Consider the following 72,089-nt stretch of genomic DNA (forward strand, 5'->3'; position numbering starts at 1 on the left):
GCTTAGTTGGTTGTACATTGGATTTTCTTATAAATTACAGAATTAATGCCCATACGCATGTTAGGGGTCATGAATCTTAGAACTGGTTTCAAATTGATAAATTCAAATCTATCCTTTTAGGCCGTTGTGCATGCAACTTTGAACATAATGATAGGTTAGATAAATAATTTAATTGCACATAGAAACCTTTGACGTATATTGAACTTTATTGTGGTCAATATGAAATTGTTCATCTAGATCCATGATTTTAGTAGGTTTATATTTAAAACCAGGGGCGAGCAAAATCGAACAAAAAAACCGATAAAACCAAAACCGAAGAATAAACCGACGGATTGGATTTAGATTTTTCAAAACCCAAAAATTGAAAAATTTTAAAATAAATAAATAAAATAAAAATCATAAAATCGAGCATAGTATAACATCGGAGAAAAAAAAAATTAGATTATTAAACTTGAATAATTGATCATGCAAAATGAATCATTGATCATAAAAATGATCAATGCTTCAATTTTAATGATCAAAATTATATTTTTCTATTTTTTTTTTCTCTATAATATAGTACTATACTCGATTTTATGATTTATATTTTTTTTTTCAAATTTTTAAAGTTGTTCTCACGAGTACTCACAAAAAAAGAGTCCTTACCCGATCCTCTCTCTCTCTCTCTCTCTCTCTCTCTCTATATATATATATATATATATATATATATATATATATATATATATATATATATATATATATATATATAAAAGTAGGTTCATGCGAAAACATAAATATTTTGCGAGAATACGAAAATAGATTTAATTATGGAGGGCTCATGCGAAAATACAAATAATTAATGAAAACACGAAAACAATGAAAAAACCTATGAAATTGTGTCGCCTGAATCTTAAATTACAACAAGCATGCTTTGCTAATATGAAACAGTTTCTCATGTATAATCGATTATTATCATATAGTTCAAAGTTTGGATGGAATATTGTCCAAAATATAATGTTGAGGTGGCACAGTCTCATAGGTTTTCCTTGCTTTCTCGTTTTTACAAATTATTTGTATTTTCACACGAGCTCCCCATATATATATATATATATATATATATATATATATATATATATATATATATATATAAGCAAGATAAAAGAAAAAGGAAATTTTTTAAAGAAAGATAATAAATTATATATATATATATATATATATATATATATATATATATATATATATATATATATATATATATATATATATATATATATATATATATATATATATATATAATGAACAAACAAAATGAATCAATATATGATTCCCAAGAAGAAAACCATAAAAAAAAAAAACACTTTCATGATTCATTTTTCAAGTAGTCAAGAAAAAATTTTGTTTTATGATAATTTTATTGAACAACAACCAAATCATCATAAAATGAATCATGGAGATGTTTTGTCGGCAATTTTTTTTTATTGTAAATCATGTTATTTTTTTATTCATCTAGTGATTCATTTGTTTTGTTTGCAATAATAAATATGTAGAAAAAAAAACTTCGCACCGGATATATATATATATATATATATATATATATATATATATATATATATATATATATATATATTATACACGCATTTGCAGTAAGCCCTTTTCTCCCTACAACACAAATGTTACCCGTTACATTGTTGACATGGACGCCTAACAATTAAATGAGTTAATTAGATGCATATGATGGTTTATGTAATGCTACATTTGCCATAAAACTTGATATCCATCTGATCAACTCATTTAATGACAACGCATCTGTTACGCCAGTAGATTCGAGCTAATTAACTAAAGTGTAATTAGTGTTAAAAGTAACTTCTTGATAGAATATTATTTTGTATAAATAATTTTAACTAAAGTTATAGCATATGTGATAAGGATTCCGTATATATAAAAACCGCTGAAATCCGAGTTCATGTGAAGAAATTATGTTTTTTTCGAAGTTTCGCGATTAAATCCGAACGACTCTACGTATCATAAAAAAGTGAATTTCTGATAAATTACTTTTTAGCTCAAGTAATTTAAACGAAAGTCGTAGTACTCGTTAAACTGAGAGCGTGCATATAAAGAATGTCCAAATATGACTTTGTGAGAAGAGCTATGATTTTTCGAACTTTCAGCGCAACAGTGCGGGCACAGAAATCGAAATTCTAATTTGTTGATTGTTAATTGAAAAGATTTAAATGAGAATGAAGCTCTGATGAATATGAACCTGTTGATAAAAAGACAATCTAAAAATGGAGTTTGTATGAAGAAGATATGAATTTTGCACAAGCTTTATGTAACACTCTAAAAATTCAAGCCAATTTAAACTTTTCAAAAACAACCCAATTTCATTAAGTTATTACAAAAAGGTTTTCAATACATTTATTATCAAAGTATTCCCAGAACCATATCATAAAACAAGAACATGAGGAGCGGTACGATCACGCCTTCGCCTTGCCACGGTCTCCTGAAGTACCTGAAAACATTTAAACCACAACTGTAAGCCCGAAAGCTTAGTGAGATACCCCCAAAATACCAACCACATATACCGTACACATAACATATCATAACAGAATAGAACAGCCATGCAAACTGGGTGACTGCTCCGCCGCACCGGCCTTCAGTCCACCTGGTCTACCCTCCGAGTCTAGTCACATCCATCGAGTCTGCAGTGTGGTTGGTCCGCCCGTGCCGGGCCTTCAACCCATCTGGTCCACTCACTGATTCTACAGTGTGACTGGTCCGCCCGCCTGGGCCTTCGGTCGGCCTGGTCCACTCTCCGAGCCTCGGCATGTTTGGTCCACCCTCGTGGGGCCTACAACCTATCCGGACCGCTCGCTGGGCCTTCGGAATATCCGGTCTGCCCTGGGTATGTTGGCCTACAGCACAAAACAGGACCCGCCTCAACCCAACCCCAATCAACCAACAATGTGCACATAAACATATAACCATATAACAAGTAATCATCAATCAACCGATCTAGTAGATCACATACATAGCATACTCTAAACAGGATACTGACCTAACCAGTCACTAATATAGCATCATCCTATGTACCAGGATGCCAACCTTAACCAGGTCTCTAACATATACCATCCTAACAACCAGGATGCAAACATAGCAGAGCAATAACATAACAATAATACCCAGATTACAATCCGATAAAAGGCCGACCTTGGTGCCTTAAACCCTGTCGATATAGTGAGGATAACTCACCTCGCAACTGCTGACTGGAAAGATAAGATCACGCTGCTCCAACCTCTGACACGAACTCCACCACTGATCAATACCAAAAGACTGAACTCAATAAATACCAATAATTACCAAAATACCCTTGGAAGTCAACTGGTCAACTCTTGGTCAAAGTCAAAGTCCTCAGCCAAAGTCAAACTTCCTGACTGACCCTACTCGCTGAGTCAGCCCGCTGACTCGTCGAGTCCCTATACTCTGAATCACTTCCTGCTCAACTCAACGAGTCATCCCTCGACTCACCTATTCACAACTCAGCCAAAAAAGTTAGGACTTCGCGACCAGACTCGCCGAGTCCAAGAACAGACTCGTCGAGTCCAAGGAAATCTTCAACAGACTCGCTGAGTTGTTCTTCCAACTCGTCAAGTTACTGCCTTTCTTCATCCAACTCGCCGAGTACACCCATGTGACACGTCGAGTACCTCTAGATCTTAATCCATACAGTGGCTTTCAAGCCATGCAGTGACTCCAATCCATAGATCTACTCTCCTACAACCCATCCATCATATAAAGTGGCAAACTTTACGTGAATCCAAAGAGATCTAAGCATAAAACACTCTTGGGATAGGCTTTGGGACAAGAAGGCTTCACCAACAATTCAAAGACAGGAACTTTATGATCTTCTGAACCATCTCAAGTCCAGATCTAAGGTAGCAACCTTAGATCCAACCTCCCAAAATTGAAATAACTCTATAATTGCCACAAAACTCAAGCAACAAAGGATCTAGATGCAAAGAACCTTAAGCAACCGTTTATTACCTCAAATGAAAGCTTTAACTGAAGGATGAACCAAATCTCTGCAAAGCCCCTTGCTCCAACCTTCTTAATCTTGAAAGATCTCTCCACCAAGCACTTATCAAGGTTCCAAATGCTCTCCAATTCTCTCACAAACGGATTTAGGGTTTCTGGACTTCAAAAGGGGCTAAAGGGACTGAGGGGAGGGCGTTAAGTCCTTTAAATAGGGTGCAACCCCGGAGATAAGTGTTTTTCTCTCTTCAGCACCAACTCGTCGAGTCCAGCATCCGACTCGCCGAGTTGGTCACTTAACGTTTGACCAGAATCGCGACTCGACTCGCCGAGTCTATCCATCGACTCGCTGAGTCGGCCTTCCATATTTACACTTTGCACCCTGAACTTGCACTTCTGAACTCGGGATGTTATAATTCTCTCCCATTTAAATTAGGCTTTGTCCTCGAAGCCTGCGACAACACAATTCTAGGAACTACTCTTGCAATGCATCTCCTGGCATTAACTGATCTAGGTTTCTCCAATCATTACAACCGAAACCCTATAAACCCAACTCCTTCCTTGCAGTATCCTAATATCCCCCTTAAGCCAGCCACCGGCTTCTTCCTCAGATAATATCAATTTTTAACCCAATACCTCCCGATGATACTTCAAGCAATCCAATTCACCGCAACCACTTGGCTCTGACAGGCTAGATATCACCCTGATCCACCGGGGTCCGACCCGGTACCAGTTGTTGGGACTCGTCCCGCTTCCCTTTCTGAATCCTATTCGTTCCTTCCCGAGCTGACAGGATGACACATCCTTTAGATCCTGAGCACTCCCAAGAGCTCTTTTCTGCAATCACATACAAATGCTGAACCTAACATCCTCGGGCTGGAAAAACCTACATACTGATGATACCTCCTGACATTCCCAGGATAAATTACCGCCACATATGTGACCTCCTGATTACAACCATACCGAAAGTCCAAGGCTCCATCCTTGCATCCCTTTCGAACTCCTCTGGTTCTATACCACCGGAAATTTATCCGCAACCTCAACAGACACCCAATCCGGATGTGCTTCCATACCACTGGCATTTCATAGTGCTTCAACAACCATAATTGAAATAATATCAATCCTCCATTCTCACTACTGCTTCCACTTCTGTGAACCAACACTCCTTCCTGGAGTTACATACCCTTCCCTTCCCTTATCCAAGGAAATCTACTTGCCAACCTCGCCACTTCAGACAAGTTCCACGGTGTAAACACCCCACTCTACACTATCCCTTGTAGAGTAACCGCTACTCTGTGCATCACACATGCTCTGAATCTACTCGCAAGGACTCTCGAGTCCTTGCACTGCCTCCCACTAACATGATTAATACCCGAGGCTAGACCTACTGGTTTCCATTGCATCGCAGCATACTCAATCCATCTCCTCATATAGATCTATCAACACCTACCGAGTCTTAAGCATGACTGGACCACCTTACCAGGCCTTCAGCCAATCTGGACCACTCTTAGAACCTTCAACAAGTCTGGACCGCCCCCAGGGCCTTTAGCATGTCTGGACCGTTCTCCGAGCCTTCGGCCTAATTGGTACGCCCACAGGCCTTCAGTCTCCCCGGACAGCTCAGACTATCATATCGCATCCCGAACTATCCTTCCTAGGACTCTCTCCCAAACATACGGTTCTAGCCCTCAAGAGGTTCCGAACTCTAACTCCATTCCGATCCCAGAATCCTTTCCATAGCCTAACCCAGGCCTAACATCAAACACTATTTACCCTGAATCCATGGTCTGCCACCTGCCCCCACTAGTCTACCACTTACTCATACCAGCCCACACTCTTGGCTGACTGAAACATCGTCGACTTCCAAACAGCTAATCAAACTTAAATACTTGTCGATCCTCCTGAGGAATTTCCAACTCTCCCCCACTTAGAACACTGACATCCAAATACCGGTGACTCATCCAACCTAGAACAATCATCTTTATCCCATACTTTCCTCATACATAAAGTTCTTTCCTCTGAACGAGTAACCTTCACAAAACTACTCTCCCGACATTGCACATCTCGAATCCCAAAGGAGTCCGATTCCCAGCTGAACACTTCTCACATCGCGAATGCTATACCCAACAACAAGACCACACAACCAATCCTGCCCATCCCTCCCTTGGATACTAACCAGCTACAACTCCTAGCTATAAAACCATATACCAAAAGATAACCCAGATGAAAAGGAAAACAATACAACACTATAAATCATGCAAACAAGACTAGCATATGCAATACTCCACAATAACCACAAGATAACAAGATAACAAAATGGAAACATACCCGTAGCTGCATCTGGCTCTGCCCTGATCTCCTTTGCAGTAAGCTGAAAAGCGCGCCCCTGAGCACTCGGAGGCTCCGCTCCACCTTGGCCCCCGCCAGTAATCCTCAACGTGGCCGGCGCTGGAGCCTGCAATGACCTCCTAACCAGCTGAGGACAGTTGGCCCTTGTGTGACCAACCTGATGACACTGATAGCAAACCCTCATATCCTGGACTGGGCTGACTGACGAAAATCCCTCGCATAGTGCCCCTCTCTCCCACACTTGCGGCACGCACCATCGGACCTACAAACTCCAGTGTGACCTTTCCCGCACTTTCCACAAGTGCAGATGCTCTGATATCCCAACCTAGTATCAACGATCTTAGACCGTTTCGACACCGGCTGCGACTGTATCGGCGCCTGCCTCTGCTCTCTCAACTATAACTCGATCTCCAACTCCCGCCGCCTAGCGGCTTCCTGCAACTCCAACAATGTCTCGCACCTCTGCGTAGACACAAACTGCCTGCTATCCCTCTTCACCATACTCAGATATCGGGACATCTAGGCATGCTCAGAAGCAAACTCCGGGCAAAACATCGCCCCCCAGTAAACATCCTGGTGATCTCCTTCACCGACTCTGTATCCTGCTTTAGCTCCAGGAACTCCTGAGCCAACCTCTCCCTCTCAACCCGTGGAACATAATGGGTACTGAACATCTCCCGAAACTGATCCCATGAAACCGCAGCCCGCTGCGCATCCGAATATGACCCCGTAGTCAATCTCCACCAATCCTTCGCCCCGAGCCTCAATAGGTTCAGAGCACACCTCACTCTCTGATCAGCAGGGCATGAACACGTGAAGAAACACCCCTCCACGTCTGACAACCATCTCATAGCAACAATCGGGTCCTGAACTCCATCGAAGGTAGGGGGCTTCGTATTATCGAAGTCCCGATACTGAAAGCCTCTACCGGCTCCTTCCCCTTCCGCTGCTACAACCGCTGTAGCTGCCGTGGCCGCTGTCTCTGCTAGAGCCGCATAGCGCTCATCAAAATACTCGACCATGGTGGTCTTGATCGACCCAAACAGTTCCGATAACTCGGCCCGGAACATATTAGCAACCTCATCCTGCAGGATCTCGTAAATCCTAGCAACTAACTCATCCGTACTCATCTGACCGATGACCTCGGGTGGCACTGATCCACCCTGACCGCCCTCTCCGGCTCCCGATCTTGACCCTAATCCACTCCTAGCATGCCTCGTAACCACCATACTGAAAAACACCGCAAACATCAGATACCTCCGACTAAACCGGGAATCAACCCCCAACCCAACCCTAGGGGTTGTGACTTCCTTGATACGTGTATGAGTCCTGTGCTTTCAGTAGTACGGGCCCATACTACCTTCCACACCTACCCATATTTATATAAAGTATCACCACAAAACCCTAGAGATGAACATACATAACAAGCAACAAATCCTCAATCCTAGAGGAATACTAAATATCTCATACTGACCTACCGGTCCCACAACTCACCCGACCATGAAACTTCCACCAACTCCTACAGCACTAGTGTATTCTAGTCATACATAACGCTGGACCCTATAGACTTTTGAATATTCAATCTTACCCTAAGCTCCCAATCAAACAAGAATAGAACATAAGGCCAAATCAAACATTTTCAAGCTATAAGATCTTAATTACATATGGCTGTGATGCATACACTAAATATCTATAGTAATGATGTCAATTTCATAAAAGGAAACCCTAGGCTAGCAGACATCATATAATCGGGCAATTCTATCATGCGATTACTGAAGATCCCTAGCCTAATATTAGCATGGTGTTCTATCATATCTCATAAACAAATAACTTGTATGGTATTTTGGTGCTACTTACTAGCTCCGGCTGATCGTACCTTTGCATCCTCCTTTATTCATTTTTGAAAACCATTTTAAATTCTCTTTTGAAAACTCTCATTGATTTGAGACTGGATTCACATGACTGTTTCTCTAATTCACTCAAACCAAGGCTATGATACCAACTTGTAACACTCTAAAAATTCAAGCCAATTTAAACTTTTCAAAAACAACCGAATTTCATTAAGTTATTACAAAAATGTTTTCAATACATTTATTATCAGATTATTCCCAGAACCATATCATAAAACAAGAAATGAGGAGCGGTACGATCACGCCTTCGCCTTGCCACGGTCTCCTGAGGTACCTGAAAACATTTAAACCACAACTGTAAGCCAGGAATCTTAGTGAGATACCCCCAAAATACCAACCACATATACCATACACATAACATATCATAACTGAACAGAACATCCATGCACTACGAGTCTACTGGGTGACTGGTCCGCCGCACCGGCCTTCAGTCCACCTGGTCCACCCTCCGAGTCTAGCCACATCCATCAAGTCTACAGTGTGGTTGGTCTGCCCGCGCCGGGCCTTCAACCCATCTGGTCCACTCTCTGAGTCTATAGTGTGACTGGTCCACCCGCACCGGGTCTTCAGTCAGCCTGGTCCACTCTCCGAGCCTCGACATGTCTAGTACGCCCTCGTGGGGCCTACAGCCTATCCGGACCGCTCGCTGGGCCTTCGGAATATCTAGTTAGCCCTAGGTATGTTGGCCTACAGCACAAAGCGGGACCCACCTCAACCCAACCCCAGCCAACCAACCATGTGCACATAAACATATAACCATATAAAAAGTAATCATTAGTCAACCGATCTATCAGATCACATACATAGCATACTCTAAACAGGATACCGACCTAACCGGTCACTAATATAGTATCATCTTACGTACCAGGATGCCGACCTTAACCAGGTCTGTAACATATACCATCCTAACTACCAGGATGCAAACATAGCAGAGCAATAACATAACAACAATACCAAGATTACAATCCGATAAAGGGCCGACCTTGGTGCCTTAGACCCTGTCGATATAGTGAGGATAACTCACCTTGCAACTGCTGACTGGAAAGATAAGATCACGCTGCTCCAATCTCCGACACGAACTCCACCACTGATCAATACCAAAAGACTGAACTCAATAAATACCAATAATTACCAAAATACCCTTGGAAGTCAACTGGTCAACTCTTGGTCAAAGTCAAAGTCCTCAGCCAAAGTCAAACTTCCTGACTGACCCTACTCGCTGAGTCAGCCCGCTGACTCGTCGAGTCCCTATACTCTGAATCACTTCCTGCTCAACTCACTGAGTCGTCGCTCGACTCACTTATTCACAACTCAACAAAAAAGGTTAGGACTTCGCGACCAGACTTGCCGAGTCCAAGAACAGACTCACCGAGTTGTTCTTCCAAATCGTCGAGTTCCTGCCTTTCTTCATCCAACTCGCCGTGTACACCCATGTGACTCGCCGAGTACCTCTAGATGTTAATCCATACAGTGGCTTTTAAGCCATGCAGTGACTCCAATCCATAGATCTACTCTGCTACAACCCATCCATCACATAAAGTGGCAAACTTTATGTGAATCCAAAGAGATCTAAGCATAAAACACTCTTGGGATAGGCTTTGGGACAAGAAGGCTTCATCAACAATTCAAAGACAGGAACTTTATGATCTTCTGGACCATCTCAAATCCAAATCTAAGGTAGCAACCTTAGATCCAACCTCCCAAAACCGAAATAACTCTAGAATTGCCACAAAACTCAAGCAACAAAGGATCTAGATGCAAAGAACCTTAATTAATCGATTATTACCTCAAATGAAAGCTCCAACTGAAGGATGAACCAAATCTCTGCAAATCCAGTTGCTCCAACCTTCTTAATCTTCAAAGATCTCCCCACCAAGCACTTATCAAGGTTCCAAATTCTCTCCAATGCTCTCACAAACGGATTAGGGTTTCTGGACATCAAAAGGGGCTAAGGGGACTGAAGGGAGGGCATTAAGTCCTTTAAATAGGGTGCAACCCCAGAGATTAGGGTTTTTCTCTCTTCAGCACCAACTCGCCGAGTCCAGCCTCCGACTCGCCGAGTTGGTCACTTAACGTGTGACCCAAATTGTGACTCGAATCGCCGAATCTATCCATCGACTCGTCGAGTCGGCCTTCCATATTTACACTTTGCACCTTGAACTTGCACTTCTGAACTTAGGATGTTACACTTTAAAATTCTAAAACGGTCAAAATATAAATTTTTGTTAGAGCAAGAATTAGATGTTGAGACCTTAATGAAACTTGTAGAGCTCGTCGAGGGGATTCTAAGAATATAAAGAGTGTCCAAAACGGAGCTTGTATGCAAAAGTTATGGTTATCCGAAGATTTCAGGAAAATACCTGATGCAATGATGTGGCGCCACGAGAGGGCGTTGTGCGCAACACGACGCTTTGATATGCATGGCATACGCGCCTGACCCTATATGTATATATATATATATATATATATGTATATCCATTCCATTTTTCATTCATTTCACACCAATTTCCCAAGCTTAGTCTCTCTTAGCTACTATTATATGTTGAGTCCAAAGTTTTGGGGTTTCCTTGGGGTATTTAGTAAGATTTTGAGGAGTAGAGATGTCCAACAAATAGATCTTTTGGTTTCGGTGTATTGTCCACACGTTTTTTCTGGTTTTCGCTAAAACCTATGTCTTTGAAAAGTGTGAAGTTGAAGAGCTCCCCTAACTTTGAGTCACCTACTCCTTGTCAGGGTGGATGCATAGTTAGTTTCTGGTTACATATAAAAACAAAGTATTCTTAAATGTTATACATGCTTATGTCTATTCATTGGGGTAGTAATGGTTTTATGGAATAAAATAACAATGAGAGGCCATCCATTGTCTATGTATATTACTGGGACCAATCATCTAACAGAGTATATATGACGACCACTATCAATTCTAGGCAATCCGGTGGAACACTAGTTGGGGGGTGTTAATGATCATATTTTTCAGGGAAAAGAAAAGAAGTTCATTCGGGGTACTCTATTTCCCTTCAAGGTTGCCTTATTGATATATATTGCTATGGAACTCCTATAGTAATATTGTCTGCTCAGAAAGATCCTTTAGGATAGGTACATCAAGTTCATCACCTTAGGATCATGGAGTGAGAATAATGGGAATGAGTAATTGGGTTCATCGTGTAAAATAAAATATGTAGTTATATTGTTTGTTACGCCTGGTTCCACGGTATGCATTTAATTTAATTATTTGTTTATTTTGAAAGAAGGACTCGACAAGTTGGTGGCCCTAACTCGTCGAGTAGAGGGCGGACTATGCGCGGGGTTTAAGTTATCGACTCGGCGAGTCGAGTCCCTTACTCGTCGAGTAGCTTGGCCAGGGTTAAAGCCTAGATTTCGAGGTTTGCACCCTATTTAAGCACTTTATTTAGCCTTCACCCCAGCCATCATCACCTCTATACTCTACTTTAGAAACCCTAATCAACCTTGTGTGTTCTTGAGCTATTTTTCATTCCATTTTGTGATTTGAGGCTAGAGGGAGAAAGGAAAGGCTAGAAATCCAAGGAGAAGGCAGAAGATGTAGAGCTTGGGTTGTATTTCATACTTGTTAGAGGTATAAAGCTTATACCTTGGCTCCTTTTCACTTAGATCTTCATTTAAGCTTGCTTGTTGTCACTTTTGGCCATTTCCAAGGCCATTTCTGAGTTTTGTGCTCTTGCTGGAGACAGGGCTTCGGATCTCGGCTCTCTTGATCTTTAGAAACTCAAAGTTGCCACCTTTATGCAGCCATGTCCCCATTCCATGCATTAGGTCTCCATTTTAGCTTAGTTTTGATGTTTTATCTTTATAACACCATGCATACATGTAAAGTTAGCAACTTTACATGTTATGTTGGCCTAAAAGTCCAGATCTATGAGTTTGTGGCTTTAGAATCCATTAGGATTTACAAATTGAGTGGGGGCTTGAGGGGACTTGAGGGGACTCGGCGAGTTGGATATCCAACTCGATGAGTCAGATTATAACTCTCCACTAGTATAAATTTGGACCAACCAGTGAGTCTAGGAGACAACTCAGTGAGTTGGTAAAGGACTTTTGAGTAAGGAAGACTGAGGAACATGTCGAGTTCAAGGAGGTACTCGACGAGTTGCCCAAAATTGTCCCGATGCAATGATAGGAAGAACTCGACGAGTTGTGAAAGAACTCGTCGAGTTGAGACGGGTTCTTGGTGTTTCTTGACTTATGGAACTTGGTGAGTTGAGATACCAACTCGACGAGTCGAGTCGTTTTGTCTCGATCTTGCACAAGGTAGAACTCGATGAGTTTGTGCAGGGACTCGACGGGTTGACTTGGTTTATTACAATGTTAAATGGCATAGGAACTCGATGTGTTAGAAGGTAACTCAACGAGTTAAATTTACTAGGAGTGACTTTGACTCTGACTTTGACTAGGGGCATATCGATCATTTTTCCCTAAGCAATATTGTTAGCTTTTTGACTAAGTATTATTGTATAGTGATATTCGGGAAGTCATGGGAGCAGCCAGCAGAGATTCCTCACGCACGAGTTCTGCATCTAATTTGAGATGTGAGTTTTCCTCTAGTAGAGCGAGCTAAGGGCACCAAGGGCAGCACATATATGTTATGTGTATGATCAGTAGTAGAGTGTGGGTGGGGCCTGTATCTCAAAGCATTATTTAAGTATAATTATGTGACAGTTTGATAGATATACTTATTGTCTGTGTGATACTTGTATGCATGTTAGCAGTGGAGTGTTGGCAGGGTCCGATCTCCTAGACAACGGAGTGTGGGCGGGGCCCGAATCTCTTAGACAGCAGAGTGTGGGCGAGGCCCATATCTCCTAGTTTCATGTTATTAGTATGGTATGTGGTAGTTTAGGGGTGCTCACTAAGCTTCGTGCTTATAGTTTTCAGTTTTTGTTTCAGGTACTTCAGCTAGAAAAGGGAAGGGCTTGGGATGATCGCATGACACACACCACAGTCTTTAGTCTGGATATTTACTTTGATATTTGATACATGATTTTGATACGGTACTTTTGACATGTTATTTGAGATACATGATATGGGATTTTATTATGATGTTTTATGAATTATGGGTTTTTCTTCAATGATTTAAAAAAAAAAATTGGATCGTATTTTTGGGATGTTACAAGTTGGTATCAAAGCCTTGGTTTGAGGGATTCGAGCACACTTTCGGGTATGTCTGAACTCAAACTAAGGAATTGGTATGGAAATTTATAAAAGAAAACCATGTTTATAAAAGGATTTTGAGAAAAGAAAACAGTTTTAGAAAAAGCAAAAAGAATTTTGAAAAAGAGAAAAGGGCGTGGTTCATGCAATTAGCCGAGCTCCATTAAGTACTCCGAAATTACCCATATGAGTTTATGTTATGATATACTTATCAACTTTATGAGAATTGCATGCTAGATTAGGACTAAGGATCTAGGAAAGATGCCTTATGTGCCTGTTATATATGTATAAACTTTATGAATTGCATGCTAGTACAAGTTAGGAAATATGATGATTTGATTAGAATATGCTTGATTATGTGTATTCAATGCTCGATTGCTGCTTGCTTTGTGATTTTAGGAGTTCTAGTTGTCTTTTACTAAAGAGTAAACAAATATGTTAAGTTACATATTACGAGGACTAAATAATTTCAGAAGGTTATATCTAGCTCTATTTTGCAGCTCTTATTTAAGTCCAACCGTTGTAGGGTAGGATCTCTCATTCGAAGAATTATCTACTCTTAGAGATATGTAATAGTATTCGCGAGCTAGTTAGGGGAAGGTAGCAGGGACTTATTATCCAGCTGATGGTGGATTGTGGGATGATGATTACCCTAGGGCAATACTAGGACGAGAGTAGCGCGCGAAGTAGTAGTAGTAGAAGGGACTTGGTGGAGTCAAGGCATTTCTTGAGGAAAGTACAGATAGATGTGGAAGGTAGTATAGGCTCGTACGACTGAAAGCAGAGGATCCATAGTCGAGTCAAGAAAGGCTGAGATGAATCCAAGGAACTTGTAGTGTATGTAATCCCTCAATAATTGATTAGTATTCTGATGTTTGTTATGATATGGTTTTCAGAATGGCGATTTTAATCAACAGACCAGTCGGCAGTTCAGGCGCTGGTGAGGGATCATGCTTAGGCTCAGGAGCCGGAGAACAAGATAACCAGACTATGCTATTCATCTCCTCTGTGATCACGCGTAGTATACTGGATCAGACTCCTGTGATTTTTGGCATGATCAAGGAGGGTATTTTAGAGCTTTTGGATGAGAGGTCGAGTGCTTTTCGTACTAAGGTGGCGGCCATGATGGGGTCGTGCACACTAACTTTCAGGGATTTCAGGTCATGTGGAGCTCCCGATTACCATGGGGCTCGAGACCCCATTGCGAGCACCAGATGGTTGGCGGATGTCACCAACGTATTCCACACTACCAGATGTCCCGAGGGGGATAAGGTTTGACTTGTATCCTATCTTCCGAAGGACAAGGCACGTGACTAGTGGGAGGAGGTCGGACATGCCATTGGTGATGATGTAGCTCTTGATGTTATGACTTGGGGAGATTTTTCGGCTAGATTCAGAGCGGAGTTTGCACCTATGATAGAGGTTCAGCAACTTACTAGGGAGTTCTAGGATTTATAACAGACTACTAAGACGGTGATGGAGATCACCACTAAGCTTAGGGAGAGGGCCATTCTCGTTCTACAGTACATGGCAGATGAGGAGATGAAAAAGACCCGATAACATGAGATGTTGAGGATTGACATTCAACAGTTTATGAGCCGATCCAGCTGCAAAATGTTGGAGGATATGATTGCCAGAGATAGAGAGAGAGGTTGACCTAGAGATGGAAAATAAGAGGAAACAGGATGCGGCAAGAAGCCCAAGACGGATTCCTGAGGGAAGGGCCAGCAGGGCCGAGGCCACTGTGGCAGGGGGCACGATGGACCGTGTCAAGCGGGTAGTTCGGGCTGCTTTAAGTGCGGCTGAACTGGTCATGAGAGCAGAGACTGTACAACTACCACCACAACCACTACAACATCTGATCTAATTTGATTTCAGTGCAATCATAGGGGCCCCAAGCGGTCCAAGTGTCCAAGCTTGACAGTAGCAGGACATGTGGCAACACCCGCTCTTGCTACATTGAGGATTTCATATGGCCGTTAGGGTCGTGTTGAGGCGCTAGTGGCGAAGAGTAAAGCCTTCCAGTTGACAGTAGAGGAGGCACGTACAGCTCCTGATGTCATTACGGTAATGTACCTAATCTTTATCTCTTTGTTTATATTGATTATTGCTTATGTTTATGTGTTTTGTTATAGGATCGTTCCTTATGAACGGTATATCTGCTTTGGTACTGTTTGATTCAGGTGCCACCTGATCTTTCGTGTCGCTCGCACTTAGCAAGAGATTTGTAGGAGCTCCTGGGGAGTTGGATTGCCTACTTGATGTAGATATGGTAGATGATAGGATCATCAGCGTTTCTAGGGTTCACCGAGGATGTACTCTACACTTATTCGACGGGTAGTTTCTAGTGGATCTGGTTCGTATTCCCCTACGAGGGAATAAGGTTATAGTGTGTATGGATTGGTTGAGCCCCAATGGGGTAGTGATTGACTGTGAGCAACAACTAGTGAGGGTTCGTACTCCTAGTGGGGGAGGACTAGTGATCCAAGGCGAGAGTCCATAGCATGGACTGGTGGTTTGTTCAGCAGCGAGGGCGAGGGGCTACCTTCAGCAGTGTTGCGCAGGATACATCGCCTATGTCATGGATACCCATGATAAGGGTAGACGACCGTTACCCACTTCATAGGATAGATGAATTTTTTGATTAGCTTCAGGGAGCATCTTGGTTCTCCAAGATTGAGCTACAGTCAGGGAACCACCAGGTGTGAGTCAGGGACGATGATGTGCAGAAGACAACTTTTAGGACTCTTTATGGTCATTAGGAGTTTGTGGTGATTCCATTTTGGCTCACCAATGCTCCAGCCGCGTTCATGGACCACATAAACCGCATGTGTAGACCGATGTTGCATCCGTCTGTAATAGTCTTCATTGATGACATCTTGGTTTACTCCAAGACTCAGGAGCAACACGAGGAGCACATGAGGGAGGTACTAGAGAGACTGAGGAGGGTAAAACTTTTTTCAAAGTTCTCTAAGTGTGATATCTGGTTGCGCGAGGTGAATTTTATTGGGCACCTTGTCAACCAGAAGGGTATTCTGGTCAATCCGGCCAAGACAGAGGCTGTGATGCAATAGGAGATTCCGAGGTCTCTGTGACAACCCAAAGTTGTTCCATCGCTGTAACCCGTTCCGTCTGTAAAACTCGTCATTTGCAAATTGTTTCGATTTCGTTTTTGGATTAGGTCAATTAATGTAGGACTTTTATTTTGACCTTGTAAGTATCCAAACATGTTAGAAACACATGAAAACGCCCCAAACTAGTAATTAGAAAAATTTTAGTTTCGACCATATCGGCTTACGTCAACTTAATCGGGTGCAACCAAAAGCCTCGGTTAACGTCAGTATCGGGTAAAGTTCCACCGTGTCTCAAATTCAAATCATATTTAAGGTTGTTTAAGCCTCATTTGAAGCGTTTTCACTATCTCTCTAACCTCTCTCCTCTAATCCAACTTCTTGATCCAAAATCACTCATTTCAAGCTTCAAATCACCAAGGTAACTATCCTAGCTTCTAGTATAACATCCTTAGCCTTCAATTTCATGTTCAAATCATGATTTAGGACCATAAACATGTGTTTATGGCCCTGGAAGTCTCTTGGTCCGTGAACACATATAAATGGGGTTTTTGAGCCTTAAAGCCCTTCCAAACCACCATTGGAGCTTACATATGGCTTAAGGACTTATTGGATTGGACTTAGAACACCTTAAAATCATTATTTAGGGAGTAAACATGAGTTTACTGCCCAAGAACATGCTTGGGCCATAAACACCGTTTCATGGGTATTAAACTCCTTTTTAGGTGTTAAAATTCCATTTACACACCTCATAAGCCTTGGAATAAAGTCTAGAAGCAACCACAAACAAGTTAGGGACCTTAAACTTAATAAAAACACTTCCATAAGGAGTTCACGGCCGTAAATCCCCCAAGAATGAGTTCTTGGGCTGTAAACTCCTATATCTTGGTCAAAGTGTGCCCTAAATTCACCCTATGGCTTGTAAATGAGCTTAAATCACATGTGATTAACCTAGGACCATCAAAGCACATAAGGATTGAGTGGGTGAGAGTTTATGGCCATAAACTCCTATTTTATTGCCGTAAACTCATCAAATGGTCCATATGATTGATCAAATCCCTTTCTAATGCCCTAGAACCAAACCTAGCATTATCCCTCAAATATTATAAGACCATTTAGCACTCAAGAGCACCACCCATGAGTTTACGGCCGTAAACTCATGGGGATGTGGTGTTTAGGGCCAAAAACACTTCTAAGAGTTTACTCTTGAAGAGTAAACTCCATATCCAAAACATATATGTCCGTAGATGTCACCCGGGTCCCTCGAAACACTTGAAATGAAGTGTTTTCGCGACTAGAAGTGTATATCCTCAACTAATTAGTGATTTAAAATATAATTAGATACATTTGTGTGTCATTTAATATTACATAGGAACCTCGCATGTTTTCAAGCCTCGATCCAACGTTTAGCATCCTAGTCGACACATTCCTCATCCGGTGAGTTCATACCCCTATCCTTTTTCAATGTTTTTCAATGTTTTCAGGGGGGGGGGGGGCAATAGAAGCAAAAGTACAAGAATATCTTGCTCTTAAACTTATTATTTCAATTTAAATGTTTCATATTCCATTTGCTTTTAACAATCGAAACCGTATTTAACAACCGTTTAACTTGCAGAGTTAGTTTACAAACTGATTTCATATCTTATTATATAATGTTATATTATATATTTCACAAATGATTTTCCACTTATTTATTGTTAAAAGCAATAGATTAGTACATTTGTTTTGGTCCTCGGTAACACTCCACAAAGATACACGAGTGGAGGATCGTCTTTGTAAATAGAATTTAAACAAGATATTTCCGCATTATTACTTGTAGATTTGTTATTCCTATAAAATTGGAGACATGTCCTCGGAGAACACTCCACAGAGATACGCGAGTGGAGGACCGCCTCTGTAACTAGAAACTCTTAGATAGAGACCGTGATTTGAGTGTATAGATCTCTACGGGGCTGAGTACCCCACACCTGGCTGCTAGCTACAGCCGAACCAAAAGGTTCAAGGGTGACAAAAGTCATAAATGATACTAGCCTTCCTTTGCCATATCTAGTCTATAGTATGGTTATAGAACTCGCAATTTGGATAACAGAGATTTACTTGTTAGTGATAATGAATATAGTAAATTAATAACCTTTGAAATTAGTTTACTATGTTGATAGTTTTATGTACGTGTTAAAACTTACATACACTTCACAAGGATAATCGAGTTTTTAGTATACATCTTTTACATTACATTCGGATTGGTAAAATAACATACACTTCACAAGGATAATTAGGTTTTCAATATTCATCTTTTACATTACATTTCGGATTGGTAAACTAACATATAGTTCACAAGAATAATCAGGTTTTCAGTATACATCTTTTACATTACATTTCGGATTGGTAACCAACTTTTAGGAAAATATAGGATTTTCCTGGGGTAATAACTATTCATAACCAGAATTGTGTAACATAACGGAAAGCTAAACATTACTTTTAAGAAAATATGAGATTTTCTTGGATAACCACCTTTTCGGAAAACAAAAGGAATCTTGTTCATTTTCATAAAACAAACCGCTTATGAACTCACTAGCTTTATGCTGATTTTTAAACTGCTCCTTAGACTGGTATTCCAACATTCTTTTGCAGAAGACGGAGCGTATGGAGTCACGTCTTTCTTTTGTTTAAACTTATGTATCTATGAAACTTGTATTACTTTACTTTTAAATAGATGTAATGAAATCTATGTAATGTAATGTTTTGTGTTTACTTCGCTTAGTATGTACATTGGTTACGATATTCAACATGTAGTCACCTCCGCCCCGGAACGTTTCCGCCCTGGATTTTAGGGTGTGACGGATTGGTATCAGAGCCCTTGTTTATAGTGACTAAGTATGCCAAACCTTACATGGTATAAGACTATAAACATTAAAGGGGCCTAAGTGCTCTGAACTAAAAGTATACTTCAAAATATAAGTATTTTAAAAAACATACAAGTATACGTAACCGCCGAGATCCGTAACTACAAGTAGAACAAAACATAAGTAAATGGGTGTTGTACGCTGCGGTTAAACCTGGGCAGTTATGTAGTCGTGTATAGAGTCAATATAGCCTGATCAACTATATTCATTCAAGACACGGCCAACATGTGCCTGGGAGTGACTGTGGTGTTCAGCATGCCTGAAACTTACCCAAATACCCCAAACAATGAGCCGTCGTCACAGCAAATCATGAAATATTATGGGAGTATTTCTAGATCCAACTTTGTTGTAGAAAATTCTCATTCAAGTGTTGCCCCTCGATCATTCCTTTAGCGATAGTTTATCTGCCTTGATAATTCATTTTTGCTTTATCGCTTAATAGAATTACATGTCTATCATAAAGAGATATCCCTTGTTTCATATCTCTTGATTTAATGTAGAGGACTTACCATCCTATTTTTCCTAATCATTCTAGATCGAAATGTCTCCAAAGAAAGGACCCAACTCTAGGAAAAACAACTCTCTGCCATCATACTCTCCTTCGTTCGACATCGTCTTGTTTCAAACGGCTGTTACTGCTGCAGTGACGATCACTGTGACACTTTTGAACCCTAGCAGGTCCAATGGACCCGAAAGTAACGTGTATCCCCAAAACCATGAAGATGATCAAAAGTACCATAATGAAGGTGATAAGAGTAATAAGGTTATCTAGAAAAAGTGAAAGGGTAAGAGTTCCCAAGTACCCTCCAAGAGGCATGAAACTGTGGCAGTTCAAGCTACCACTACTCCTATTACTGCGTCTATAGCTCAAGCACCTATCACTGGGTATGCTGGTAATCTCCCTTGGTGCAACAGGTGTAGTTACTGCCATCGTATCCCTGGCCCATGCCGTGAGTTGATCTGCAAAATATGTGGCAAAAAGGGCCACACCGCTCGAAACTGCAAAACACCAGCCCAACTAATCAATCAAACATCCGGATCGAGTACCGATCGGGCCTGTTTCAGTTGTGGAGAAATCGGGCATTTCAAGCGAAACTGCCCACAAGCAGCAACCACCAACAACGTCAACAACGCCGAGATGGTTTTAGCTATGAAGCAAGAGGAGGCAGCCGCTGATCCCACCATCGTTGCGGGTACATTTCTTCTCGACAATTCTTATGCTCGCATCCTTTTTGAATCTAGTGTCAATAAAACATTATTAGTCATTCATTCAAATATCTTCGTGAACATAGCCCTCATCTAATAAGTGAAACATTTACCATCAAGATGGTTACCGGTGAGAATGAGTGCACTAACAACTTATCCCCAAGCCGTATCCTTACCTTGAGTAATCATTCTTTCCTCATTGATCTGATATCAGTTTCAATAAAGAGCTTTGCTGTTATCTTTGGCATGTATCAATTGAGTCCTGATCATACTAATACACTTTGTTATGAAAAAGTTATTCGTCTCAATCTCCCCTTTGACCGGACCCTCATGATATATGGTGTCAAGCTTAGCTCAACTTTTCGCATCATTTCCTGTATCAAAGCTCGAAAACTTCCGTAAAAGGAGTGTTAGGTATTCGTAGTCCATGCAATCAGCGAGAAACAAGAAGTTAAAGACCTCTAGAGCGTCTTCAAAAACTGTAATATTCCTGATATCTTCCCGAAGAGCTCCCGAGAATTCCTCTCGAATCTTGTATCAACTTAATCCCTGGAACTACCCCCGTAGCCAAATCTCCATACCGTTTTGCTCTAGCAGAAATGTAGTAGTTATCCAGTCGACTTAATAAGTTGACTGTCAAAACCGATATCCTCTTTCCTTAATTAGATGACTTCTTCGATAAAATTCAGGGAGCTAGCTACTCCTCGAAGATAGACCTTAGGTTAAGACACCATCAGCTACGAGTTCACGAGGATAATGTTTCCACGACATAATTCAGGGCTCGATATGATCACTAAGAGTTCGTATTGATACCCTTCGGTCAAACCTTTTTCCCTTGGTCATGTAGTGAGTGATGAAGACATACGCGTGAATCCTCCTAAGGTCAAAGCAATAGAAAATTGGTCGGCACCAAAGACACCCATAGAAAACCTGTCAATTCTTGGGTTTCTCCGACAGTTATCGCAGACCCATTCAGAAATTTCTTCCAAAATCATCAAATCCTTAACCACTGCAAAACAGAAAGGTGTACCTTTTTTATTGGAGTAAAAAAAAAGTGAGATACATCATTCCAAGCATTGAAGTAAGACCTATTCATCACACCTAACCTATCCCTTCCATAAGAAATAGAGGACTCAATTGTCCTTTGCAGTACGTCCAATCAGAGTTTAGAGCATGTGCTTACGCAAGAAGGAAAAGTTTCTGTTCACACTTTGAGACAAACAAAAGGCACACGAAGTTAACTACACAACTCACGACTTGGAATTTGGAGCAGCAGTCCCTGCACTAAAGATTGAGAGACATGATCTCAATGGAACCAAGTATGTAATTTCACTGACCATAAGAGACTACAACATATCTTCAATCAGAAAGACATAAACATGACGTGCCCTTAGCCGAAAGGAAAGCTTAGATAGAAAGACTAAGACATTGACAATGACAATATGTCCCCGTTTACTCGCTCAGACCTGAGAAGCCTAATCAGAAACCCGCGGGATTGTTTCAGCAGCCTAGATACCCAAATGGGAATGGTAAATAACCAACATGGATTTCACCATCAAGTTACCCAGTTTTCCCGAGAGAGTACAATACCAATTGGAACCCTCTACAGTCAAAAGTACAGATTCCCTTATGTTGGGCTGAGGTAAGAGACACATAGTTAGCCACACTCGATCCCCCAGTAATACCCTCACTGGTCCTGAAATCATCCGCGAAATCATCGAGAAGATTATCCAGATCCGAGAATGATTGGAAGCTTCACGAGATCGACATAAGAGTTACACCAATATACAACGAAAACCTCTGGAATTCCACGCTGGAGATCGTGTCCTGTTAAGGGTCTCACCCTGGAAAGACAGGATACACTATGGAAAGCACGAAAAACTTAACTCGTGGTACATTAGACCCTTTGAGATCCTCGTGGATCGATCCCGTAGCCTTCAAACTCCGAGTACCTTCATAACTTAGCAACGTTCGTCCTGTATTTTGCGCTTCTACTCTTAATGAATACCTATCTGATAAAACCATAGAAATCCATCCTGATGTGACCAAGAACAACGAAATACTTAAACTTCCTGGACGAAAAAATTGAGATCATAGACCGAGAGATCAAATGTTCGAAATCAAGCCGCATCCCAATAGTGAAGGTTCGCTGGAGTGTCATGCGGGAACCTGAGACCACTTGGGAATGTGAAGGATTTGATGAAGTAGATATATCCGCACCACTTTCCATAACTTGTATCTTAATCTTTGAATTTCGGGATGAAATTCCCTCTAATGGGGGGATAACGTGACCACCCGAAGTTGTTCCATCGCCGTAAACCGTTCCTTCCGTAAAACTCGTCATTTGCAAATTGTTTCGATTTCGTTTTTGGATTAGGTCGATTAATGTAGGACTTTTATTTTGACCTTGTAAGTATCCAAACATGTTAGAAACACATGAAAATGCCCCAAACTAGTAATTAGAAAATTTTTAGTATCGACCATATCGGGTTACGACAACTTAATCCGGTGCAACCAAAAGACTCGATTAACGTCAGTATCGGGTAAAATTCCACCGCGTCTCAAATCCAAATTATATTTAAAGTGGTTTAAGCCTCATTTGAAGCCTTTTCACTCTCTCTATAACCTCTCTCCTCAAATCCAACTTCTTGATCCAAAATCACTCATTTCAAGCTTCGAATCACCAAGGTAACTATCCTAGCTTCTAGTATAACATCCTTAGCCTTCAATTTACTGTTCAAATCGTGATTTAGGACCATAAACACGTGTTTAAGGCCCTAGAACTCTCTTGGGCCGCGAACACATATAAATGGGGTTTATGAGCCTTAAAACCCTTCCAAACCACCATTGGAGCTTAGATATGGCTTAAGAACTTATTGGATTGGACTTAGAACACCTTAAACTCATCATTTAGGGAGTAAACATGAGTTTACTACCCAAGAACATGCTTGGGCCATAAACACCCTTTCATGGGTAGTAAACTCCTTTTTAGGTGTTAAAATGCCATTTACACACCCCATAAGCCTTGGAATAAAGTGTAAAAGCAACCACAAACAAGCTAGGGACCTTAAACTTAAAAAAAACACTCCATACGGAGTTCACGGCCGTAAACCCCCCAGGAATGAGTTCCTGGGCCGTAAACTCCTATATCTTGGTCAAAGTGTGCCCTAAATTCATCCCATGGCTTGTAAATGAGTTTAAATCACATGTGATTAACCTAGGACCATCAAAGCACATAAGGATTGAGTGGGTGAGAGTTTATGGCCATAAACTCCTAGTTTACTGCCGTAAACTCATCAAATGGTCCATATGATTGATCAAATCCCTTTCTAATGCCCTAGAACCAAACCTAGCATCATCCCTCAAATATTATAAGACCATTTAGCACTCAAGAGCACCACCTATGAGTTTACGGCCATAAAATCATACGGATGTGATGTTTAGGGCCGAAAAAACTTCTAAGAGTTTACTCTTGAAGAGTAAACTGCATATCCAAACCATATATGTCCATAGATGTCACCCGGGTCACTCCAAACACTTGAAATGAAGTGTTTTCGCGACTAGAAGTGTATATCCTCAACTAATTAGTGATTTAAAATATAATTAGATACATTTGTGTATCATTTAATATTACATAGGAACCTCGCACGTTTTCAAGCCTCGATCCAACGTTTAGCATCATAGTCGACACATTCCTCGTCCGGTGAGTTCATACCCCTACCCTTTTTCAATGTTTTCACGGGGGGAATACAAGCAAAAGTACAAGAATATCTTGTGCTTAAACTTATTATTTCAATTTAAATGTTCCATATTCCATTTGCTTTTAACAATCTAAACCGTATTAACCAACCGTTTAACTTGAAGAGTTAGTTTACAAACTGATTTCATATCTGATTATATAATGTTATATTATATATTTCACAAATGATTTTCCACTTATTTATTGTTAAAAGCAATAGATTAGTACATTCGTTTTGTCCTTGGTAACACTCCACAGAGATACAAGAGTGGAGGATCGTCTTTGTAAATAGAATTTAAACAAGATATTTCCGCATTATTACTTGTAGATTTGTTATTCCTATAAAATTGGAGACACGTCCTCAAAGACCACTCTACAGTGATACGCGAGTGGAGGACCGCCTCTGTAGCCAGAATCTCTTAGATAGGGAGGGTGAATTGAGTTTATAGAACTATACGGGGCAGAGTACCCCGCACCTGGCTGCTGGCTACAACCGAACCAAAAGGTTCAAGGGTGACAAAAGTCATAAATGATACTGGCCTTCCTTTGCCATATCTAGTCTATAGTATGGTTATGGAACTTGCAATTTGGATAACAGAGATTTACTTGTTAGTAATAATGAGTATAGTAAGTTAATAACCATTGAAATTAGTTTACTATGTTGATAGTTTTATGTACGTGTTAAAACTAACATACACTTCACAAGGATAATCAAGTTTTTAGTATACATCTTTTACATTACATTCGGATTGGTAAACTAACATACACTTCACAAGGATAATCAGGTTTTCAGTATACATCTTTTACATTACATTTCAGATTGGTAAACTAACATATACTTCACAAGAATAATCAGGTTTTCAGTATACATCTTTTACATTACATTTCGGATTGGTAACCAATTTTTAGGAAAATATAGGATTTTCCTGGGGTAATAACCATTCATAACCAGAATTGTGTAACATAATGGAAAACTAAACATTACTTTTAAGAAAATATGGGATTTTCTTGGATAACCACCTTTTCAGAAAACAAAAGGAATCTTGTTCATTTTCATAAAACAAACCGCTTATGAACTCACCAACTTTATGCTGATTTTTAAACTGCTTGTATTCTCATGTTCTCCTTAGACAAGTATTCCCGCATTCTTTTGCAGAAGACGGAGTGTATCGAGTCAAGTCTTTCTTTTGTTTAAACATATGTATCTATGAAACTTGTATTACTTTACTTTTAAACAAATGTAATAAAATCTATGTAATGTAATGTTTTGTGTTTACTTCGCTTACTATGTACATTGGTTATGATATTCAACATGTAGTCACCTCCTCTCCGGAACGTTTCCGCCCTGGGTTTTAGGGTGTGACAGTCTCCAACTGAGATTCGAAGTTTCCTGGGTCTAGAGGGATATTATCAGAGATTTATTCAGGACTTCTCCAATATTGCAGTTCCTTTGACTCGATTGACCAAGAAGTTGGTGGTTTTCCGCCGGGGGCCTGAGCAGCAGGCGGCGTTCGAGACCCTCAGACAGTGGTTATGTGTGGCACCGATTCTGACCTTGCCAGATGGAGTTTATGAATTCTTAGTTTTATGTGATGCTTTGATCACGGGCATGTGAGCAGTTTTGATGCAGCAGGGTCATGTGATTGCTTATGCTTCGAGGCAGCTGAAGCCTCATGAGGCCAACTATCGAACACGCTATTTACAGCTAGGGGATGTGGTGTTCTCCCTCATGATCTGGGAGCATTACATCTACGGGGTCCTTTGTACCATTTACATGGACCACAAGAGTTTGAGGTACCTCATGGATCAACCGAATCTGAACATGAGACAGCGTCAGTGGTTAGATGTGGTGAGGGATTATGATTGTGAGATCCTTTATCACCCGAGCAAGGACAACATAGTGGTTGATTCCCTGAGCTGCAAGGTGGTAGCGGCCCTGATCTGAGACATCTATCTGAGGATAATAGTGATCACCCTATTGCTAGAGCAGATCTGAGAGGTGCAGGTTGAGGGCCTGAAGGAGGAGCGCTGTAAGTGCGAGCGAATCATAGGCTAGGTGGCCTCCTTTGACTACGATAGTCATGGATTTTTAACCATGCATGGGAGGGTCTGGGTACCATACTGGGGAGGTGTTCGGAATATATTGATGGATGAGTCCCACAAGTCCAGGTTCTCCATCCATCTCGGGGAAATGAAGATGTATAGAGATCTTTGGCCTGATTACTGGTGGCCCTATATGAAACGGGATGTAGCATGGTATATGGAAAGATGCCTGACCTGCAGGAGTGTCAAGGTAGAGCACCAGAGGCCTCACAACAAGATGCAGCCGTTAGACATCCCCGTGTGGAAGTGGGAGGACATTACTATCGATTTTATCACTATGCTTTCCAGGACCGCACGTGGTGTTGATTCAATATAGGTCATCGTGGATCGGTTTACCAAGAGCGCTCACTTTATCCTGATCCAGGAGAGCATATCGGCTTAGAAGTTGGTGGAGATTTATGTGTGAGAGGTAGTGGCATGACATAGAGTGCCCGTCTCGGCGGTGTCAGATCAAGATGTTCGTTTTATTTCCAAATTTTGGAAGCGGTTCCACGATGAGATGGGTACTCATCTCCACTTCAGCACCACTTTCCATCCCCATATAGACGGACAGAGCGAGAGGATGATTCAGACTATCAAGGACATGCTTCGTGCATGTGTTTTGGATTTTGGTGGCAGTTGAGATACTTATCTTCCGTTAGCGGAATTTTTGTACAACAATAGTTCCCATGCCAATATAGACCAACGTCGCTTTGAGAGGCTCTACGGGAGGACGTGTAGGATCCCAATTTGTTAGGGTGAGGTCAGTCAGAGGATCATGGGGAGTATTGAGGTAGTACTCAAGACCATAGAGTGGATCCAATAGGTCCGAAGTAGGGTCCAGACTGTTCAGAGTCGGCAAAAGAGCTATGCCGACAAGTAGCGTTCGGATTTGGATTTTGGGAGGACGACATGGTCCTCCTGAAGGTGTCACCCTGGAAGAGTGTCATCCGGTTCAAAAAGTGGGGCATGCTGGGTCCCGGATATATCATCCGTTTCAGAGTCATTGCACGAGTGGGCAAGGTAGCATATCGATTGGATCTTCCCATAGAGCTCAGCTAGATCCACAACACTTTCCATGTTTCCCAAATATGGAAGTTCGTAGTGGATGACACAACAGTTGTGCCCTTAGAGGATATTCAGGTTGACGACAACCTGAACTACATTGAGAGACCGGTGGCGATTCTGGATCGCAAGATGACTGAGCTGAGTAACAAGAGGGTTGAGCTAGTGAAGGTGCAGTGGGAGCACCGTAAGGGTTCGAAGTGGACATGGTTGCCCAAGGGGGAGATGAGGGAGCACTACCCAAAGTTGTTTCCAGATACATCAGACTTCGAGGAAGAATTCTAGGACAAGCGGGGGAGAATTCTACCGCCTGGTTCCCTCGTATGCATTTAATTTAATTAATTATTTATTTTGAAAGAAGGATTAGACGAGTTGGTGACCTAACTCATCTAGTAGAGGGAAAACTATGCACGAGGTTTAAGTTATCGACTCGGAGAGTAGCTTGGCCAAGGTGAAATCCTAGATTCGGGGTTTGCACCCTATTTAAGCACCTTATTCAACCTTCACCCTAGCCTCCATCACTTCCAAACCCTACTTTCGAAACCCTAATCAACCTTGTGTGTTCTTGAGCTATTTTTATTGCCATTTTATGATTTGAAGCCAGAAGGAGAAGTGAAAGGCTAGAAGATCCAAGGAGAGGCAGAAGATCTAGAGCTTGGGTTGCATTTCATACTTGTTAGAGGTATAAAGATTATAACTTGGCTCCTTTTCACTTAGACCTTCATTTAAGCTTGCTTGTTGTCACTTTTGGCCATTTCCTAGTTTTGGGCTCTTGGTGGAGATAGGACTTCAGATCTGGGCTCTCTTGAGCTTTAGAAGGTCATAGTTGCCACCTTTATTTAGCCATGTCCCCATTCCATGCACCAGGTCGGCATTTTTGAATAGTTTTTGGTGTTTTAGCTTTATAACACCATGCATGCACGTAAATTTAGCAACTTTACGTGTTATGTTGGCCTAAAAATTCTAGATTTGTGAGTTTATGCCACTAGAATCGATTAGGATCGACGGATTGCATGGGGCCTTGAGGGTACTCAGCGAGTTGGATATCCAACTCGGTGAGTCGGTTTTGTATAGCTCTCCTCTAGTATGACTTTGGACCAACTAATGAGTCTAGGAGACGACTCAGTGCGTTTCTCAAGGACTTTTGAGTAAGGAAGACTAAGGAACTCGTCGAGTTTAAGGAGGTACTCGACGAGTTGCCCGGAATTGTCCCGCTGCTATGATAGGAAGAACTCAACACGTTGTGAAAGAACTCGTCGAGTTGAGATGGGATCTCAGTGTGTCTTGACTTGTGGAACTTGGCGAGTTGAGAGACCAACTCGTCGAGTAATTTCATTTTGTCTCGAAGCTGCACAAGGCAGAACTCGATGAGTTTGTGAAAGGACTCGATGAGTTGGCTTGGTTTATTACGAGGCTGAATGGCATAGGAACATAATGAGTTAGAAGGTAATTCGACGAGTTAAGTCAACTGGGAGTTGACTTTGACTCTAAATTTGACTAGTGACATATCGGTCATGTTACCCTAAACAAGATTGTCATATTTTTGACTAAGTATTATTGTATAGTGATAACCGGGAAGTCGTGGGAGCAGCCAATAGAGATTCCTCACACACGAGTTCAGCATCGAGTTTGAGAGGTGAGTTTTCCTCTAGTAGAGCGGGCAAAAGGCACCAAGTCCCTCCTGTATACGTTATGTGTATGATTAGTAGTAGAGTTTGGGTGGGGCCCGCATCTCATAACATTATTTAAGTACAGTTATGTGATCGTTTGATAGATATAGTTTTTTTCTGTGTGATACTTGTATGAATGTTAGCAGCGGAGTGTGGGCGGGGCCCGTATCTCCTAGTTGCATATTATTAGTATGGTATGTGGTAGTTTGGGGGAGCTCCCTAAGCTTCGTGGTTATAGTTTTTAGTTTTGGTTTCAGGTACTTCAGCTAGCAAAAAGAAGGGCTCGGAATGATAACATGGAACACACCACAGTCTTTAGCCTGGGATATTTACTCTAATATTTGATACATGATTTTTATACAGTAGTTTTGATATGTTGTTTGAGATACATGATATGGGATTTTATTATGTTGGTTTATGAGTTATGAATTTTTCTTAAATGATTTAAAACGAAATTTTTGGACCATATTTTTGCGATGTTACATTATTATGGGTTGAAAACCCTATGTGCTCACTAGGTTCCCCAACCTGAGTCACTTAGTGTCTTTGTATCATAGGTAATGGTTTGAAGGTACATTATGCTGAGAAATTCAAGGGGTTTTAGGCCATTAGTATAATTACTATAGGGTTTGTAAAGTTTATGCTTATGTTTTGTATCAGTTATCACATCCCAAGATTTTATTAATAAAAAATTTTCTTGGAAATATTTTTATGGGACAAATTCCGCAATTCAATAAATACCCTGTTTCCAAATAAGCATAAATAAAAATGTCTTTTTCAGACTGTAAAAATGTGGATGTCACAACATCTAGGTCAACACTGAAACCGGTAAAATGTATGTTACCAAGAAAATAGGTGGGAAATGAGTTGATGAAATGGATATGATGGGTTATACAACATTAGATAGACGACTTGAAATTTTTTATAAACCTGAAAAATGGTGAAGTTGTTGCTAGTTTATGTAATTTTTGTAGTATTCATTGGATGTATTTCATATTCCAAAAAATATATAATGCAATAGAATATCAAGTTTTATGTTAAGAATAGCATTACATATCCCAACACATCTATCTCATCATCTTATTTAATGATTATGCATCCAGTTCGACAAATAAATCGAGAAAATCTGTTACAGGGAGAAACTGGCTAAATCATAAACAAAATTTAGTTTGGAACTTATAATACTCCATTCCGAATCTTTTCCTAATTCGAGGTTGTGGCCCAAGGATGGGTTGTCATCAGGCTTAGGGCCTTTGGGGAAGATAGATTTTGACCCATTTCGGTGTGGGTAATGTAAATTAGATGATCCGAGTGTTCGGTTTATGTTTTCGAGCCAATAGATACCAATAAAGTGTTCGTTCGGGATTTTTTGGAAATTGGATTTTAGTTCGGGAAGTTTTAAGGAAAGTATGTGTTGGTAGAAGTGTAGAGCTTCTCCTTACCTTTCTGTGGATATAAGGATCTTCAGAAACAGACTTATAACGAAGAAGTTGTGGCCTTCGGAAGATGGTAGGGTTTAACGCTAACCTTAGTATGCGGGGCTTACATAGGGAGTACGTGTGTACTAGGGAGAAGGATTGTGACACATTAGAGGAGTATGTTGAGGGTAATGGGAGTATGTAGAGCATACTCCAATTTCATGCGAAACCTAATTAGGGTCTCGGACCCTATTTAAGCTCCTTATCTCATCACCGAACCGTAATATCTTCAGCCTCCATCCCTTTTAAACCTTAGATTCGAACCCTATGTGTATTTGGTGATTTTTATGCTTGGAAGGTGATTTGTAGGTATTTTGTGGTAAAGAATAAGAGGAGGAACACTTGGAGGAGTGGCTTGAGCTTGTATATCCAAGAGTATCTTCATATTTGCAAGCATTCTGAGGTAAAAAGCTTATACCTTGATGATCATATAGGTTGGACCTACTTTATGGTGTTTCTTTGGCATTTTTGAGCCCCTTGAAGTAAAGATGAGCTTTTGATCTACTCAATAAGGTCAAAATGCAAACTTTATGGAAGATTTTGGTTCATGCAAGTATTAATACCCTTATTAAGCCCCTTTTTAAGTGTCCATTCCTATTAAGGCATGTAGAAGAGTAAAGTTGGCAACTTTATTGGTTAAGACCTTTCCTAGGTATCAAAGCATTGGTTTGAGGGATTCAGTCACACTCTCGGGTATGTCTGAAATCAAACTGAGGGATTGATAATCTTTTGAAAGAAAATTAGTTTCTAAAAAGATTGTAAAAAAGGAATAAATTACAAAATGGATTTTATAATGACAAAAGGAGGGTGTGATGTGTGCAATCAACCAAGCTCAAGTAAGTGATTTTCAGAATACCCATACATGTATGTTATGATTATATTGTATGAGAATTGCATGCTAGGATAATCCTAGGGATACTTCAAGAATGATAGGTTGGCCTGATATGTGATGCCTTGCATCTTAGGAAGCATTGGATGCTATGCTAGAGTGGGAATATGTATTGGTATCAGTAATTACTAAGTATATGCTTTAAAAAATTGTATATGGTTTGGATCATATAGCCCTAGAATGATTGATTGGTCCTTATTTCTTGTTCCTCATTTGGTTGTGGTCCTAGGTTAGAGTCTTCTATCCGATAATCTATTTGATCCTATACCGTTTATAATTTGCATGTATAAGGCAGGCGGCAGTTAGAGTGGAAGTTCCTAGCAAGAGTTGTAGTATGTTGGTTTGAAGATTCTTTGGTTATTCTATGGATTGAAGTGCTAATGCACAAATGATACTTGCTCTGTGCTATGTGGAACTCTTAAGTAATTTGAGTTGGCTATTAAGTGAATATGTTAAGTCACATGTCACAAAGACTGAATAATCTCAAAGTGGTGGATTTGACCCTATTGCGCAAATCTTGTTTGAGTCTAATTGTTGTGAGGATGAGTATTTTCTCAATCGATTATATAAGCTTTGTTTCACGTGATTGTATTCATGAGGTGGTTAACTAACATTATGAGGAGTTCTTCAACAACTGATGGTAGGGTGAGGTTGAGAGACTAGGAGAGCCTAGGAAGTGCTTCAGTAGGTTTAGTTGCACTGTTTAGAAAGTACTTGTTGTATCAGTTTGAAAAGGTGATTTAGAGGATTCAGGACGATTCTTGAGGAGAGTATGGATAGGTGTGGAAGTTAGTATTAGGCGCGTACTACTGAAAGCACAAGATCTATTCTCAAATTAGGGAGAGTTTCAGAGAATCTAGGAAGCATATGGGATGAGAATTCTTGGGTATGTTCTGATTGTTTCCATGTTGTTTTTTAGTATGGTGATGAGCACTCAAAGACGAGGTTTGGGTTCAGGTTCAAGCTCAGGTGCAGGTACTGAGTCGATTGATGAACGGATGTGGGAGTTCATCTCGTTGGAGATTATCCATGGTATTTTGGAGAAAACTCCTGTGATATTTGGTACAGTCAAGGACGGCATTTTGCAGATTATAGATGAGCATGTGGGCACATTCCAACTGCGGTTGTGGCTATTGTTGGAGTTCACACTCTTTCTTTTTGTGATTTCTATGCTTGTGGAGCTCCCGAGTTATTTGGGGAGAAGGACCACATTGCCAGTCAGAGATGATTAGAGGATATGGATAAAACTTTCATGATGAGTTTCTGCCCCGAGGGGTTGAAGGTCACATTTTCCTCCTGTATTTTAAAAGATTAAGCACGAGATTGGTGGGAGGAGGTAGACTTTGCTTTAGGATGTGAAGCCCTAGAGACGATGACATGGGATGAGTTTGTGACCCAGTTTAGGGTCGAGTTTGCTCCAACTATTGAGGTGCAGTAGTTGGCGAGGAAATTTTAGGACCTTTTCCAGACGACTAAGACTGTGGCAGAGATGACTGCTATGTTCCGAGAGAGATCGTTGTTGGTTCCATAGTATGTAGTGGACGAGGAGATGAAGAAGGTATGGTATCATGACATGTTGAAGGATGAAATCAGGGAGGTTGTGAATTTATCAAGGTGCAACACCCTGAATGGTATGATTTCTAAAGCCCACGAGTGTGAGGTTGGTTTGGAGCACTTCGGGAAGAGGAAGCCAAAGCAGACTCAATTTTCAGTGGACCAGGTGAAGAGGCCCAAGACTCAGGATTCACGCTCGAGAGGCCATCTGGGTCGGGGCCATTATATCAAGTGTGGGAAGACCCATGAGGGAGGATGTCAGAAGATAGGATGAGGATGTTTCAGTTGTGGTCAGGTGGGCAATTTTAGTAAGGATTTCCCCAGTGGGTCATCTACGATATATTTTCACTGCAACCAGGTCGGCCACAAGAAGACTGATTGTCCGATGCTAAGGGGTGGAGCAGTGAGTGCACCTACTCCACTTACTTTGAGGATCACTGACGGTCATGAGGATAGGGAAGGAGCCCCAATAGCGAGGAGCCGAGCATTGTAGTATCAATCACGGGAGGCCAGGGTTTCATCAGATGCTATTGCGGGTATGTTATCTTTTTCTTTCTTCTTGATTATTATCAGTAGTTATATTGCTTTGGAATCTTGTTCGGATATGGGTAAGCATTATCTTTGGTTTAGTTCCATGTTATTGCCTAGGTTATATTATCAAGAATTGTTATATACCATTTTGCATACCAAGAGTCATGATTTGGTTGTATCTTGCTGAGTGAGATTCAGTTTGTTCAGTTGTTGTCCCGGATCTTGGATGGGGTCAATTCAGGGGTGTCGTTTGGAAGGTCTATGGTCGGATTAGTTGGTTAGTTCTCCAATAAAGTCAAAGTTAAGTAGTGTTAGCTTTTGTTTTGGTAGGATTGGAAATCATCTATGGAAGGACCTTTAGGTCCAATCACTACCATTTCTAGGAAAGGAGCGCTATCAAGAAGATAGCTATGGCAGTCGCATGAGTTTGTTTAGTCATTGGAAGTGCCAGGGGAATTTTATAATTGTAAATGTTGAAGAAGGCTAGAATTCAGAGATCCTTCTAAGGATGGGAAGTTGGAGTGAAGATTCACTAATTCAGAATAAGGGTTATGGTATTTGTCACCAGCATAAAGGACTTGAGATTTGGTGCTGTATTATAGGAAGCGACTGGATTTTTTTGAACTTGCTAAGATTTCATGGATTATATCGATTTCAAGAGTTGTGCTATCCTCGAGATTGGCTAGTCATGAAACGCTAGTACTGGTAAGCGTATGTTGTCGGCGGTTCGAATTAGTAGAAGGTAAGATGAGATGGGAATCCATCAAATTTTGTGGGTTGGGGGAGTTTCATCAAAACTAAGTGGGGGAGAACCATTCAGAATCTTGGGAGCTAAATCAAGTGTGAAACTGGGGTGATTTTCACATTCCGGTCGGGATGAAAGAAGACTCAAGTGGCCGTCTGGATTGAATTTGTGTAAGTTGGGAGTTCAGGAAACTTCCAACAGCTGGTTGACATCTTCTTTGTGATGTATAGCAGGTATGTGGATGGATCTAGGTTGAAGGCTGTGTTAGAGCCTCACTGCCTGTTTTTGTTTGATGAAGGCTTTGGGGTTCGAAGCATGACCTAAACACCTAATTGGGATTCAGTTTGATGTGGTTTGACTAAGTGTTGAAGGATGAACTGACCCTCTTGAACCTCAATCTGAAGTCCCTTCTCTAACGTAATGCTGCTGCTACTACCGCAACCTGAAGCGAAGACATCATCCATAACCTTCTTTGAAGAACAAAGACTTAGTATTTTTAACTTATGTATTGGCTATGTTTTGTCCAGTGTACCTTGCATGGAAACTTCTTTTAGTCTTTGTTTATTCTACTGTAACGTTCATGGAGCTCTATTAATAGAGCCTTCAGCTTCAGTTTGCAATATACATCTTTATTTCAACTTATATCTTATATCTCCCATTACTCTCAAACTCTCAAGATCTTACTGAACTTTAACCTCTTATCTTAAGATCATAATCTCTCCTCGGAGCAGGTCATTCTTGACTTAATCACTTCAAGCTGATCACACTTATTAACTTGGTTTGATTGCAATCCTTGTTACGAATCAACTTAGTGTTTACATGATATAATACTTGTTGTCATTTATATTTCCTTATATTTCCGCATCTAATTATCTAACACTCTAACTCTAACTTGTTATTATTGTTGAGCTTTATGATCCTTTGAGTTAAACTTATTTCACATTATAACATGTTCTAATGTTTGTTCAAGTGTGTTTCTCAAGTTTTTCTCTCAATAATTGGTATCAGAGCCAAAGTGGTTGCTTTTTGAACAAGAAGTCTGATTCTAAAAGGCCATCTATATCACTGAAGTTTATTTCTTTCAAAAAAACAACAAAATATTTTTCAAAACAAGGAAATATGGCACAAGCATTATCACTCAATGTTTCCAACAGTGTTGGAGGTTTAAATAGAGCCCCAATATTGGTGGCAAATGAGTATCATCACTGGTCCCAAAGAATGGAGAGATATCTAAGAAGACTTGGACGAGATGCGTGGAGATCTGTAGAAGATGGACCTCATGTCCTGATTCTTAGTCCCATTGAAGCCGACGGTACCCAAGACAGACTTGGAGAAGGTCAAGTTGCCTTAAATCATCCCACGAAGGATGATCTCGATAAAATGGAAAATGATGCAATTGCCTTTTATGAAATATCCTGCAGAGTTGCTCTTGACAACTTTGACATTATCATCAATTGCAAATCTGCAAAAGAGATATGAGATGTTCTCAAGAGCCTGTATGAAGGTTCTGAGTAGGCACATGATAGGAAGCTCATTACCGCACTCAACGAATTCAATAATTTCAAAGCTTATGCGGGTGAAAACCTTGAGGACTCTTTCAAATGATTCAACCTCATTGTTACCAAGTTTTCAAACGATGGCACTGTTCGCAGCAACCATGAAACCAATCTCTAATTTCTCAATGGTTTAGGGAAACACTGGACTACAACAAAGATTTTAGTCCAAGGTGATAGGAAGATTCACTCACTCTCTCTTTTCAAACTATACGAAGAACTTGAAGCACAAGAATCAACCGTGCTCAAAGACTGTGCTGACTTCGGAGGGCCACTTACTCTCATGGCCCAAACTCCACAAAACATAACTCCTCAATCCTACTCTCTCTCCTATGAAAACCCACCACAGTCTTACGAAGCTGACACTAAGTATGATGATGAATAGGAATTCCAGAATGCTATTGCTCTTGTTAGTCAACAGTTCAATCGATTATCTCCAACCCCCTTTTGCAAAACTCAGCAGTTCACTAAACCTCCCTTTAACAGACACTTTAACCCTCAAAACAATCACCCTCAATACCCAAAACACCCTCATGAATCTCCGCAACCTATGAACTCTCATCAAGCTAAGGAGATACCGCAACCGGCTAAACCAACTGACTCCGGTCCCTCGACCGAAGTTAAAGAAGATGTTGTCATTTGTCATAAGTGCAACAAAGAGAATCATTTTGCTAAGGACTGTAAATCAAATGTTGTGAAGGACAAAGCCTTTTATCTCCGAATGAAACAGGAGATGTATGAAAAAATGGAAGGGCATATGTAGCCCAGGTGAAAAGAGATCATCAAGTGTGGTTTTTGGGTGATGAGGATGAATACTTAAACATCAAGGGAAAAGGTAAGATGTGCATGCTGGCCACTATGGATGAAGATGGATCAACCAAGCTCGAAAAGAACTACTGCTATATGGCTAAGGACGGAACTCTGAGCATTATCGAACATGTAAAACTTATGATTCAAAGTCTCAATTATAGCATGCATGGTTGTCAACCATTCCTTGACAACCTTAATGACACATATCCTACCGTCCTTTCAGACTACAACAAGGCCCTAGATGAGAAGAGTATAACGTCCCATGAAATGTTCCATGTAAGAGGATGTCTAGAAGACAAAAGACTCAAAGTGGCCATGCTAGAAAGTGACTTAGGATTATAGAAGGATGCAAAAATGTTATGTGAAACCCAGTTAGGAATAACGTTAGATCAGTGGGACGTAGCACAAAAAGAAATTGTATGTTTGAGCTTGTTAATTGAAAATTTGTTTAGTGAAAGCGAGGCCATTGAAAATATTGTAAATAATGGAACCGTTGGCAATACGTACAATTGGGAATTGTCCAGTGGGTACTCCACCACAAAGGACTCATCACCACTGTTTAACAAATACCATCTCTATGTCCCTCCTGACCGAGAGTTTCACTTCCCAGTGAATGACAATACCTTTCCTGAAGACATTAGATCCCACTTCGGTAGACCTCACAAACAGAGTAACAATTTTGTCATCGAGGAATTTCTTCCTGAAACCCTGGATCATCCATGTGATCAAATTCGAATCATTGGCACAATTTATCCCAACTCTCAGGCCTCATCAGTTGTGGACGAGGAAATCCTTGTGGAAGGACCCGCAGTTCTTGTACATTGTCCAACCTTGTCCGTTGACCGCAGTTCTTCTAACTGCAATCTCGACCCAAAATTACCATTCATAAAGTGTCCTACCAAAGGACAACCTCTGACTTACTCTGAGGTTGTTCAATCTTTTCTACCACAGACTAAAGTCAAGAGTACTGTGACCATTCAACTAATTCTTCATGAAATGCCCATAGATAATTTTGAATATGGTCAATGTTCTCAAAGTCCTATTTCTTCCAGCTCAACTGACTCAAGTCCTCATTTTCAAAAGGAGTCAATTTTTTCAAGGAAACCGCAACTAAACCTCAATGACTGCGGTTCCCCAAAACTACAGGCAAAACAAGCTTTCAAAGAGGAACTCAAAACTCGTGGGAAACAAATCCAAAATCTTTAAACAAAAGGGTCCTAAAAAACATGATCAGATTTCAAAACACACTCCAATCGAGGAAACCGACAAGAAGGAATGTACAGTTCCTAAAGCCTTTCCAAAATCTCCTAACAAGTCCCAAAAGAGTGTCAAATCTTTTCATATATATCACTTTCAAAACTATTCTTCAGATGACCCAAATTGGAAAGGAATTTTGCCAACTCCCACACTTCAAAAGTCACGTCAATTTGACAAATAAATAAATCCTAGAAGGAAATCAAATGCAAACAAAAGATCTAAAACTAGGAGGAAGTCTACTGCTTAAACGTTTTCAAAACCCAAGGGCAAATCTATCAAATCTCATTCTCGGACTGGTTTCAAGCGTCACACCACACCCTTTGGACCGCTGACTAGGTGCAGTATCTTACTAAATGAGAAAAATATTACCTTTGGATTTTATCATCATAAAAGACCAATTCATGTCAAACCTCGTAATCCTCCAAAACCTCGTAATCATCCAAAACCTCGTAACTCCCAGAAACCTCGTAATCATATGAAATATGTCCCTACAATCTCCTTTCATGCATCTAAGAAAAATTCAGTTGTAACCCAGGGCTCCAAACTTGTTTGGGTGCCCAAACTAAGCGTGTAATTTTCAAGCTTTGTGCAAGGAGGAACAAGAAGAGGAGTGGTTGATCGATAGTGCCTGCTCCTTGCACATGACAGGAAGGTTAGAATACATTTGAGATTTCAGACCTATCAACAATGGAGGCCATGTAACATTTGGTAATAACTCCAACGATATCATCCAAGGCTAGAGTGTACTAATAATAGGGAACTTCTCAATACAGAAGGCTGCTTAGATAGAAGGCCCCAAACATAATCTCATTAGTGTAGGCCAACTATGTAAAGCATGTCATCGAGTTGAGTTTATAATGAATTTTTCTACATTATGACAAGCAATAGAAGCACTTGCTTGATCAAATAAAAATCCGAAGGGACCATGTAGCCTTTGGATGTCTCATTGATAATTGGGAAACCGTAGCTATGTTTTCTGTCCAAAGCTATATCTAAAGTTAGCTGGTTGTGGCATCGCAAGCTGGCTCATCTGAACTTCCGGTACATCAACAACCTTGTTACTGAAGAACATGTCCACGGCCTCCTAATTTTGAAGTACAAAAATGAAACACTCTGCCCTACTTGTGAGTATGGAAAACAATCCAAGGGAAGTCACCAATTGGTTATTGACTCATCAATTTATGAACCTCCAGAGTTGTTGCATATTGATATCTACGGTCTATCTACCGTAGCCAGTCTCCATCACAAGAAGTACATACTGGTTATAGTTGATGACTTCACTCGTTTCACATGGGTCTTTTTCTTGAGACTCAAGTCTAAAACAGTGCAGGTTCTCATAAACTTCATCAAAGAAATTAAACTTTAAATCAAGCTGCTAATTTGTAGAATCCGAAGTGGCAACGGAACCGAGTGCACTAATCATCTCTTGGATTGTTTCTTGGTTTCCAAAGGTATTAGTCACAACTTCTTTGCTCCCTACACACTGCAGTAAAGCGGAGTAGTAGAGAAAAGGAACGTACTCAGGTAGAAGCAACCAGATCTATGTTAAACTTTGCAAAACTTCCTTTATACTTCTGGTCCGAAGCAGTGGCAACAACATGCTTTGTCCAAAACTGAAGCATTGTATGGAAGTGTCTCAAGAAAACACCTTATGAGGGCCTCAACAATCGAAATCTGAATGTCTGATTCTTTCACATATTCGGTGTAGATGTTTTGAGATCAACAACAAGGATCACCTTAACAAATTTGCACTGAAGTAAGATGAAGGCATATTCCTTGGCTACTCTACAAACAAGGTGGCATACATAGTTCTTGTTAGACACACGTGACTAATAGTTGAAAGTTTCGATGTCAAATTTGATGACTATTACGTCTACAACACTACTCCTTCGAGTGAAATAAAAGCAATCCTAGAAAGTGATATCCTAGCCTCTTCGCATCCTCTCAACATAGTTGAAGTTAACTATGACGACCTCTTCGACCTTGTAGAGACTGCTCAACTGTTCGAAATTCTTGTGTCTCCGGAAGATTAGCAACAACATGTCGAATTCTCTAGACTCTCCATCTCTAAAGATTTGTCTCAAGGAACTTCCACCTTGCCGGTTGAGGGGGAAAACACTACTCCAGTTCTTATGACAACCATCAAGGTTCCAGTACTTGAAGATGCAGCTCTTGTTTCCATCCGCAGAGGCTCTAATCCGTTAAATGCTTCCACTAACTCGGATGAAGAAGAAAATATTGACACAAGGACCGATCCAAGGGTTATCACGCATTCTTTATCCTAAAGGGAACCATATTTGGTTCAAGAGGGACTCGGATCCGCAATACAAGGGAACCTCATTCTGGTCTTACTCCTTCAGTCCAAGTCCAAGACACTTCTGCAGGATGCTTAAAAGTCGAGGGGTGTCTGCCTTCTCCAACCGCATAATCCTATGATGTTGTTGACATTCCTTCCACCGCAGTGGCTGATCATCAACGATCCCGTTTACATCTATGGACAAAAGAACACCCTCCGGGTCAAATCCTCATAAACCTATCTGCAGGCGTACATACTCGATCTTCTCATGATGTTATGGACCACTGCCTTTATGCAACCTTTATGTTCGTAGTCGAGCCCCGATCCATCAATGAAGCTCTTTTGCTTCCTGACTGAATCTCTTCCATGCAAGAAAGTGTACAAAAACAAACTCAATGAATCTGATCCAACAAAGTGTGGAAAATCGTTCCGAAGCCTAAAGGCCACAATATTATTGGAACAAGATGGGTGTACAAAAACAAACTCAATGAATCTGATGCGGTCGTTCGTAACAAAGCAAGGTTAGTTGCCAAGGGGTATAGTCAATTAGAAGATGTTGACTACGATGAAACATATGCCCCTGTAGCCAGGATGGAAGCAATACGTATTTTTCTAGCATATGTAGCACACAAAAATATCAAAGTACATCAAATGGATGTAAAAACTGCTTTCCTGAATGGTGAATTGAAAGTAGAAGTCTACTTGCAACAACCTCTAGGATTTGAAAGTCTAGAGTTTCCAGGTTATTATTTCAAGCTTGAAAAAGTAGTTTATCATCTTAAGCAAGCATCGAGGGCATGGTATGAGACTCTCTTTGAGTTTTTTATCATGTTGGAATACAAAAGAGGAGTGATTGACCCCACATTGTTTGGAAAGGAAAATGGTAATCACCTTATGCTTGTACAAATCTATGTGGATGATATCATATTCGGGTCAACAGAAAAAGGTATGATGGATGAATTTGCATTGCTCATGACCAAGAAGTCCTAAATGAGCATGAATAGAGAAATTAACTTCTTTCTAGGACACCAAGTGAAACAAGTCCCTAAACGGATATTCATTCATCATGAAAAATATACCTCTGAACTGTTGAAGAAATACTCAATGGATAATTTTTCCTCAGCCAAGGTTCCTATGGCATTCATATATAAGATTTCTGTTGATCATTCTAGAGACTCAGTGGACCACAATACTTATAGAGGAATAATGGGTTCTTTGATGTACCTCACCGCAAGCAGACCATATATTGTCTTCACAACAGGCCTATGTGCCAGGTACCAAGCCGAACCCAAAGTATTGCACATAACCACAGTCAAATAGATCTTCAGATCCTTAAAAGGAAGAAAAGCTCTCGGCCTATGGTATCTTGCAGGGAATGACTTTAGCCTTCAAGCCTTTATAGATGCGGATCATGCCGGATGCAGATTGGATAGAAAAAGCACTTCCGGTGGTTGTTAATTTCTTGGAGGAAGACTGGTTAGCTGGTCTTCATGGAAACAAAATTGTGTCTCTTTATCTATCGCAGAAGACGACTACGTGGCAACAACAAGCTACTGTTCTTAAGTCCTATGGATGAAAACCCAACTGATGGACTACAGATACATGATTCAACTGATACCGATTTATTGTGATTCTGAGAGTGCTATAGCGATTTCTCATAATCCTATTCACCATTCGAAGACGAAGCACATTGAACTTCGGTACTATTTCATCAAGGACCATATATTCAAATGTAACATTGAACTATATTTTGTCCCAACTCACGAAGAGATTGTAGATGTGTTTACAAAAGCACTTGATGCAACAAAACTCAATAGTTTTCTACAGATGTCAGGGATGATGAATCTAGATCCTTAATTCTTTTTGAATTGATAGGTACAGCAGACCACTTCTGTTCTCCATTGTGGTCCTAGTTAAATATATCTATTTTACATGGTTTTAGTATACTCTGTGTATCGAAACCATATATCATACCTATATTTCTTGGGTCCTTATTGCTTGTTATTTCTGATGTTTGTCAAGTGTTTGTCAGTTTGTACTACCGCAGTCGCGTGTCTATCCACCGTAGTGAAGAATCAATCCGCAATCACATTGAATGAATACTCAACAACTACTTCATAAATTCCTGGAACATTGTGTGTTATTTAATGTTGGTCATTAAACAAAAAATCCTTCATATTATATTCAAACATTCATTTTCTATCATACAACAGTTCAGTTCCTTTTCAAATAAACTTTTGCTGTCAGACCTATTTTTGGGGTGATGACAAGTAAAACAGTTTTCCATAAAAGAAATCTTTTTCCTTAAACCGTCAATTCCCCTTTATCCCAAGTTGTCAAATCCGTTCCAAATTCCACATTTATTCAACGGGTTTTTTCCCATCACCACACGTTCTCCAAACGTGTGATAATGGGCCTGACATTTCATTAAATGCCTCACTTTTGGAAAAACAAAAAATATAATAATTTCTTTTAATTGATTTTTTTATGGCTAATAATGGTTAAAACCCAAGAGTTTTTACCATTAACAACTATAGATAGGGTAAAATAAATAAAGTTTTTAGATCCGAACTATATAAACCCTTTTACCCTCCCAAGGAAGCTTTATGTTTTCTGAACTGTTAAGATGATCTTCATATTCTTCATCTTCTTGCAATCAAAAGCTTTCTGCAAGTTCTTCAACTATTTTCAAAATGGTGAAATCTAGAGTATCGAAGAAGCAATCCGAAGCATCAGGGTAAGTGCAACCCACTGGTTCTGAATCCACTACGAGAAATCAATCACAATCAATTGTTTCGAGCAATTTTAGGACAATTTTTGAAGATCATGTAACACCCGTAGATCCGGGCTACTCAATTTAGAGACAATAAGTGTCGAAAACAACTTTTCGGAAAAAATAATATTTATAATAAATAGTCTTAACCAAGTTGTAGAATATGTCTCAAGGTTTCCGTACATATAAAGAATGCCGAAATCCGAGTTATAACAAGGAAGTTATGGCCCGTTGAAGTTTTACGACAAAACCAGTACGACACCGGGAAGCGTAATAGTAAATTTACGATGGAGCGACTTTTAGACTTAGCAATATAAACGAAAGTTATAGCATATGTTAAACCGAGAACATACAAAAAAAAAAAGAACGCCCAAATCTGACTTCGTATGAGGAAGTTATGATTTTTCTCAGATTTGGCTTAGCAGTGCACGACTCGAAACTCGAATTCTAGTTCGAGTCGTTTTTGGATAACGCGACCTAAAAGAGTATCGAAGATCTCGTTAAGAGTAATGTAATGAGAAAAAGGTGGGTGAAAACGGATATCGGATGAAGAAGTTATGAATTTTTAACGGACCAATCCTGTCCCGGCCTGTTAAAAATATAACTTCTAAAACAAAGTAAAAATTAGCCAATGGAGTCTAAACGAAAATTGTAGAGTATGTTCCTACCTACGCGTGAATATAAAGAACATTGAAAACGGAGCTTGTATGCAAAAGTTATGATTTTTAGAAGTCGGGAAGGAAAATTGCGAAATCAGCAAGGAAGTGGTGACGTGGCCAAATCCCAGCCGTTGCTTGCTGAGCACGGCCTCGCATACGATGATCGCCACGAAGTCTCGAATTACGCCCTGTGTCCGAAGCTGGGTATGCCCAGCGTACTTGATCTTGTCCGGGTCCGAGAGTGGGTGCGAGCTTGTTGGTGCAAGCTGGCATCCTTATCCGAGGAACGTCCAACGTAGTCAAGGACTACGCCCAGCGTAATCCGAGGCCTCGTTGGGTATAAAAGGGGGGATTGGGTTCTGACTTTTTCACACATTTATCACTTCTCTCTCTAGTTTCTTTCTCTCTCTAACTCCCCTAAACCCTCCTAAACCCTAGATAAAACCCCTAGAAAAAGAGTCTTTCAGTTTCGAAATGCTGTTCCAAATAAACCCCGGTTTTCTTTAAAATCCACTGTAAGTGAGCTACGCTTACACAATTTTTAATATAGCTTTCAAATAATTATAGTAATGTTATTAGGTCCTTAAAATAATTATTTGGGCTATTATTATGAGTTATATTGAATGTTATTTAACGCTTATATAATAATAATAATAGCTAGACTATTAATTAGTCACGGTTGACGTTAGACTAAACCCTAGTGGAATTGATACTAGGTTTTATCGAATGAAAATTGTTTTGAGAGTATCGAAGCGCTGTCCGAGTGCTGAGTCACTACCTACTCAAGTGAGTGCATAATCACTTTCATCTTACACATAGATATGAAGTATTTTATATAAATTACTTGCTATATGTGCATATTACCTGAGTACTTGCTCTCTATGCTGGATGAACGATTTTATACATGTGTTAAATGATTTAAACTGTATATGTATTTTTATATCTACGAAAATGTTGAGGTAAGACATGGGTAGATGTAATAGATGAAATATAAGTTAGATGATGAGTTGAGAGGTGAAATAGACCGTGAGGTGAGGGTGAGAGGTGGACGATGTGAGAAGCTTTTTCCCAAATGATGGCCCCGTCATTTGGCAGAGTATGGATGACAACCACAGACTATTCTAGACAGTCCAGTGGAACACTAGCAGGCTCGCAACATGTAGGTATCGTGAACGATGTGTTCACCGGTGTACTCTTAAAACCCAATGATATGTATTGCGAGTGGACTCTCAAAAACGATACTGTCAACAAAACCCTGGCCGATGCGCCTAAAGGACTCTAGGGGGAAAAGCGCCTAATAGAGAACCTCATAACCCCGACAGATGCGCCTAAAGGACTATTCCGACATATGCGCCCCATAGAGAATGTCACAAATTCGGAAGCTGCGCCTAAGTGACAGAACTAGCAGTTGTGCTTGACAGATGTGTCATTTACAATGATGGAACTCGTACCTATTCCTTAGGATACTCCTTAGGAATGAATGCACAAGAAATAGCTTATTCTTAGGTTAGATCCTTAAGAATAAAAAAGATAATCGGGATGGGTAATTGAGTTAATTGTGTGATCATTAAACATAATAATTATATTATTGTGGGTTGAAAACCCTATGTACTCACCAGGTTTCCCAACCTGACCCACTCAGATTATTTTTATCATAGGTGTTGATATGAAGTCACATTACACTGAGAGATTAAAGAGATGTAGATCACTAGTGTAAATAAATGTAAGTTCTGTTTATGCTTATGTTTCTGTATTGAAGGTGACATCCCAAACGTTTTAAAATGAATAAAATACGTTTCTTCGAAAATATTTTGATAACTTATTATTCGTGTTTTTCTAGGAACAAATTCCGCAACATTTTTATGAAAAGAAGTACTCTGATTTTTATAAAGCATAAACAAAATCGGTCTTTTCTGGCCGTGAAAATGGGGATGTCATAGTTAGTATCAGAGCATTAGTTTAAGCGAACTAGGAATATGGATTTATTTCTAGACTTAAGCTTAGAATGTTAAGCGATGATCGTGAGGAGTGTGTCTAATATATTTTAGGTAGTAAACCTAATTAGACACAAGCACTAGCTTATTTAGGTAAAATGCCTAACATGCTTTTATGTGTTAAATGTTTTATGATATGCATTATATGAATGGATCTATGGTCTGTTGCCGACCAGAACTGGAAACTTTATATGTTTAGGTTTCTAAACGTTTAATTATGGTATTAGAACTGGCATGTAATTTTTCGGAGAGATAAGGATAATTTCACGTCGATCATAAATAAATTATTCTCTATCTAAATTCTCGTCACTCTACACCGGACGTCTAAATTCGATGTAGAGATCAACATGATGAACACTCAAAGTGGATTTAGTGATAGTTACCTATAGCCTAAGCCACAAGTGATCGAGCGTACACCAGAAGTAGAAGTTGCACCCGAGCCAATCACGATGAAAGGAGTACAGGCAATGGTGCAGATGATGTTGGATCAACAAATGAGAGAAACAGGGTGCTTAATTCAACAAAGTAAGGAAGAACTTACTGTGCCAATACGCCAGACACCCGCTCTTGAGGCAACCATCTGGGTTGCTATGTCTGTTGAAGAAAAAATCAACGATAGGATCGCCAACAAGGTTGAAGTTGGCAAGAAGAGGAAATTTGAGGGATCTTCAAGGTCTCATAGGAAAAACTTATATTCAAAGCCTAGAGGAGGAAGAGGTGAAGCAAAATGCTGTAACAGGAGATGCCCTAAGGAAGTGACCTGCTTCAAATGCGGGAAGATTGGTCATAATGCCCATAAATGCGCAACCAAGGAGGAAGTTTGCCTTATGTATAGTGGAGAGGGACACTTCAAGCAAGATTGTCCGATGAGAGCAACAACGCCAAATGTACTGCTAAAGCACTATGAGGGATACGATGAGAAGGTGACTTCCTACAAATGTTGAAGGATAGGGCATTACGCCAGCAAGTGCACGTCTAAGTGTAAGGTGTGCTATGGATGTAACAAAGAAGGACATTTATCTAGGGACTGCCCAAAGAAAAATGAAGCAGCAGGAGCGAATGCACCTCCAAAGCTGAGGAGTATCATTGACAAAACAGCTGACAATGCAAGGAATCAAGAGTAAAGATAGATGACCGAAGATGAAGTTATGAAGTAGTCATGTAGACAGTACCACGTGGTGTAGCCTATTATAGGCATAGTCTAGGATGAACTTGAACACCTATGTAATAGTTTCAAGAAATAATAAAACCTTTGTTTTTTTATCTGATGTGTTGAATGATTGTGTGATTTTCTAGCATGGTGACTTGGATAAGCTGCGAGACAATACTTGGGACGAGTATGAGTAGGTCTAAAAGGTAGTAGAGGCCTATACTACCGGAAGCACAGGACTCACACTTGGATCAGGGAAAGTCACAAGGTTACCAAGAAGCTAGTAATTGATTTCATTTTATTAAAGTATGTCGTTACCATTGTTTTGGTAATGACTAAGAAGATTGTTGTTATCCCGACCCTAGTGGTCATATCACATTGAGTCCGACTACGATGAGTAGGTTACGTGGTTCAGAGAACCAAGTTTGATGTAGCGTCCGACTTAAACCAAACGATTGAAATCAATGTGATCAATAGAAGTATCAAGCTCGTTGTTAAAGAAGTTGGTAGCTAGAAATGCTACATGTTAAAATGTGATTAAGTCACATTAGACCATGAAGGGAGGAATATTCCATTCCAGAATTTGACTCTAAGAGACCTGAGTCTAAGCGTTGCTACATACGATGATAGGTCATTAGAATATGACACATCGGTCAATTATAGTAATCAAATTAACTTATCCTAAGTTTTTTAAGAAGAAGAAGGAGTCTATGATAAAGAATGAGGCTGTGACACGAAGATCATGATTGAAAGTCTAAGAGACCTGAGTCTAAGCGTTGCTACATACGATGATAGGTCATTAGAATATGACACATCGGTCAATTATAGTAATCAAATTAACTTATCCTAAGTTTTTTAAGAAGAAGAAGGAGTCTATGATAAAGAATGAGGCTGTGACACGAAGATCATGATTGAAAGTCTAAAGAATAGGTGCAAGACCGAGCACCGTCTGCAGTTAAGGAGTCCAAGAGTTAGATACTCGTTCGAAGCAACATAGAAGTTACAGTTATTACATAGGATGAATATATAACGTATGGAGTCATTATACAACCCTGTTTCGTTGATGATTCTGGGACGTAATCATCCCAAGGGGGAGATAATTGTAACGCCCGTATATCCAGGCTAGTCAATTTCGAAACAATAAATGTCGAAAACAACTTTTCAGCAAAAATATTATTTATCACAAATAGTCTTAACCAAGTTATACAATATGTATCAAGGTTTTCGTACATATGAAGAATGCCGAAATCCAAGTTATAACGAGGAAGTTATGGCCCGTTGAAGTTTTACGACAAAACCGACACGACACCGGGAAGCATAAATAGTCAATTTACGATGGAGCGACTTTTAGCCTTGAAGAGAATTGTTATCGAGATTTAAGAATAAAAAGTATGATTTTAGTAATTGAAGAGTAAGAACACAAAGAGTAAATATTAATCAGATCTTATATTGATGAAGACTGATTACAGTGATAAGCAGAAAGGTTTTTCAAAGTTATCTGAAAAGTTATTCTACTTCTAACCTCAGTCCCTATTTATAGGGAACATGAGTGTACAAAAAATATAGTAAGTCTAAACATTACATTTCGCATAAAGTATGACTTAGTAAAATAACATAAAATGTGAAACACTAGAAAACACTATATTCGACTTTTACAATTTTACATATACAATTTCCCCCTTTGTAAACAGTCGAAGCTATTCAATTTAAAAGCTTTTGAACAGCAGAGTGAACTGTCTTTCGCACTTCTCCATACCAGGAGATCACCTTCTTGAGATCCTTCTTGTCTCCTTCATTATTCTTCTTGCAATTGTTCATACGAACCATGAAGTGCGTATATTGCGAAGAATTATACCTTTCCACTTCTGAGACTTTAAACAAAAAATTATTAGGATTCCATTTCGTATCTCTCCCTGAAAACACCATTCCAAAAGGTTTTAGACAAATTTCTCCAACACTATATTTTGACAGTGCTGACTGGGATAAAGTTTCTTCCCAAGGAACTTTCACTTCTCTTCCCAACAGATTTGCCAATTCATCATCTGTAAAATCCAAACAATCGAAATAATTGTCGATGAGTGTGTTGACATGTGCGAATCCTATCTTGAACACATCAGTCTCAGAGGCTTTTAGCTTATTTTCTTCCATATGCTTCAAAATTAGAGCAACTTGAATCAAATCATTGCGGTTCATCAAAGGAAAATCTGCAACTGTGAAGTCATATTGCTTGTTGTCTGCTCGGATAACAAAGTATCGAAAATTTTGAAGCATGTCTTCAAACAATATATCTTTCTTGATTGACATCACCTTTTTGATGTTCAATAAAGACCAAACTTCATCTGGATTCTTTCCCAAGATAGCATGAAATCTGATTTTCATGTTTGTATAATCATTGGGATTATCAAATTTCTCACTGATCTTGTATTGAGCATTGATGAAAAGCATTTCATTGATCGGAAAATCCAGTTGGCAATTGTCTGAATTCGCAACGTCAGAACTTTCTTTTGGCTTTTTCTCGAATTCATACATTTCCCTCCCAACAACTTTTGACTCTATAGTTTCGTAAGAGTAAAGCTTCGATGGATCTCCTTTGTTCATTGTGGGAGGATCACTTGCCCTTTGCCTCATGATACTTTGTATCTGCCTCATTCTTTCCATCTCTGCTTCAGCCTCAACTTTCTTCTCATCCTTTGATTTTTCATATAATATTCCTTTTTCCTTTTCCCTCCATCTCTGTTTGAGGTTTTGAACTCGAACCTCCTGATTTTTCTCCAATAACAATTCCTTTGACAATAGGTATTGTAGTTATTGTAGTTGAAGAAATTTGCCTTGTAAGCATGGGAAGAGTAGTTTTGAGCTGGGTAGATATAACTTTTCCCACAGTCTTTGCATCCTCCTCTTTACTTAAGTTTTTCTCTCCCCCTTGCACCCCTGTGAAAACAGGCGGGGCACCTCTTGGAAGTAAAGAGGTAAAACTAGCAAGTGGAGCAAGAGCTTTCTCAATTGCTTGTCCTAAAGTATTAACTTTTAGAGACAAGAACTCAGGAGTAAGAACTTGTGTTGATGAAGATTGCGAAACCAGCAGTTTAAGCTCTGTCACCAACTGAATCAGTTGATCAAAACGCTCTGTTGTTTGTTTGGTTGTTTTAAGCTCTTCAATCTGCTTTTGAACATCAACATTATGATTTTGAATTTCCTGAAGCTCCTTCGCAAGATTAGTTTGCAACTCATGAATTTTGTAGTTGACATCCTCCCTAACTTTCTTCACATCTTGTACAAAAAGAACATGACGTTCTTTTGTAACTGTTTTCAAATCTTGGATCACTGAAGAAAAGCTATTCCCTTGAGCTTGAATGCGAAGCTCATTATTCTTATTGGATTGATCAACCTTCTCCATTAAACGTTTCTCAGCACCCTTGAGCATTACATCAACTTGCATAGCTGAGATTGAAGACATCCTGCCAAAATCAGCTTGTGACTGAATAATAGCATTCAATTTATGATTCAGGATTTTAAATTGTTTCCCTGTCATAATCATATGATCAGGAATATCCTCCTCCTCTGAATCAAAATGAATATCTTCAAATACCCCTCCAAAGACTCCTCCTTCAGTTTCATTTTCAGCTTCAACTTGCGAAGGTTGAGGTTTTTCTGGTGATTATGAGGGAAAAAGTATTGTAAAAGGATTTTGAAGAGGATGATCAAAAATGGATGTGGTGGTGGATAGAGTTGTAGATGTAATTGAAACTATTGGTAAAGAAATGGGTAAGGTGATAGGTAACGTGGTTTCAACACTCATGATAGGTGCCCCCGTATCAGATACGTTAACAACCATATCAAAAATAGGTACCTCCTCAGAAATTGATTTGGTAGTGACTATTTCGAGTGATTCAGTGAGTGGTGTTGTGGTAGAAATTTGCGAAGTGGAAATTATGGGTAATGAAATATTTACCGTAGACATCACTGGTGGAGTTTCTGGAACTACTTCTTCATCAGATGATGCATTGCGAATCACCAATTTCCGTCTTTTTGTAAGAGTATGTTGCATGGTTTTCGCAACATGTTCAGCTCTTTGTCTTTTCTTTCCTGGAGAAACTGGGGCTAGAATACTGCGAATAGTAACTCCTTTACTGCTTACCTCAGCCTTGCGAATTTTCTTCAATACCCCAGAATTAGAAGGTATTATTTCTTGCTTTGATTTTGATGAATCTTCATCTTGAGCTTGTTTTGAAGAAGAACTTTTCGCATCCTTTTGTGGATTTCTTCGACCTTGACAGAGCAACTTCTAATAAGACTCCCGTCTGTACTGATTGATCAATTGTTCGCAAATATCTCACCAAGACTTTGTGAGTTGGAGAAACCTTGCGAAGCATTGCATCAGGAATGAAAGCCACATGAGAAAAAATTGCTTCATCATCTTCTACTTCCTTTGGATAGTGAAACAAAGAAAATTCAGCAACTTCAACATCCTCCGGTACTTGAATCCCTTCTTTTGCATAAACTTTCTCCAGAATTAAGCTCCAATACCTTGCACATGAGATCCCTTTTTCAGAATTTGTGTTTTTGAGACTCTGAACAAATTCCTTCCATAACTGGGTTGCATAATCAACATTGAGGTCATAGTATATGCCCATAACCATAGCATAAACTTCTATTCTTCCTCTATCCAGTCCAACTGATCTTCCTGTTAGACATCTGAGAAAAATTCCAAATAAGAAATTCCATATGCCCGGCAACCCAAACTTTCGAAAGTCACTAATCTTCTCAAGCTCTGGTTGATGACCCATTTCATTGAACATGTGAATGACTTGAGAGTTAACAGGTTTGAAAAATGGAGGATTGTTTGGAATCTGCAAGACTTCAACAAACACCTTCTTGGAAAGTTTGACCCTTGTATTGTTGATCAAGTTGAAAGTTATCACATCAGTTGTATTATTGTAAGATGCCGTTGAAACTGCCAAGGATAACCATGTCATTGGAACAGAGAAGGAACTGAACATGGCAGTAGACAGAGGTGATCGTTTCAGTGCAACGATAAGTATCTTCAAGCCGTCATGATAAGAAGACACTTTTGAATCAACTTGATAATTTGTGCTTTGGATCTTCATCAGGGATTGAGAAAGAACTTCATCAGTGTTGGATTGGGTGGCTGCCATTGTTAGGGTTTGAAAGAAAAGAGATTTGATCAAGATTGAAACTTTGAAGGTTTGTGAGAGTTCTGTTTGCGTAACCGTATATAGTGTTCTTGATCCCCCTTTTATAGGTTACCCAAATTAATTTGAAATTAAATTGGGATGCATTTATTGTTATCCGACGTGGCACCTTGAAAATCGGATCATGACGGTAAAAGATAACCACGCTTCAAAAAGTAACTATCCTATCTCCTTGAAAACCGGATAGAATACCAACCATCTTGAGTACACAGCCTGTAAAGTTTCCCGTTATAGATTTTGAACCGTTAAAAACCCTTCGCATGGAAGCAAGGCTCTTTCACTTTTGGGATTTAAAGTGAAGTCATTTGCCAGATTTGCGAAATCATCAGTCTGAGTTGGTTTTACTCAGAACCTCAAGGATTTCGTGTGTGCATTGTGTTAAAAGAATAAGATGAGAAAATAAAATAATTTTTTTTTTGGAATTCTGTGTTGTCAAAAATTAAATTTGACATAAATGCAGTTAAACCCCAGGCAAAGGTTGCTTCATTAATCATTAAGAAGGATAATCAACAGCTTGTGTAGTTTCCCGTGAATTACAATCGAATACTTATAGAGAAGTATCAAAGGGCTTCTTTTTAAAAGACATGTGGGATTGGTTTCAAATTTCATTACATATCAACCTTAACATAAGGTGAGAAATTGTAAATGAAATTACTTGTTTGACCAGTGTAGTAATTGACAAGTTTTCTTTAGAAAATATTTTTCATGACAAGGATTTGCGAATAAAATTCACACTGAAATCATATTCAAAAAGAAAAATTTGTTCTGGATCTTGTTGGGTAACAAATATTGTTGGTTACCAATATTTGATCAAGACCACACATATGAATTGAATATGATTTGGAGTTTCAAAATTTTTGATACTGAAACAAAAGTTTCGTAAAAACCTGGAACAAAGTTCCATGTCAATTCCTTAAGGTTTTGGATGTTCGGGTTTCACTTCCATCACGGACTCATGATGTTAGATCATAAACACAAACTTGTGATTTGTCTAAGTTTTGATTTGTTTGATCAAAGACCTCAAGGACAAATCTCTTCAAAAATTTGGATTGTAAGAATTGTTTGGTTTAAAAATATTATAGAAGAATCGAAGGGTACATCTGTTATAATGGACAAAACAGAAAACTCTTAACTCATTTGAGAAGAGTAAGGTAGCTCTTTTGACTTATGCGAATATAAGCCTGATTGGGAAGAAATTTTCATGAGAAAATTTCATTAACGCTTTCGGTGCACACATAGAGTCTTGTCGAGGCTTTTGGTCTACATACAACAGCATGCTTCTAGGGACATCCTAACTAGTTTTAAAAAAAATTAATACCTTCCTGTAGAAACACATAAGCACGACTTTTTCGCATTTGACCCTATACAAAATTCTCAGCACACAATGTTTAAAGAATAAAGAAACAAAAATATTTTTGTGATTTTTGAATTTTTCAAACTAAAAACCTAATCAAACAAAATCTTTTTGGATTTTTGATTTTTCAAAAATTAAAAAACTACAAAACAAAATATAAACCTAACCGCAGTTGTTATGATCACAAATGCAAAAAGATGTAGATGCGAATCCATGCGAATCCTCTGGATGAACAGTAACATCTGAACACTTTTGGTTCATAACTGCTGAACAAGACTCTCCTCAAGTTTTTGACATTGAATTCGCATTAATCATCCCAAACCTGCTAAAATTCTAACAAACGATTTTTCATCAAGAGGTTTTGTAAAAATATCAGCAAGTTTTTCAGTAGTTTTAACAAAATGAATCTCAACATTTCCATCTTCCACATGATCTTTGATAAAATGATATCAAAGAGCAATGTGTTTTGTTTTTGAATGTTGTACTGGATTATGACAAATGCGAATTGCACTTTGCGAATCACAATACAAAGGAATCTTTTTCATGTTTATTGCATAGTCACGAAGTTGACTCTGAATCCAAATAATTTGCGAAGTACAAGCAGCAGCAACAACATTTTCAGCCTCAGCAGTTGATATAGCCACACATGTTTGTTTCTTTGATTGCCAACTCACTAATTTCCCATCCAGTAGTTGACATCCATCACTCGTACTTTTCCTATCCAAATTACATCCTCCTAGATTAGAATCTAAAAATGCTTGAATGAAAAAACCTGTTTTCGAAGGATACCAAAGTCCTAACGAAACAGTTCCCTTAAGATAGCGAAAAATATTTTTCACTACAGTCAAATGAGGTTCTGTGGGATTAGCTTGATATCTAGCACAATTGTAAACAGAAAACATAATATCAGGTCTACTTGCAGTTAAGTACAATAAAGACCTTATCATGCTTCTATAAAGTGTTAAATCAACAGCTGGGCATCTAACGAAGGAGTTAGTTTTGTTCCTACTGCCATTGGTACTCTTAGTTTCGTGCTATTTATCATGCCAAACTTTTCAAGCATGTTCTTCGTATATTTTCCTGATTGATTAAGATTCCACCCCTGTTCTGTTTTATATTTAAACCAAGAAAATTATTAATTTTCCCATCATGCTCATTTCAAACTGACTTTTCATTAGATTTTCAAATTCAATTGACAATGATGGATCAGTTGAGCCAAATATAATATCATCAACATAAATTTGAACAAGCATTAGATGACTCCCAACTTTCTTGCGAAATAATGTGGGGTCAACTAATCCTTGTTTAAATTTAGATTGTTTCAAGAAACTTGTAAGTGTTGCGTACCAGGCTCTTGGTGCTTGTTTTAATCCATATACAGCCTTATCTAGGATGTAAACATGATCAGGATGTTCATTGTTTATAAATCCTGGTGGTTGTTCAACATACACTGTTTCTTCTAGTTCTCCATTTAAGAATGCACACTTAACATCCATTTGATAAACATCAAAGTCTTTGTGAGCTGCATAAGTTAAAAATATGCGAACTGCTTCAAGTCTTGCAACATGTGCAAATGTTTCTTCATAGTCTATTCCTTCTTGTTGCGAATAACCTTTAACCACTAATCTAGCTTTATTTCGAATAATATTGCCATCTTTGTCAGTTTTATTTTTAAAAATCCATTTTAATCCAACAATTGAAACATCAGAAGGTTTAGGAATTAATCTCCAAACCTTGTTTCGTTCAAATTCAGCCAGTTCAGATTGCATAGCAACAACCCAATCTGAGTGTTCCATTGCATCCTTTATTGTCTTTGGCTCTATTTTCAAAATAAAGACATTAAACATACATAGTTCTTGGTTCGCATTCAGTACCTCATTTTTTTGCACGAATTTGAGCTCTTGTCAACACACAATCTTGTACATTAGCAATTACCTGTTCCTTTGGATGATTTCTTGTCCATTTCTCAAGTGGTGGAAAGTTAGGATCAAATTCTAATGATGCATCTTCATACATATCTTCAATTTCAGATCCTGCGACAGAAAAATTATCATTTAGTTCATGAAACTCATCATTTTCTTGATTTTGATGCTCCCCCTCAAGATTATGTTCGTTTTGAGTCTGCGAATGCTCCCCCTCAAGATTATGTTCCTGTTGAGTCTACGAATGCTCCCCCTCAACTTGATGATCCATATTTTCATTCTCCCCCTCGAAAGTTGGCTGACAATCTTCATGAATACTCATTTGCTCCTCCTCCATATGAGCATCAGACATACTTTCGCAAGTTATTGACGTTGTAGCTATTTTCGAATTATCAATATGTTTTGAGGATTCTGATGTTTGATTATCAAGAGCATTCTTTTCTGCTGTGATAGCCCTGTTAGGAATTCCTAAAATTAAATCATAATCAAAATCATTTATTTCAGAATGATCAATTGGAGTATTTGAATTCACAAGTATTGATTTATTTTCAAATTTAGTATCCATTGGTTTAAGATAGTAATCATCAAACGTTAAATTGAAAGTTTCTTCAACTTTTCGAGTTCTTTTATTAAGCACTCTGTATGCAACTGAATTCTGTGAATATCCTAAGAAAATTCCTTCATCAGCTTTAGCTTGAAACTTGGACAAATTGTCTTTGAGATTCATGATAAAACATCTGCAACCAAAAACATGAAAGAATTTTACATTAGGTTTCCTATTACTGATTATTTCATATGGAGTAACATTGAATCTTCGATGTATGAATGATCGATTTTGAGTAAAACATGCAGTGGAAACTGCTTCTGCCCAAAGAAATTGAGGTAGATTCGCATATGTTAACATGGTTCTGGCTGCTTCGCATAGAGATCGATTTCTTCTTTCAACAACACCATTTTGTTGCGGAGTATATGGTGATGAGAAATTATGCGAAATGCCTTTGCTGGTGAGAAAAGAATCAAATGTTTGATTTTTAAACTCAGAACCATTATCACTTTTAATTTTGCGAACATTCTTTTTCAGACTAAGCTCAATTTTTTTTGATATAATCAATCATTGTCTGAGCAACTTCCGATTTTAACCAGAGAAAAAACACCCATGTGAAGCGAGAAAAATCATCTACAATAACTAAAATGTACCGCTTTTTATTGATTGTAGCAACAGTTTACGGTCCACACAAGTCAATGTGAAGAAGTTCCAATGGTTCTACGATTTTTGAATCTATCACAATCAGTTGACCTTGTCTATGTTGTTTTCCTTGTTCGCAAGCTGCACACAAAGAATCATTGTCAAATTTTAGTACAGGTAACCCTCAAACTAAATCTTCAGTGACAAGTTTATTAATATTTCGAAAGTTCAAGTGTGACAATCTTCTATGCCAAAGCCAGCTGACATCATTGGATGCTTTTGATAGTAGACACACAACAAGTTTTCCCACAATTTGTTTGATGTCCATTGTAGACATATCACCATATCTTTTGGATTTGAGAAGTATTTCATTTGTCTTCGCATTTGAAATGATACTTCCTTCTTCATTAAATACAACTTGATTTCCAGTACCAACAACAAGTTGGGACACACTTACCAAATTATCTTGAAGGCCTTCAACATAAGCAACCCTGTTCACAGTGAATTGTCCATTTGTGACTTTCCCATAGCCTTTCACATGACACTTGTGATTATTCTCAAATTTAACTACTCCTGCATTTTCCAAGCTTCTATAATCTCGCAAGTTTTCCTTCCTTCCAGTCATATGACGAGATCAACCACTATCAATATACCATTTCGTATCATATTGCTCGTCACACATCACCTGCATTTAGTAGAAAAATTTAGGAACCCAAGACTTGTTGGGTCCATCATTAGTAGAATGAAACAAATTCTTTGAATTTAAAAACCATGTTTTCACTTTGTTTGTGACAAAATCCATTATATCAACATCATCAGATCTAGATATTGAAATATAAATGTTCAATAGTTTTGGATTTCCATTGATTGCAATCTTATCCTTCACAACATTCATATTTTTGATACCTGGTTTCCATTTTTGAATTGGAACCTGCGAATGATAAGATGATGAACTAGTAGTGGAAGAAGTATTTGCGAATTTGTCAAATGCATTCTTAATTTTTTGCTCTGTAAATTTCTCACTTTGATATTTTCTTCCTTTCCCTTCAAACCAATGATTAAATGTAGTTACATTAGATTTTCCTTTTATATATGAGACTTTGGTCTGTTTTGAAATTGTAGGATTTGGAAAATTTGGTTGTTTTGGTGAAAATTTTACTTTTGCTTGAGTGGAATCTTTCAAATTTGATGAAATATTCGTGAATTTGCCAACAGTTTGAAACTTTTGATTATTCGCAAATTTTTGCGAATTCTCAGATTTTCGATTGTTGTCATATTTGCGAATATATGGAATTTTATCAACATAATTTATTTGTTTATTAAAACTTGAATCTTCTTGTTTATTTTTGCTCTGAAATTTTGATGATTTTATTTTTGACATGTGTGCTTTTTCATCTCTTGGTTTATCATTTGACACGACTTGCCAGAAAATTGCTTTTCGTGCTTTTCTTTTTGAAACATTATTTTCTGTTGAATAATTTCCAACCATCAATTTGAATTCATGAGAATTTGATTTCACTTCAGCCTTTGATTTTTCAACTTTTTCAAAAGTTTTGTTTGATGTTTCACCTTTAACCACCTATTTTTGTAATGATTTTTGTTTTTGAAACCCATAATAATTTTGAGTTAAAGTGTTTTCTTCTGTGTTTTGATTTGCGAAAAAGCCATCTGTGGTTGATTTTACATTATCTTTTTCAATCATTTTATTGAATTAGGATGAACTTTCTCAGCATTTCCTGTAGTGACAAAAACTTGATTTGGAAAAATGGTTTTATGAGTACATACAAAATTTGGATATACCATAATGTTGGTTTCCAAATAATGTGAGCCTTTTTCATTTAAAATTGTATCAAATTTTTTCGTATTTTCAAACACTTGATCAACCACACCTCGTTGAGGTATTTTATGCGAATCTTTCATTTCTTCTCTGTTTTCTTCATTATCATCAGATTTCCAACTTTCAACTTCCACATTATCAAACTTACAATGTTGCGAAGTTAAAGATTTATCAATTTCATCCTCTACTATTGAATCAACAATAAGTTCTTTACCTTTAATCTTAGATGTGACATTAATGATTGACAATTGAGAACAATCAACCTCTTCTTCCTCTTCTATTTCACTGATTTCACTCACATTATCTGAATTTTCATCAATTTCAGCATAATTGAATTGAGAAGCTAGAGCTAAAGTTTCCGTTTTCTTAAAGATTTTCATTTGTTCACTTTTTGTCAAACTTTCATTAACAATGTTAACCAACTCATCAGCATTAAAAAATTCATCAATTTTGACAATACCATATTTATATCTATCATCAGGTATTTTGTCAAATTGAGCAATTGTACTATCACAATCATAAGTAACAATATCAACCTTTTCGTGTTCGTATTCAAGAAAAGGTAAAAGTTTCCTATGTTGTTCTTTGCTAATGTCAGAGGAATGATGTAATGATGTTAATTTTGCATATAACCGTTTTGCAGAATTACAAAATATGTTTTTTATGCTAGTAACAACCTAACATCATTTGAAAGATTATTCCTATCACAATCTATATTTTTTTATATGCAATTCAAGTTTTTCTAATCTGCTCCTCTTTATTTCTAATTCTTTCCGTGTCTCATCTAGTTGCATATTTAATTTCTGAGCTTCAGTACTAGCAGACACAATAACAGAATCAAAATAAGCCACAATGTCATCAAATGAAACAATTTCAGCATCATAAGCAGATAAAGGAATATTGAAAGATTCAAGGATTGCACATACCTTGGTGGTCATGGGAGACTTGTCTGTGGATTTGGATACAAAGCTTGCAAACATTGCTCCATGTGTTGTGTGACAACCAGATATTTCAACTATTTGTAATGGCCTAATAGGTCAAGTATTATCACCACTTTTGAGTTAATAAAATTAACGTTGATAATAAAATTTCCAAAAAGTTTCTATTTAACTACCTACTATGTTTTACATCACTCAACCGGGATCGTACGTAAAAAGAATGCCCAAACCCGGCTTCGTATAATGAAGTTAAGATTTTTCTAAATTCGGCATAGCATCAGACAACTAAAAAAAACTCGAATCGGAGATCGAGCGACTTTTGGCCGGAATGACCTAAACGAGAATCGAAGGTCTCGACATTGGTATTTCAGCTGTAAAAAGTCTGACAAAAACCGACGTCAGATAAAGAAGTTGTGAATTGTTTAAAGAAATCTGTTAATCACGACATTTTATAAATAAATAATAAAAATAATTTCAGAATTTACCGACGGAATCTAAACGAAAGTTGTAGAGTATGGTCTCACCTTCGTGGGGATATAAAGAACATCGAAAACGGAGTTCGTATGAAGAAGATATAAATATTTTAAGTTTATTAAATAAATTATATATTTATTTAATTCAAAATCCGGTATTATCCGAAGGGGGAGTCAGCGTACTCATCCGAGTTACGCGCCGCGTAACTCCGTACGCCCCGCGTACGTAAATCTGTTTTTTTTTTTATACTACGGTTCTGTGAGACATTAACTTCACGTACGTTCGAGTACACATTTCAAGTCCTATATTATATACCAGAATCCCTTGGAGGGGGAGCATGGTGCTTGTGTATAGATCTATACGGGCTTGACAACCCGCGCCCTGACTGTTAGCTACAATCCACCATTTGGGGTGACAAACGTCATAACATTCCAACGCCTGAAGAACGTTGTGTATAGGCATCCCGAGTCAATAGTATGGTTATAAAACTCACAAGAGGTATTAAAAATACATTGATTTACGAGGTTTTCAAACATATTGGTTATTTTTACACTTACATACATTTTTGGAAACAAACTTTGGTCTGGAAGGAAGACTACTTTTATACTAGTAGAAAATATAGGATTTTCTAAACACAAACAAACAAGGACAAGATATTTCATTTCATACAAACATTGTCATTAAATACTTATGAAACTCACCAGCTTAAATGTTGATCTATTCTTTCAAAATTACTTGTATGTCCCAGGGATTCAGTAACTACAGGTATCATTATGCTTTTGATGAAGGGATGCTGCGGCGCCAGTTTAATCTCATATTTTCACATCATATTGTAATTGGATTTGAACATGTAACTTTTGACAAATGTAAACTTTCAATTATATATATGATGGTTGTATTGCTTTCTTTACTATGTATTCATTTGTTACGTTAGCACATGAAGTCATCCGCCCCCGAACGTTTCCGCAGTTCAGGTTTGGGGGTGTGACATGTTGGATGCCTCATTTCCTTGTCATCAAATCCTGAAGACCAGATCTGATACGTACCACTTTCTTCATCATCAGTCTCACCTTTCGCAACCAAAGACATTCCTTTGCTCTTAGCACGTAACTCTTCAATCTTTTCAGAATAATATGCTTCATCTCTAACTTTTTCCTTCTTCTCTTCTTTCTTTCTCAACATGCAATCGGCTGCAAAATGATTTGCATCATTGCAGTAATGACAGTTAATTCCTGAGTCACCTTTCAGCTTCTTCACTTCTTTCGCATCTTTTTGTTTCTCATCAACTTTCTCCAATTTCTTCCTTTCCTCTCCTCCAGATTTTGTGACTTCACTCTTCGCATCACTAATTTTTCCTCTTGGATTAAAAGGCTTTTTGAAAAACTTCTTAACTCTGTTGTTTGAATAGAATGCCACAGCTTCTTCATCAGAGTTCATCAAAAATCCTTCATCATCTGAACCGTCTTTTTCGTTAACTTCAGCTTTTGATACCTTTTAAACAAGAGCCAAAGGACCTCTAATGCTTTGTTTTGATTCTTCATATATCTCTGTAACTTTGCATTCATGTGTTTTCAGTTGATTGTAGAGATCATTCAACTGAGTTGTTTCAAAACTCTGTTGATTCTTAATCATCATGCTTACACTTCTCCATTCCTTGCGAAGACCCATAATGAAAGTTAAATTGAATTCCATGAGAGATCTAGTGATTCCATACCTATTGAATTCCATGAGAGATCTAGTGATTCCATACAACGACACATTTTTATGATAAGAACTATACAAAAAGTTTTAGGACAAGTTGGACACTACGACTAATTATTGAGATATGTAATCAAATTTGGGACGAATATAGCCTGATCAACTATGTTTATCCGAAATTTGACTAACGTATGTCAAGGAATGATCGTAGTGAGCAACAAGTCAAAACTTAACAAAATAGACACTAGTATCTAACGTACAAATTAAATACTATAGGAGTATTTGGTGCATACACTAGATTAATTAGTATTACATGTCTCAAGTTTTATTCAAATCTTATAACCCTATTCTCGTATAGTCAAATGCCTAGATTTCACCCGCATGGAGACCCCTACTACCCACAACAAGGCAACGAAGGATGGATTGAAGAGGATCCGGAGGAGGACGAAGAGCCCATTGAGTTGGATGGCGGGGACGACTCCGGGATAGACTCAGAACCGGAAATAGTCCACCCTCCACCTATTAGGAGGAACTTTCTAGGACCGACTCCCATTTGGGGAAGTCACCTCGTCCACTGGAACCAGCAACAAGGGATACGCTCTCCTTACGGAATGTGTCGAGACTTCTACGACATCAGGGACGGGGGTTCATCCGACCGAGCACTTCCAGCAATGGTAGGTAAACTGGCAAACCAGTCCTACCAATCGGGGGTTCAAGCAAACCGAATCCAAGAGGTCAACGTGGAAGTACAAATCCACACGGCCGATATCAACCGCCTAGAGATGTTGCAGAACGACATCCACCTTCACGCCGAAGCATTCCAAGCACAAGCGAATGCAGCCTTCGCAGAATTGAGGGAACAGCAAGCCGCCTTTGATAGGCGTCTTATGGAGTCGAAGCAATCAGATGTAGAATCGAGCTCCAAGCGCAACACACGTCGCAAGTAGTACTTGTGAAAACCTCAAATTTTGTTATAACTTAGGACCTCGGCTACAAGTCTTTAAATTTCTCGAACTTTGTAATCGGAGACCCTTATAAGGGTCAAATTTTCATGATCGTTGTATCAACTTTTATATTAATATAAGTGACACTATTATTACTACATTGAGTATTTCGTTCAAACCTTGAAAAGTCATCGAGAAACCAAATACTTGTTTTGATACTTTCAGTCTTACAAATAACTTTCATTTTTCTATTTTTCATGCTATCATCTATTGTTGAACTATGGCAATTTGGTTCATGAGACACATTCATTTGTCACTTATTCTTATCCATATCATCATCTTTTAAACGTATAGTTAAATATGTCGCCACGCAGGAATACCAGACGTAACCCTATCAATGAAACACCGATACCACCACCACCACCTCCTCAATTTGATGCTATCATGTTCCAAGCAGCAGTCACTGCAGCGGTAGCAACTGCCATGTTACAGCTCGATAACTCGAGTACTAATGACTCAAGAACTGACACACACCTATCCAACCATAGCGAGAGTCATGGGCAACCCCGAGAATGCACTTATAAGGACTTTACTAATGCCATACCCCGTATGTTTTATGGAACTGGTGGTGTGATGACTCTGAGACAGTGGATTGAAAGGACAGAATCAGTCTTTGAAATCTGCTCCTGCCCCGAGCACAGCAAAGTCAAATTTACAACCTTCACACTCATTGATAGAGCTTTAACTTGGTGGAACGGCCACGTTAAAGTACTTACTCTAATAGTGGCAAACTCTATAAGCTGGGAGAGCCTCAAAGCCATGATGATGAGAGAATACTGCCCATGGGGAGAGATTCAAAAGCTCAAACATGAACTCTGGACTCTCGGAATGGTTGGTACCGCCATCGCAACATATACCAACAGATTCTGCGAGCTGGCAATCCTTTGCCCAGATATGATTGCTCCTGAGAGCAAGAAAATAGAGAGGTACATATGGGGACTGACGCCCCAAATACGGTCAAGCGTGTTAGCTTCCAAACCTGACACCTTTGAAAGTGCTAAGGAACTGGCACAATCTCTGATTGACTACGGAGGCCATCAGAACTCAACCGTTTCTGCACCAGAACCACAAAGAGGAAACAACAACAACAACAACAACAACAACAACAACAGGAAGAGAGTATGGAATAAAGGGAAGGGTGGGTCTTCCCTAGAATCCGCAAAGAAACAACTGGTTTCAGTAAATGCTGCCATGGTACCTACTACAACTCCTACAAATACCTACACAACAAAGCCTTATGTAGGTAACCTTCCAAAGTGCACCAAATGCACTTACCACCACCATGGACCTTATCGGGAAATGCAGTGTGCCAACTGCAACAGAAAGGGACACACACCCCGTTTCTGCAAGGATCCCGCAAAGCCGATCACTCAAGTTCCTAGTGCGGGTATAGGCCAGACATGCTACGGTTGTGTCAAGTCGGACCACTACAAGAGGAACTGCCCTAAGGCAGCAGGCACCGACGGTGTGGGATGAGTTTTGACTATAGGCCACGACGAAGCTATAGCTAACCCAACTGTAGTTGCTGGTACGTTCCTCTGTAGAGATGGCCAACGGAAAAACCGAAAACACTAACTACATATACAAGGACTATACGTTAACTTTAGACGGTCATTCTTTCCCAATCAATCTCATGTCGGTCCCTATTAAAAGTTTCGACGTCATAGTCGGCATGGATTGGTTAAGTCTTCTTCGCGCTGACATCATGTGTTTTGAAAAATCAGTTCGTCTTAATCTCCCTAACAACAAAACATTAGTGATTTACGGCGACAAATTAAGTACAAACCTTCGTATCATTTCGTGCATCCAAGCTCGAAAGTGTTTACGGAAGAATTGTCAAGCATTCCTAGCGCACATCGTCGATACAAGCCAGGAACTGAAGGACATCAAGAACATTCCAGAAGTACGTGACTTTCCCGATATCTTTCCAGAAGAACTACCAGGATTACCACCACAACGCCAAGTCGCATTCAGAATCGACTTAGTTCCAGGGGCTACCCCAGTAGCAAAATCGCCTTATCGTCTAGCACCAGCAGAGATGCAAGAACTTTCCAGTCAACTTAATAAACTCCTGCAAAAAGGATTCATAAGACCAAGTTTCTCACCTTGGGGAGCACCAGTCTTGTTCGTAAAGAAGAAATACGGATCATTCCGTATGTACATCGACTACAGAGAGCTGAACAAACTTACTGTCAAGAACCGTTACCCTCTACCCCGTATTGACGACCTATTCGATCAACTCCAAGGAGCAAACTACTTCTCAAAGATAGATCTACGATCTGGATATCACCAATTACGGGTACTCGAGGGGGATATTCCCAAGACAACTTTCAAACTCGTTATGGGCACTACAAATTTTTAGTAATGCCATTTGGATTAACCAACGCACCAGCAGTATTTATGGACTTAATGAATAGGGTATGTCTTCCCTACTTAGATCGGTTCATCATCGTCTTTATCGATGATATACTTATCTACTCCCGAAGTAAGGAAGAGAATAGTCAACACCTACGAAAAGTCTTAGAAACACTGGGATCGGAGAAATTCTATGCGAAGTTCTCTAAATGCGAATTTTGGATTCGAAGAGTCGAATTTTTGGGCCACGTGGTTAGCGAGAAAGGGATACACGTGGACCCCTCCAAAATCAAGGCCATCGATAACTGGTCTGCACCAAAGACACCTACATAAATTCGTCAATTTCTAGGTCTCGCTGGCTACTATCGCAGATTTATAAAGAACTTCTCTAGCATTGCGAAACCTCTTACTGCATTAACCCAGAAAGGCATGGCCTTTAACTGGGAAGCGAAACAAGAAAAGGCGTTCCAAACACTAAAACAGGCCTTGTGCACTGCACCAATACTATCCCTCCCCGAAGGGATAGAAGACTTCGTAGTGTATTGCAATGCGTCAAATCAAGGACTTGGTTGTCTTCGTATGCAGAGAGGGAAAGTTACTGCTTATGCCTCCCGACGGCTTAAGACACACGAAGTGAATTATACGACACACGATCTTGAGTTAGGAGCAGTGGTATTTGCTCTGAAGATCTGGAGACACTACTTATACGGAACAAAGAGTACTATTTTCACCGATCACAAGAGCCTTCGACACATTTTCGATCAGAAGGAACTTAACATGCGACAACGATGATGGGTGGAGTTACTAAATGACTACGAATGTGAAATTCGTTATCATCCTGGCAAGGCCAACGTGGTAGCTGACGCCCTCAGTCGAAAGGAATACACTGGTCGGAGGGTCAAATCTCTGACTATGACTATCCATTCCCACTTATCCACACAGATTAAGGAGGCACAAGTGGAAGCTTTGCGACCTGAAAATGTGGCGGGTGAATCCCTGTGAGGAATGGAAAAGAATTTAGAAGTCAAGGGTGGCAGAGCATCTTACCTTATGGACCGAATCTGGACGTTGAAACATGGCGGGTTCAGAGACGTAGTAATGACTGAAGCACACAACATGAGGTACTCCGTTCACCTGGGTTCAGATAAGATGTATCTGGATCTTAAGAATTTGTACTGGTGGCCTAACATGAGGGCAGAAATTGCTACCTTTGTAAGTAAATGCCTTACTTGCGCTAAGTTTAAGGTCGGGTATAAAAAACCGTCAGGATTACTACAACAACCAGAGATACCAGAATGGAAATGGGAACGGATTACTATGGAATTCATAACCAAGTTGCCCAAGACGACGGGTGGACTCGATACCATATGGGTCATCGTCGACAGATTGACCAAATCTGAGCATTTCTTACCCATCAAGGAGACTGACAAAATGGAGACGCCTACAAGAACTTACTTAAGGGAAGTAGTGCGACTGCATGGTGTTACGATATCCATTATCTCCGACCGAGATAGTAGATTCACTTCAAGATTCTGGCAGTCACTACAAGGTTCCCTAGGGACTAACCTAGACATGAGTACAGCCTACCACCCACAAACAGATGGGCAGAGTGAGAGAACGATACAAACTTTAGAAGATATGCTGAGAGCCTGTGTGATTGACTTTGGAAAGGCATGGGATATCCATTTACCCCTTGTCAAATTTTCATACAACAATAGTTATCATACAAGCATAAAGGCGGCTCCGTTCGAAGCCCTCTATGGTCGAAAGTGCAGATCCCCTCTGTGCTGGACTGAAGTTGGTGATACCCATTTAGCTAAAGGAAGACTTCCTGAAAGCACTCTCACTGGTCCGGAAATCATACGAGAAACGACAGAGAAGATCGTTCAGATTCGTGAAAGATTGAAAGCCTCTAGAGACCGACAAAAAAGCTACGCTGACCAAACACGTTTTATTAAAGGTCTCACCGTGGAAGGGTTTAATACGCTTTGGAAAGCGGGGGAAACTAAATCCAACATATATTCCAACCTTCCACGTCTCAAACTTGAAAAAGTGTCTGTCCGATGAGACTCTTGTTATTCCACTCGACGAAATCAAGTTCAACGAGAGCCTCAACTTTGTGGAAGAACCAGTTGAAATCATGGACTGAGAGGTCAAACAAACAAAACAAAGTTGCATACCCATCGTGAAGGTTCGCTGGAATGCCAAGTGGGGACCTGAATTCACATGGGAACGCAAAGATCAGATGAAACAAAAGTACCCTCATCTCTTTCATGTTCACTAGTGTCTTTACTACTTTAAATTTCGGGATCAAATTCCCTCTAACGGGGGGATGATGTGACAACCCGATATTTCAACTCTTTGTAATGGCCTAATAGGTCAAGTATTGTAACCACTTTTGAGTTAATAAAATTAACGTTGATAATAAAATGTCCAAAAAGTTTCTATTTAACTACCTACTATGTTTTATATCACTAAACTGGGATCGTACGTAAAATGAATGCCCAAACCCGGCTTCGTATAATGAAGTTAAGATTTTTCCAAATTCGAATTAGCATCAGACAACTAAAAAAAAACTCGAATCGGAGATCGAGTGACTTTTGGCCGGAATGACCTAAACGAGAATCGAAGGTCTCGACATTGGTATTTCAGTGGTAAAAAGTCTGGAAATAATCGACGTCAGATAAAGAAGTTATGAATTGTTTAAAGAAATCTGTTAATCACGACATTTTATAAATAAATAATAAAAATAATTTCGGAATTTGCCGATGGAATCTAAACGAAAGTTGTAGAGTATGGTCTCACCTTCGTGGGGATATAAAGAACGTCGAAAACGGAGTTCGTATGAAGAAGATATGAATTTTTGAAGTTTATTAAATAAATTATATATTTATTTAATTCAAAATTCGGTATTATCCGAAGGGGGAGTCAGCGTACTCATCCGAGTTACGCCCCGCGTACGCGAAGGCCTTGGCCTCGGATCGTCCACGTCGCGCCTGTGCGAACTACCAACCCGTCCCATCCGAGCTCCGAGGCAGTCGAGGACTCGGTCACGCATGACGTACGCGTACCCCCAGCGTACGTGCGTACGCCCCGCGTAACGAGGCCTCTCAGCCTCCTATAAATAGTGGTGTGAGGGTTCCGGAAAATTTACCCCATCTCTCTCATTTCGCTCACGATATTGCCTCGATTTTCGTGCCCGCACTACCCCGAAGCCCTGGTCATTTTGTGCAAGTCCAGAAGGTCGATTTTACTCCCGAGATTTCCGAGAATCCCAAGAAAAACCCGTTTCCCGAGATGAAGCTCTGCCCGGTTTTTCCATCTCGCTAACTTCAAACTTTCAAGTGAGTTCATACCCCTTAATTAACCCTTTTTAAATATTCTAAACGATTTTATATGCTTTCTAATGGGGGGGGGGGGGGGGGGGAATACAAGTAAAACACACGACTACTATCGGGTGTTATATATATACACATTTATTAAGTAGAGTCATATGTGATTTATAAACTTTATAGGAAACTCCTGTATACGAAATATATTACAATAGCATTCTATCTTTAAAACTATAAATTGTTATAGTACATGTATAAACTAAACATTTTTCCTAGATTTAAAGTATATGTGTCTATCTTAGGCTCTACAAAAATCTATGCTTTCATAACAAGTGATTCCTTTTTCTAGATGTTCTAAAACAAACGAGGCACACTTTTAGAAAACTATAATAGGTATACTATTATGAGGATATTGCCAACTTTTACATACTAGAAACACGATTTTCAAGAAATCACTTTCATATACAATAACAAACGAACATTTTAACACGTAAATCTGTTTTGTTTATACTACGGTTCTGTGAGACATTAACTTCACGTACGTTCGAGTACACATTTCAAGTCCTATATTATATACCAAAATCCCTTGGATGGGGAGCATGGTGTTTGTGTATAGATCTATACGGGCTTGACAACCCGCACCTGAAGAACGTTGTGTATACGCATCCCGAATCAATAGTATGGTTATAAAACTCACAGGAGGTATTAAAATTACATTGATTTACGAGGTTTTCAAACATATTCATTATTTTTACACTTACATACATTTTTGGAAACAAACTTTGGTCTGGAAGGAAGACTACTTTTATACTAGTAGAAAATATAGGATTTTCTAAACACAAACAAACAAGGACAAGATATTTCATTTCATACAAACATTGTCATTAAATACTTATGAAACTCACCAGCTTAAATGCTGATCTACTCTTTCAAAATTACTTGTATGTCCCAGGGATTCAGTAACTACAGGTATCATTATGCTTTTGATGAAGGGATGCTGCAGCGCCAGTTTAATCTGATATTTTCACATCATATTGTAATTGGATTTGAACATGTAACTTTTGACAAATGTAAACTTTCAATTATATATATGATGGTTATATTGCTTTCTTTACTATGTATTCATTTGTTACGTTACCACATGAAGTCATCCGCCCCCGAACGTTTCCGCCGTTCAGGTTTGGGGGTGTGACATGTTGGATGCCTCATTTCCTCGTCATCAGATCCTGAAGACCAGATCTGATACGTACCACTTTCTTCATAATCAGTCTCACCTTTTGCAACCAGAGACATTCCATTGGTCTTAGCAAGTAACTCTTCAATCTTTTCAGAATAATATGCTTCATCTTAAACTTTTTCCTTCTTCTCTTCTTTCTTTCTCAACATGCAATCGGCTGCAAAATGATTTGCATCATTGCAGTAATGACAGTAAATTCCTGAGTCACCTTTCAGCTTCTTCACTTCTTTCGCATCTTTTTGTTTCTCATCAACTTTCTCCAATTTCTTCCTTTCCTCTCCTCCAGATTTTGTGACTTCACTCTTCGCATCACTAATTTTTCCTCTTGGATTAAAAGGCTTTTTGAAAAACTTCTTAACTCTTTTGTTTAAAGAGAATGCCACAGCTTCTTCATCAGAGTTCATAAAAAATCCTTCATCATCTGAACCATCTTTTTCGTTAACTTCAGCTTCTGATACCTTTGAAACAAGAGCCAAAGGACCTCCAATGCTTTGTTTTGATTCTTCATATATCTCTAAAACTTCGCATTCATGTGTTTTCAGCTGATTGTAGAGATCATTCAACTGAGTTGTTTCAAAACTCTGTTGATTCTTAATCATCATACTTACACTTCTCCATTCCTTGCAAAGACCCATAATGAATGTTAAATTGAATTCCATGAGAGATCTAGTGATTCCATACCTATTGCAGTGAAACATAAGCTCATTCAGACGATCATAGTAATTTTCAAGAGTTTCTTCATCCTTTTGTCTAAATACTTTTAGTTCAACTAGGCATTGCTTCACAAAATTGATCTTCGTTTTTCGCTACCTTGATACTTCTCTTTTAGAGTGTTCCAGATATCCTTAGCTGTTTTACAACTACGAATCTAGTTATAAACCACAGGAGGAAGAGCACCTCTAAGTTCCCTCATGCACCTCTTTTCATTATTCTTCAACTGTTTTTGTTGATCATCAACTTCAGTAGATGTAGCAGATGAACCAATAGTTTGAACATTAATAGGAGCTTGCACTGTTCCATCGATACGATTCCAAAGTTCTTTGTCAATTCCATTTAATTAATCTTCCATTCTATCAGCCCACTGATCATAGTATTCTGGAATTAACATCGGAATTTTTGTTGAAGAACCAAGCAAGTGAGAGAAGGAAGTCATTGTATTCATGTTAAAGTTCGCCATTGATGAGCACATAAATTTTCAAAAAGCTTGAAAAACTTGATGAATTTGAGAATTTGATCAACTTAATTGATCTCTAATCACTGATCGATTACTCGACTAAACAATTCAAATACAGAATTAATTCAAATCTGAAGATCTAAAGTGATTTTCAAAACCAAAATGCACGGAAAATTTTGAATAAAGTTGCAACTCAAAAAGCAAATGATTCTAACATGAAAATCAGATCGATGCAGTTTGAATCCTGCTCTGATACCAATTGAAGAGAATTGTTATCGAGATTTAAGAATACAAAGTATGATTTTAGTAATTGAAGAGTAAGAACACAAAGAGTAAATATTAATCAGATCTTATATTGATGAAGAATGATTACAGTGATAAGCAGAAAGGTTTTTCAAAGTTATCTGAAAAGTTATTCTACTTCTAACCTCAATCCCTATTTATAGGGAACATGAGTGTACAAAAAATATACTAAGTCTAAACATTACATTTCGCATAAAGTATGACTTAGTAAAATAACATAAAATGTGAAACACTACAAAACACTATATTCGACTTTTACAATTTTACATCTACAAGCCTTAGCACTCTAAACGAAAGTTATAGCATATGTTAAACCGAGAACATACAAAAAAAAAAGAACGGCCAAATCTGACTTTGTATGAGGAAGTTATGATTCTTTTAAAATTTGACTTAGCAGTGCACGACCCGAAACTCAAATTCTAGTTCGAGCGGTTTTTGGCTAAAGCAACCTAAAAGAGAATCGAAGATCTCGTTAAGAGTAGCGTAATGAGAAAAAGGTGGGTGAAAACGGACATTGGATGAAGAAGTTATGAATTTTTCACGGACCAATCCTGTCCCGGCCTGTTAATAATATAAATTCTAAAACAAAGTCAAAATTAGCCAACGTAGTCTAAACGAAAATTGAAGAATATGTTCCTGCCTACGCGTGAATATACAGAACGTCGAAAACGGAGCTTGTATGCGAAAGTTATGATTTTTAGAAGTCGGGAAGGAAAATTCCAAAATCATCAAGGAAGTGGTGACTTGGCCAAATCCCAGCCGTTTCTTGCTGAGCACGGCCTCGCATCCGATGATCGCCACGAAGTCTTAAATTACACCCTGCGTCCGAAGCTGTGTATATCAGCGTACTTGATCTTGTCCGGGCCCGAGATTGGGTGCGAGCCAGCAGGTGCAAGTTGGCATCCTTATCCGAGTAACGCCCAGCGTAGCCAAGGACTACGCCCAGCGTAATCCGAGGCCTCGCTGGGTATAAAAGGGGGGCGAGGGTCCCGACTTTTTCACACATTTCTCACTTCTCTCTCTAGTTTCTTTCTCTTTCTAAGTCCCCTAAACCCTCCTAAACCCTAGATAAAACCCCTAGCACCCGAGGGAAGCCCCGAGTCTCCCGGAGTCCCGAGAAAAAGAGTCTTCTAGTTTCAAAACGCAGCTCCAAATAAAGCCCGTTTTTCTTTAAAATCCGCTG

The sequence above is a fragment of the Lactuca saligna genome, chromosome 8 (assembly GCF_052625555.1).
Source record: "Lactuca saligna cultivar CGN05327 chromosome 8, ASM5262555v1, whole genome shotgun sequence".
Classification (NCBI taxonomy): domain Eukaryota; kingdom Viridiplantae; phylum Streptophyta; class Magnoliopsida; order Asterales; family Asteraceae; genus Lactuca; species Lactuca saligna.